The sequence below is a fragment of the Pinus tabuliformis genome, chromosome 7 (assembly GCF_031772625.1).
Source record: "Pinus tabuliformis cultivar Carrire ecotype Pingquan chromosome 7, CPIR1, whole genome shotgun sequence".
In the NCBI taxonomy this organism is placed as follows: domain Eukaryota; kingdom Viridiplantae; phylum Streptophyta; class Pinopsida; order Pinales; family Pinaceae; genus Pinus; species Pinus tabuliformis.
The window spans coordinates 923,102,006-923,174,094 of NC_142293.1; the positions used below are offsets into that span (position 1 = coordinate 923,102,006).

The 72,089-nt window shown below is 37.2% G+C and overlaps 1 protein-coding gene across 1 annotated transcript; it reads right to left on the bottom strand.

Moving 5' to 3' along the window:
- Positions 1-36,242: 36,242 nt before the first annotated feature.
- LOC149250667 (4-coumarate--CoA ligase-like) lies at positions 36,243-39,666 on the bottom strand. The gene is given in 7 exon segments (XM_089459171.1): positions 36,243-36,663; positions 36,906-37,008; positions 37,101-37,168; positions 37,399-37,544; positions 38,010-38,180; positions 38,183-38,207; positions 38,440-39,666. Coding segments are annotated over 7 exon segments (1,707 nt in total). The 5' UTR covers positions 39,499-39,666; the 3' UTR covers positions 36,243-36,528.
- Positions 39,667-72,089: the final 32,423 nt, after the last annotated feature.

A 72,089-nucleotide genomic window follows, 5' to 3' on the forward strand; every position in this document is an offset into this window, starting at 1 on the left:
ATATGCCTCTATAATGTGCTTGATGTCATGGAAAGTGTAAGACATGGCTCGATGTTATCACCAAAAAATTGATCATCTAGCCTATTTTACTAGATGGATCGACGTACACCACGTAAAGCCAACTTTACCATAGTAAAATTTCTTTCACTGTGAGAAATTACTTAATAAACCACCTTTGTTAAGTAATTTATAACTAAACCCATGAAGAATAATTAAATAAATCACTATTATTTTATTTTCTTCTAGGAATAATTAATTAAACCATTGTTTTATTATTATTCCTTGTCAAATTTGACACAATCATGAAAAATAAACAAATAAATCATTATTTTTCTTATTTTTCTCTAAGAATAATTAATTAATCACTAATTAATTATTATTCTTTGTTAAATTTTACTAAATCCCTTAGGAATAATAAAATAAATCCTTATTTGTTTATTATTCCTTAACTAATTCCTTGAGATGATAAATAGATAATTTATTTAAAATCAGTATGTCTTCCGGATTAATCACATGTTATAGAATGGGTCAACATTTCGAACCAACTAATGCGGTTCATCCTCAGGATAAATGGTGAGAAAAATAGTCTTAACAAAGGTTTAAATAGGAGAGAAGCATCCAGGTCTTGAAATAGCCATTAGGAACTAGCCACTAAAAACTAGTTGTTGGGAAAAAAGGGGGTTAAGAAATAGTCAAGGGGGCGATGATATTTAAAAAGGTAGTTAAAAATTTTTTATTAAGGGAAAATAATATTAAATTATATCTTAATAATTTAAATATAAAATCAAGTTAGCATTTATAATAATAAATTCCAAAACTAAAGTAAATTGACAGATAATTATAAATTAATAATATATTTTAATAACAAAGTTAAAATTAAAAAGAGCTTATAGGTATTAAAAAAAAATACTAATAATAATAATAATAATAAAATAACCAAATAAATCGTAATAAAAGAAAACAAATAATAATAATAACCTTTGAAAATATTAAAATTTTATAAATAAATAAATAATAAAAACAAATAATAATAACCTTAACAGTAAAAAAGAAAAGGGAAACTATCAAGAGGAGAGGCAGGAATCCAGCTCCTGTAGTTTCCAACCATCATCTTGATTGAGGTTGATAGATTGCTTATCAATCTAAATGGCTTCTCTAAGTTTCTGATGATGGAAATGACCAACCCTAGCGATGACCTGCAAATTCTCAATGCACACATGGTGCTTCGATTTTGCAACATGTTCAGGTAAGGCAGAGGAATGAGAGCGATTGTGTCTAATGTCTATCGCATGCTCTTGGATTCTCTAGTTTATGGAACGACCCGTCTCGCCTATGTAGGGAATCCCACATGACCATGGAATAGAGTAAACCCCTTTCATATCTTTAGGGTCAATCGAGTCTTTGACCGACCTAAGAGAATTTCTAATGGTATTAAGGGGTTTAAAAGACGCAGATGTTTTATTATTTTTAAGAATATGAGAAATTTTATCAGTGGTCCCTTGGATGAAGGGAAGCGCCACATTTGAAATGGGATCATCATGAGATGGCTTAACACGAGTTTCTTTACAGACCCTTTGGAATGCTCTAAGGCCTAGATTTCTATTGTAGCCATTATTTTCAAAAACTTTCAGAAGATGAGATTTTTCTTCTTCTAAGTGATTCTCATCAGAAATACTAAGTGCACGAGTGGAAAGAGTGTTAAGCACTCCTACCTTCTGGGTAGGAAAATGATGAGAAGAGGCATGGAGATTTTTGTTCTGTGTGGGTTTCCTTGTGAAAAACATGGTGAGAAACAGTACCATCATCATTACGAGAGAGAAGAATGTCAAGAAAATGGAGGTGCCCATTAATTTCAACTTCCATCGTGAATTTGATGAATTCATATTGGGAATTGAGGTGGTTGAGAAAAAGATCCAATTTCTCATGACCATGGGGCCATCTAACGTAGGTGTCATCGACAAATCTCTTCCATTTTTTTGGGGTGGAACAGAGCAGAGGCCAAAGCTTTGGTCTCAAAATCTTCCATGAATAAGTTGGCCACTATGGGAGAGAGGGGGCAACCCAGCACCACCCCACAAGTTTGCTCAAAAAACTCACCTTGGAAGCTAAAAAACGTGGAGGTAAGGAAAAGACCTACTAAAGAGGTTGTGCCATCATCAGTAATCTAATTAATGACTTCGATAGCCTCATGAATAGGGATTTTCGTGAAAAGGGATACAACATTGAAGCTAACTAATAAATCATCGGGGTGAAGCCTCATTTCTTTTACTTCATTGATAAAATAGGTAGAGTCTTTGATGAAAGACTCAATGCGACCAACAAGATGTTTGAGCTTACGAGCCAAGAGTTTGGCAAGATGATAAGAGGGACCACCTATCATGTTAACAATAGGTCTTAGGGGGACACCAGTTTTATGGACCTTCGGGAGGCCATAAATCCTGGGGTAAGAGGATTGCTTTCAATCAACTTTTCTCTAAAAGGATTAAGAGTGTTATTATATTTTATGGCAAGCGCGATTTCTTTGGAAACTCTTTTAAGGGGATTCTTTTTAAGCTTAATGTAATTACCACTATTATGAAGATGATCGATCATTTTACTAACATAGTCAACCTTATCAAGAATAAAAACTTCCCCTCCCTTATCATCTTTTAGGACAACAATCTCGGGGTTATCCCTTAAAGATTTAAGGGAAAGAAACTCACTCATGCTAATGTTGCTTCTAGGAGGTTTTGCTTTCCTAAGCACAATAGCACAATCTTGTTGAATAACCTCCTTGACATTATCAAGAAGGTCATGAATTCCAAATTTGATGTTACAAATAATGTCATCGACCGGAATTTTCCTAGGGGCTAGGGAAACATTGAGCCCTTTATATAAGAGCCGAAAAACAAAAGGGTTTAAAACACAGAAAGAAAGATTAATGAATTTTTTAAAATGACTATTATTGCTATTATTATTATTATTCAAAGAATGAAATATGTTCATACTATTATTACTAATAGGAGAATTAATCATATTATTATTTGAGGAGATATATTTGTTCCTACTATTACTCCTAATAGGAGAAATAATAGTATCATTAAGATTAATAGGATTAGCGATAGAGTGTTTAGGGATAAATTTATTACTAGAATTAAATGAATTAGGATTAATATTCAAATTTGAATTAGTGATAGGGGAATTAGTAATATTATTCAAGAATTTTGGATCGGAAGAAGAATTAAAAACTGAGCTGTAATTCAATGAATAGGAAGGAGAGTCAGTTTTTTGGTTATTAATAAAAGGGGACGCAGGAGTAGCAGATGGGGAATTCAAACTAAGGACGTTGAGCTTGACAGAGGGGCGATAGGAATCAGAGATTTTCAGGGAAGGGAAACTTAAGGATGGATCAGCCGAAAGGAAGGGAGCATTGATGGGAGTAGGGGAGGAATCAAGGTTTCAACATAAACCTAATTCACCACCGGGGCTGATAGGATGGCTGAGGGATGCGAAAGAGGTCTCGATGACTGAGACTAATAGGGAATCACAAGTTGGAGAGTATGATTGTGATGGTTGGGAAAGGGTAACGGGGCAGGACACAGAGAAGACGGCAGATGAGGGAGCAGAAGATGACGAAGAGTTAAGAGGAGAATTAATATGAGAGCCACTAGGAAATCGGGGGAAATAAGACTGATCATGGAGATCGGTTGGTCAGCTAGAGAGAGGTCACAGTCCACAACAGCGAGACATGGTTCAGCGTTTAGATATGAACACGAAGATATTTGATGAAGAGAAGAACTAGAAGAAACAACCCCATCTTCTTGGCATATGGATCACAAAAGTCTGAGATCTAAGATCATTTATTTATTTATTATTTCTAAATAAAATTTTAAATACTTTTTCCCTCCTAACCAAATATAATAAAATATTCCAAGTGGTTATTCCAAGAATGGGATCAATAATACTTTATTATTTCTCATTTTTTGAGGATAACTCAATATTTTGTTATATATAAAAGGGTTTACATTCACTATTCATTTTTGACTATTTTCATTGTTGCACTCACTATTGTAACTCTGATTATTTTCATTGTCGCACACCATATTTTTGTTGGGTTTATGCATTATAGAGGAGAGAGACTCTACACAAGCTGAAGACTTTTGAGGATAGCCAAGAACCCATCCCATAGAGGGGGACTAGTAACATGTATTTTCTCCCTTCACAAGTGTTATAATAAAATTATTCTTTATATATATGGTTTCCATTGGATGATTGGAGTTATTACTCTTTCTTTTTGTTGTTTAACTATGATTGTGGCATAGATCCGGACTTTGGCAGGTTTGGTTTCTATCAGTTGTTGCAGATCTACAATGTTTAGCAGTCATTTATATTGTTGAGATTGTTTTTCATACACAATCTTAAGTGGGTTCTTTTCATACATTGTTGAGAAGAAAACACTACAACACCAGTTGAAAGTATCTCTAGCATTTTTAAGGCCAAAGGGCATCTTTTTATATGAAAATGTACCCCAAGGGAAAATAAATGTTGTCTTGTGTTGATATTCAGGATGGATAGTTATTTGATTATATCCAGAAAAACCATCCATGAATGAAAACACCTCATTTCGAGGTGCACTCATCAATGATCTGATCGATAAACAAAGTGGGAAAATTATCGTTAAGGAAAGCCTTATTTAGTCCCTAAATTCAATGCAGACATGGATCATTCCTTGATTTTTATCAACAAGGACTTGGTTCAAGACCCATTCGGTTAATGGAATGGGGTATATGAAACATGCCTTTAGCATTTTTTCAACCTTAGCTTTAATAGACACTACTTTCCTAGGGTTTATTGGTCAAAGCTTCTGCCTTATAGGCTTAGCATTTTTGTAAGTCTTGATCTCATGTTGAACTATCGACGGATCAATCCCAGGAATTTCCTCATAAGTCAAAGAAAACACATCTCGAACTTATTTGAAACGGTTAGTATAATTTTTGATCTCTTCAAGGGAACATGCAGCTCTGATGAAGACATTTTTGATAATATCTCGACTCCTAGAGATTTTCATTGGAATAGTTTCTGAAATATTGGACATATTACCTTCACAAAAAATCTATGTTGGAGCCAAAGGATTTAAGATTTTGTGAACATTCCCAGCTGAAGAAATATTGGACAAGCTTAACTCAATTTGATCCAAGTCAGGAAGAAAATATGACCGATGATGCAAGTCATTCCACGGTCTTTCTACACCAGTAATTACTTCTAGGATTTCATCTTCGGATGGTAAAACTATATCAAGGCAGTCCATAACTGAGGTAGAGACAATAGTCCAGATTGGAGCCACATCTCCATCCACATCTTCCGATGAGAGAGGAATGAGATCAGAATGTGGATAAGTAACTATAGATTGATACTCAATTTTTGCTGCAGATATAGGGTATGCCATTCCACCTACTTTCCCTTTCTCTACTATGGTAGTAGAGGGGGGTAAGGTACAAGGATCAGAAAAATAATGGGTTTTGAAAGAATTTCTTCTATGAATGACATTGGAAGATGAAATAGCATTAATACGAGCAATAGGAGAAGGAAGATCAAAAGTACCCATCAGTGAGGAATACATTCCAACTCCCAAATTCTCCACAAGCTACTTGGTATTCTTCACCAAGGGGATTGTAGAACCAGAAGATGAATTAGGATCATTAGGAGAATAAGCCATTTAATCAATCATAACAATTATCCCTTCATGGGGGAAGCATAGGACGTGGAACAATGATGAAACAATAACATCCATTGAATAAACCCAATTTCGACCCAACAATAGATTATAATCCAAATTGGCATCAACTATTTCTACCACAACATTGATAACTTTTCCCACAACATAGACGAGGAAGGCTGGAAGAATTCCATGAGGCCTATGAGAATTCCCATCGAGTGAGGTAAGGAGAGTAGGGGAAGGAACAACTTCCGGAGATCCCATAGCCTTCCAATATGGCATTGACATGACACATGTGGAAGCCCCTTCATCAACTATAGTTTGAAAGATATTCATTTTCTGATACTTAGATTTAATCTAGAAAGCCATATGATGAGGAAGTCTCTTCTTAGAATTTGACATATCAAATGTTATAAAAAGATAATTTTTTGGATTCACTACTCTGATCGTAGTGAGAAACTTCCTCCTTTGCATAGGACATGATTGGAGTACCTCTAACACTGACATCGAACAAGGGCTTTGAGCCAAATATTCAACAATAGAGTAGTTTTGGGCATCCCTAGGATTGGTATCAATAGTCAAACATTTTGTAGAGCCTTTCGACATCCAAGGTATAGGCTCAACTATGGGCTTCTCAACATGGAGTGGCTCTGGAATATCAGAAGTATTCTTAGCCTTAGAATGTTTTCGTTCACCATAATCATGGGATCTTATAGAAACATCAATATGGGACCTTACCATATAGACATTTTATGTAGATTCCCCTTCCTTGTTTCCCCCTGTGGGGGTTCGAGTACCAACATTAGTGCCAAAAAACATTTGTTTCCCTTGGAGAAAAGGGTTTTTCAACACATCTTTGGAAATCGAAGAGCCCTACTGAGATAACTGGCGCTGAGCATCCTGAATCTTAGGGAAAAGCTGGGTAAGATGATCCCCACTGCATAAATTTCATGGGAACTTCACTTTATTTTTTGAATCCTTCATGCCCTCTCCAGTATCATTATTGGATCTAGTTGCATTCCATTTCCCAGCCTTATCTTTCTTTTTACCACATCCCTTCTTATTTCCATTGAATTGTTGATCTCCTTTGCGGTTTGAAGATTGGACAACATTAATTGTTGAAGTTTGGGAAGGCATAGGCATTGATGTCAATGCCTGCACTCGAGAAGCAGATTGTAAAGACAACTATTGCAATTGATTTAGTAGGTTAGTTGTACTACTATCAATCGATCCTACAATTATGTCAGCATGGGGTCCCGGCTTGGGTTTGGATAAATTGATTTGTGATCAAGGAGCATCAGGCAAAATCTTATAGAAGACTCCAAATTGAGAATATATAAGTTCTAACTATTAGGCTCTAAAGATGGCATGTTCTTCAATGAAAACTCCCGAGAGTGAGACATCCTTAGAAATTTCCGGTTGTAGATATTTTAAAAACCATTCAAGAAGGAACACATTAGGAATATAGGACTTAATGAGCTTCTTCCTTCTATGCCACTCTTGGATGTGGTTAGAAATGTGAGTTGATTTGTCTTGCTGGAAACTAGATAAAAGCTCAGTTTTGGCATCATATTAGACAAACAACTAAAAATGGTTTAAAAAAATAATAGTCATCTCGCTAAACATAGCAAAGGTACCACCCCTTAACTCAATATACAATTTTGTTGCGTTTCCAGTTAGGGTGCGTTGGAATAATATCCACTTGATTGAATCGTCGACCAAGGAGTTTGATGAACACCATAAGTGGAATGTGGTTATATGGTCAGCCAGATCTTCCCTGGACTTCCCTCAAATTTAGGAATATTGGATTGAATTTTGGTCGGAACTAGAGGCTAAGATGGATTGTAATAGAATGGATCGTTTGTGAACTTCGACAAATCTGGCAAGTTTAAGGTTTCTAGGAATGGTAAGCGCGGAGGAGCCAGAGAATTAAACTCACCAAGAGTAGAATTTTCAATATTTTGAAAATAGTATCCTGGATTTGAAGAGGCACCAAGTTGCTATGGATTACTCATCGAAGGAGAAGAACCACAAGGATATCCTTATGGCTCAAAAGTATTTAGAGGGTATCCGCCCCCTGTCACAGGGTTGCCATACATAGGATAGTTTCCACCTAGCAGGACATTGAAAGAAGGGGATAACCCCTGATAAAGATTCCATGCACCAGATAACGGAGGAGATACTTGTGAGGTCCCGATGGAAGGGAAGGGAATACTCCCATGTTGACCAAATAAATGGGATAAAGTACCAACCCCTAACCCACTAAAAGAAGGATTTATCCATCCTTGAGCTCCTTGGGAAGGATTAACATTATGAACCTTCCCTAAGTTCAATGATGGATTGGAAGGAGGTATATGACTGCTTCCAAAATAAAAACCCTGAAAGGATGTTGAACCACTTGGCATATAAGTCATAGATGTGGAAAAATAGATGGATAAGTTGAGGGAACTAAGGGAATCCCACTATGTGGCATCCCATAAGGATAGGTACCGTGAAAGAAGTGAAAGGTTGGGTGCCCCCACTTGGAATCAGAATGGAGGTAGAGCCATCAACTACTATACTAGGTGTAATAGTAGAGATAACAATAGTACCACCTCTTGCAACTAAAGAAGGGGTCTTCACACCAGAAGTATATGGAGCCATGGCTACACCACTAACATTGGCCATCGGGAAAAAATAAGGAGAGTAAATAGGGCTTGTCGTCCCATGAGTCGAGGTACCCATGTATGATACAAAGTACATAATATGAGAAGGAAGGGGTTTCAAAGGAGTCATCGGGGACTCAGGAACGTCTTCAATATCAATCTCATATTCCCATTGGAAGAGAACCCTAGCAAGGACCGGAGCGTTTCCGTCCAAATTACGAACCACACTAAGTTCACCCTGTGAAATAAGAGCCCCTAAAGCTAGATTATTCTCTGATGTGTAAACTACTACTGGTTGAAAATCACTAGCAAAACTACTCCTACACCTTCTAGATGAAGGCTTGGCACTCGCAAGTGAAAGCCCACGAAGCCTCCTAGATTGATGAAGCTATCGATCAACCACTTTTAAATGTTAAGAGAACTTTTTTAAAGAATCCAAAAAATAAAAAATTACGGAAATCTAGGAGCAGAGAGCCCTCACTAAAAAAAATCCCTAAAGATACAACCAAGAAAGCAGCTTCCAGGTATTTCAGCTCCGGGTAATTAGGACCAGACACCAAAATACAAGAAAGCAAAGATAAGGACCTTCCAAAGATAGTTTGGGATAATAGCGACCCAATCTGACCAATGAAGATATCAAAAGTAGTTACAGTGACCTCTAGGCAATAGCCTTTATCAATGCAAGTACCCAAGCTTCGCAAGGGCACCCTCCGAAAGTACTATTAAAGTGATACAACGATTGTCTCAGGTACCACAGGTATTCCCCCCTGCAGTCACTTGTGTCGTCCCTAGGATAGGCAACTAAGGTCACTAGTTCATATCGGAAGTCGGGTAGAATAGTCGTGGGCTCGGAATCCAATAAGTAGGAGAGGGGGTATCTCTCTTTCCCTGTCTTCACTTGTCCTCGTGCTTAACTCAAGAGTTAGAAGAGCTTTCTCGAATAGCTTAACAAGACTGAATTTTACACTCTTTAATTAAATTCTATGTTTTAGTTTAGAGTGCCCTTGAGATTTAACTCTCCACACACCTATACCAAGGCCCTAAATGCCCTAGACTAGTTGATGTGTCTATGACAAAACAAAAATCTAGCTCATTTTAGTTTAAGCACTTGATTTTGTTGGTTGTTACTTAAGTCAAGGGTGGAGGAAGTGAAACTTATGATATTCGGACACATAACAAATCAATAGAAAACTAGGCTACATGCGATATGAAACTTCTTTTTCTGCGAGGAAAAGTGATCTCTACAAGGTTCTACAAGAAACTTACGAAAGAAAAAACTCTTTTTCTCTTTTAAACATGCTCACACATTCATCATCTATCTAAAGAGACTAAAAAGAAATGCCTAGCATGAAAAACTACTTAATGCACACTAGAATGCCTAAGTGCAAGATTCTAAGGAATGTTTTTTAAAAAACAACAAATGTATTATCCTAAAGTCAAAAAAATTCCCAAACAAAGAGCTCCAAATATCCAATAAAAAGGATTCTCAAGCAAACAAAATTTCAACTTCAAAGCATGATTCACACACTTGCTGGAAAGCTAAAGACCAAAAGAAAGAAAAGGAAGACAAAAACAAATAATTTTTGCTTTTCCTCTTTTAAATTCTTTTGAATAAAAGATTCAAGAAGAGAAACAACCAATGACTTTAAAACCAAAATCAAGTGAAAAGAGCACCAAAGCTCATTGGCCACAAACAATCATTGAAATAATAAGGCCAAAAAAAAGGGAAAAACACTTGAAAGTTCTAATAAAAAAGACAGACAAAATATTCAACCAAAAAATATCTAAGGAAACCCAAAATCTTTCACTGAACCAAATTTGCAAGTCTTTCTCAAACCAACAAAAAGAAGCAAAAAGAGGCAACTTCAAGAATGCAAGTAAAGCGATGAAAAGATTGGATCTTAAAGCGAGTTGGCAAACAACTCTCTATTCCAAATGTATAGAACAGTCAGACACTTTGTAAAAAGGTCTGCAAACGAAACTCAAAAGCACAAAATTCACCAAATAGCAAACCCTAGGTTGACAGGTTCATTTTGCAAAAAAGAGACCAATAAATTGACACCAACAAGAAATTAGATCATTCCAAACAGTAAATGATTCTTATAAAGCAGTAAAATTAGGTTATTTCCCAGAACTGGAAGAAAATATTTGAAAAAATAAAACTTTTCCAGATATACGTGACTATGTATCAGGAAAGTCATGTGAATACACGACTATGACTGAGGAAACACACACGTATGCTAGTTCCTTTGGAATTAACTGCATGTGTACGTGACTATGTACAAATAAAAACATGTATAGATAGAAAAATAAGGAAAAATAAAAAGTACAGACCTGATCTGAAAGACTAGACTGACTGCCCAGACTGCAACAAAATCAATAGGACTGGAAAAATCAAGAAACAAGAGAAAAGAGCCTAGATCAAGAATAAAACAACCCTTCTAGGAAATACAAGACTATATTCCTCAACGGAGTCGCCAATTCTATTAGCGGGAGAAACCTCCCTTAAGTAAGGGTGGACAAACTTAACAGAGAGGAAGAAAACTATCAACAAGAATCACTCATTCAAGCAAGCATACTACGAAAACTAGTAAAATGGGTTTAGGAAGAATACCTAGAGGTCGTACGTCTGATGTAGATCTCATAGGGTCCAAACTCTCTGCTCCCTCCAATACATTTAGACCTGCAACACAAACCATAGGAGCGTATACATAGAAAATATTTCAAATAATGTGCATATTAAACATGTTAGATCACCAAGTAGAGATATATAAATCATAATATGTTAGACATGAATTATAGCAACATGAGATCAAAACATTTCACGAACAAGACAAAGTTTCTTTTATGTACAACAACTAATACAAGTGGAAGAATACAACTTGATTCGTTCGTGGCACAAATGTTCCTTCCTCTAGATCCATCTAGACAAAGCCTCAAATATCACCTTAATATGTGCAAAAGGATGTCATATAATGGAAGATTAACACCTCTGCAAGGAAACAAGGGTTTCCAATGACTGGACGTGCAGGAGGCATAGGGGAAATCAAACTTGATTTGGGGAGAAAAGCGCTATAATGTTGATATCCTCTCTCCTTATATGAATTAGGCCTTCCCATGAGGTGTATAAATACCAGCAGAAATTAGTTGATTCAGTTAGGCCACAAGCTCGTTTAGGTGGGCTTTCACTGAAACGCATAAACATTGCCTGAGAAATAGGATTTTTTTTCACATTTTAAATTATGTACGCGGGTTTGGTATTATGGTACCTACGTGTACACATACTTTTATAAGTGAAGAGTTGTGTATGGAATTTAAAAAATTATTTTTTAATAGATGATCAAGTCTGAATGGGAAAGGGCTTGCCAAGGCCATATAAAAGCATCACGACTACAGGAGTGTTGAATAATGCCATAACATGCATGCACCTAGGCTTTCTCAAGGCAAGCTAACAATTCCCAAGTGATGAAATCACCTACTTCGAAACAAGTGTGATTATTCCCAACCAAGCTCTACGATGTCCCTCTGAAATATGCATTGTTGGCTGTAAGAAATGGCTACTACGGTGTCCTCCAGTGCTCATAAATTTCCAAAAAATTAACCCCAGGTTTTCCACCAATAACCCACAAAAACCCAGGAAGGAATTGGCCAAATGTTGACCTCAGAATTTCAGCCCAATTTCCTTTAGCTCCTCTAGTTACTAGTTCAGTTGCAATCCCTATTTGACCCCTCAAATTTGCCCAGACAATTCTACCTAGTTATTTATGAGATCCTTGTAAAAAACCCAGATAAACCCAGAAAGGGTTTCTTCTAGTTTTGACACTCCAAAATTGACCCCAAATGCTTGGTCCTCCTCCACAAGAAAAAAATGTAACCTTCCCTAGATGTTTTGTTTCCTTCTCCATGAAAAATGCTAGAAAATCCCCCACAATCCCCTCCAATCCAACTCCAAATATCCCCTGCTCCTCAAACAACTTCGCAAGACACCCCACAAGTTGCCTCAACGAAGGACTACCCAGTCCATAGACATAATGACATAGGCCCTCCTCCAGGAATTCAAATGGTTGTTGGGTGATTCTTTATGCCCCTGCAAATCTCCCTCCCATGCCAAAAAATTGATCAAATAGTGCCCCAACAACAATACAACCCCTCACAATGGCTCTTCTCTCCTCTAATCACTGTGTGGCTCCCTAAACTACGTCCCATTTAACTAATAATTCATGTTTCCTGTGTGGTCTTCCTTCCAACTCTGAAAATGAGTAGAATTTCCCTCCTTAGGGTGGAACTCATGGTCCACCGAAGAAGAGGGTGATATTTCCCCTTGGAAACCTATGGTGCTAAACAACACCTCTGATTTAGTTGAACAACTTGAGAAACAAAGGGTAAAATGTCAAATGATCAAAAAGTGTTGAATTATGTTGCCTTCCTATTATTTATAATTGTTTCTCTCTTCCTTCACATGGGCCCCTTCCCCAAGAAATTCGATCTCCCTCCTTATCCATTGTAATTTCTCTATCAAGGGGTGTGTATTTCATCATGGGGTGGTCCCCACATTCCACTATGTGATTAATCTTCCCTTTGTCTAATGTTTGTGGAATCCATTACCACACAACATTAAATTAATTGATGTCCACCCACTCTTCCTAGGTTTGTATCCAAAATAAACCCCTTCCATAATTTATAAAAGTTGAAAAAGGCACTTAGTGGATTTTTATTGGAAGGGATATTTCAATCCTCCCCGCCAAAAATTACTTGTCCTCAGGCAGTGCCTGAACAAGCATCCTCTCTAGTTGTTTCTCCCCACTACTAGTGAAAAATGTGGTAGGGTCCTTGGTGCGCCACTGAATCATCATTGACCTCTGCATTGTCTTGACATGAAAGAGTCCCTCAATATCAGGATCTCAAGCCATATTATCCAACATGAAGCTCCCCTTTCTTCAATCACTATCATGCCCGGTATAAGTACCAGAAGTCCCTTGCATAGCATCAATGAGTAGGGGATCATAATATTGTGGCACTATTCCTAACTCCTTGTGAATTTTTCCTACCACGTAGGCCATTCCATGCACTCCAAGAGTATACTCTCGATGACACCACCCAATCCCTATAGAGATAGCCTCTCGTTCATGTGAGCTTCCCCTCATATCATCTTTTTGGCCCACCATGCATGTTAATGAAGTCCCCCACTCCATCAGTGACTCACTAATTCTGAATGGAAGATCTGCATGTTCTCCCCCTATAGTAGCCAACTCATCCCTAAATTTTATTGAGTTGTGAAGAGCTTTGATGCTCAAGTCCCCCGCTAATATTAGAGTGGTTCCACCATGATGACGCTGAACTACTCTGACTATGACGTACTCCCCATCATGCATGGATTGTATCCTCCTCTCTTTAGGCCTAGTGGAGTGGTGAAAAATCTGTGAGATCCAAGCTAATCCTGCCCGGGCATCTCCTTGATGCCAATATCTACCCCTCCACTGCCAATCTTGACCTTGATCAACAACATGATAAGTCTCCCTCACCATGCAGTGGAGGTCTCAATGATCCCCCATGTATCAAACCCAAGGTGAAGTAGATCACCCTCTGCCATGACCCCGCTCATCACAAAGTGGAGTGATCCACTTGCCAACTGGATCCCTGGATCCCCCATCCATACTAGGAACTCATAAATCCCACTCCTCATAGGATGTTGTTGTGTACTGCTACTTGCTAGAACCTAGATGGCCCTCATCTCTAAACCCTATATGTATCCCATGGATGAACCCCAAGTATCAAGAGCCTGTCCCACACAAGAAAACCTTCCTTTCTCCAGCTAGACCATGCAATGAAATTCGCTATCCCAACTCCTGACGACACACCTGGATACTGCTCGGAGTCTAGGTGCCCTCCTATAGACGAAGTCTACCATCCACTATCATTAGGGGAGTTTTGAGGTCTAAAATGGACCTCCTAAGGAAATTATAAAATAATAGTGGAAATAATAAAATAAGATTAAATTACATCATCAATTTTTAAAGGGAAAAAAAAAACTATTTTTTCAACCCGTATTTTCAACTTATCTCCCAATCGTTTTACTCAAATTTCGAGTGACAACACTCATTGGATGCAGAATTTGATTTCTCATCCAAGGAGTACCCATGTTGCAAACTTTTGATGGACCCTTCTACACAAAAAAAGAGAAATACATGAAAATGTGATTTCAATCACGTTTTTTCATGCATTTCTCATTTTTCGTGTACGGGGTCCATCAAAAGCATGCAACATGGGTACTCATTGGACGAGGAATTAAATTTTGCATCCAATGATTACTCCCGCTCAAAATTTGAGTAAAACCTTAGGGAGATAAGTTGAAAATATGAGTTGAAAAGTAGTTTTTTATTATTATTTTTTATTATTTTTACTTTTTTACTCCAAAAATCATGAATCATCCCCCATGGTTGACATCATCATCTTGAATCCTATTGGTTCTTATAACTTTTATTTTGGTTGTACATTTTTCTTAGGAGTCCCATTTTAGACCTTAAAATTCCCTTAATTCCCTCAAGTTCCTGTGACACCTCACATTGTCTCGCCATAATTGCATCATGCAGTTCCCTTGCAATCAACTCCCCATGTGTGAGGCCATGAGTGGAACCTATGATACCTTGGCAATAAACCATGTCATCCCTAAGCCTATATCTATCAACCTGTGCCTCCACCAGACGTCTCAACTAGAGATTCATGGGTGGGTAAGTCCCCAAGGGTAGGATCAAGAATCTGCAGGGGTATTGAAGGTTAACCCTATGGATGCCCCTTTCTCTACCTCAGATCTGCTGATAAACCAGTGGAAGATCTGTCTCTTCTGAACATGGCATTTTTAGGAGCTTAATTGTGTCCTCGTCGATCCCAGGTGAGATGCACCAAATGGTATACCTAATGTCACTATCCAAAATTCTAATTGGAGACAACACTCCAAGGGCCTGTCATGCCACACCATATGCCACTGCATAGCACCAAGTACCACCAAACTCCTCGAAATGCCACTGTATGCCACAACCTATTTCTGTAGACCACAGGATATCCCTGACTAGCGCTATACCACCCTGTACCGTCCCATGCCCTATTTGTGTCAAGGCACCAGTCACTCCCTGCATGTACTTAATGTGATGTAAAATGCTCCTACTCCAAAATGAAATCCAACACACTATGGTACACCACCATGCATCTCCATGTCCACTTGTAGACCATTTCTCAATGCTAGATGCTCCCACACATCCCTAGATGTGATGGACTAGATCTACGTCTCTACATGTTGGCCCACACCTGATCGATACCATCACCTCCACTGCCACATCACTATACCCACCGATGAATGGATCTTCATTCCAAATCCTCCCTTAAGGATCCAAGAAGTGAATCTCGCTATGTGTTAGTAGTGATGCCATCACTGCTCTTCTCCTCTACATCCTCCATGCCACACACAAATGTGAATAATCCCTAGCTCCATACAAGGCACTGACGGGTGGCTTGCCAATGCCGCCTCCTCCGACAAACTCTTGCCAAAGTATGTTGATCACCTCATGATCTTGTGTACAATCGTCGTACCAAGATAACCCAAGGAGTCTGTCCATAAACTGGTTGGCAATTGGTGCTAACCAAAAATCCCCTAGCGAATGTGCATCTTCAACTACTAGGTCAACTATATCATCCAGGTCGTAGTCAAAGAGCATCCTTGGGAAATGATAGGTAGTCTCATCGAGATCCCAATTCTAGTTTGGGCTTCTAGTATCCCCAATGTCTAGAAGGTCCTGCTAAGCTACACCCGGGTCCACCACCATCTCCATAGCCCACTCTACTAGGTACCAACTCAGAATCTCTCACCATCCAACCTCAAGAGAGGGATCAAATGCATGAACTCCCACACATAGAACGACCCCAACATATAGATGTTGCACCATGTGCAACTTCAATCATCTCATCCCGCTATCCAGGTCAACACATGAGATCTGACTAGATAGCTCCATATCTCTCTCTCCATTGGGAAAAGGTGACCCAACAATGATGTTAGGCCCATTTATGTATGCTTGAAGAGGGTTGCTCCTACTCTCCAATGTTCTCTCTAACTATACCATTAGGGAATCCAACCGTTCCCCAATGTGAGCCAACTGGGCTGCTGACTCAGAATAACCCACTCTCATGCCCTTCAGCTCCTTGTTCTGCAATAGAATAGCCTCTCATATTGATGTGGCCTTCCTTTTTAATGCTAGAAGGTCGGTCTGAAATTGATGACACTGATCTGTGTGACCATTGTCCAACACCTATGTATCTCTCGATGCCTCATCAAGGGTGGATACGTCTCCTAGCATGTCACCCATCTTCTATGTGATACTATCACCCAAAAACTTGGACACAAACCTAATCACCACCTCAACAGATGGCACTACTTAGGTACACTTTACTCTCTCCACTAATATTTCAACTGACACGGTCAAGGAGGTTTCCGACACCGGTGATCTCTGCGCCATACTGGGTGTATCTACTTGAACCCCATAATCCTGTGTAGATGATTGCACCCCCACGACCTATGCAACTCTAGTGTCTCTTTTGTAAGGAAGAGGATAGATCTAGTATGACACCTTCATCAACTAGGCCATGAATTCATGCATATTAAATCCCCCTTTAGTCATGGGTCATGTATGGTTAAACCCATCACTATGTATACATGCACAAATCTTCACTGATCTAGTTGGTTGCCCCACAGTTGTCCAAGACCATGGCTCTGATACGACTCTAATATTCCTAATGGAAATTTACAATGATAAACAAAGAAAACATAGAAAAAACATGCACATAAAATTGCACCACATTAAACATCGATGAAATGCCAAAATTAGCTGAACCATTTTATTAAGATAAATTTTGAGTACAAGATAAGATCAGCATGCCATGGGGACTTCACTGGGGGAGAAATATCATACCACATAGGTTCATATGGGGGATATATATTGAGGAAAATATGACATAATATATTGGGGGATATAAGAGGGGAAAAGGGTTTTCATATTGGTAGGTATAAAAAATGGAGCTCAAAGTTAATGAAAAAAATATAAAGGCATATAAATAATGAGAAAATGGATACCTACAATATCTAGTTAAAGTAGGGGTTTTTTAGATTGGGAAGGTGTGTTTGGTTCGTATTGGTAGGGGGTTAAATAATATGATTTTTAGAGGTATTTTCCAATATGTAATCAAATTAAGGGTATTTTTTAGTATGCCATGAACGCACGTGTTATGTTAGAGGTTCATTGAGTGAATCCCCCATGTAGAATGCATGCACCTGGGCTTGCTCAAGGCAAGCTAAAATTTTCCAAGTGATGAAATCAACTGCCCGGACACATGTGTGGTTGTACCCAACCAAGCTTTACAGTGTCCCTATGAAATCTGCATTGTTTCTTGCAAGAAATGTCTATTAGGGCCTCCTCTAGTGCTCAAAATTTTGATAAATTAACCTCAGGATCTCCACCAATAACCCACAAAAACCCAACAAGGAATTGGCCAAATGTTAACCTCGGAATTTCAACCCAATTTCCCCTAGCTCCTATAATTGTTGGCTGAATTGGGATCCCTGTTTAACCACTAAAATATGCCCATAAAATTCTGCGAAATTATTTCTGAGATCCTTTTCAAAAACCCAGAAAGGGGTTGTTCTAGTTTTGACACTCCAAAATTGACCCCAAATGCTTGGCCCTCCTCCAAAGGTAGAAAATGTAACCTACAATAGATGATGTGTTTGTTGCTCCACCAAAACGCTGGAAAATTCCCCACAATCCCCTCCAATCCAACTCTAGATAGCCCCAACTTCTCAAACCCCTTCGCAAGCTACCCCACAAGTTCCCTCAACAAAGGACTGCACAGTCAATGGACAAAATGATGTAGCCCTCCTCCAGGAACTTGAATGGTTGTTGGGTGATGCTTTATGTCCCTCCAAGTCTCCCTCCTCTGCCAGAAAATTGATCAAAGAGTGCCACAACAATAATATAACCGCTCACTCTGTCTCTTCTCTACTCCAATAACTGTGTGGCTCCCTGAACTACATCCCAGATAACTTAGAATTCGTCTTGCCTTCATGGTATTCCTTCCAACTCCAAAAATGAGTAGAATTTTCCTCCCTAGGGTGGCACTTGTGGTCCACCGAAGAAGAGGGTGAGATTTCCCCTCGGAAAACTCTGGTGCTAAATAACACTTGTGACTCAACTAAGCAACTTGAGTAACAAAGTGTAAAATGCCAAATGATAAAAAAAATGTTGAATGATGTTTCCTTCCTCTTATTTATAGTTGTTTCTCTCTTCTTTCACGTGGGCCTCTTCACCAAGCAATTCAAGCTCCCTCCTTAGCGATTCAAATTTCTCCATCAACGGGTGTGTATTTCATCATGAGGTTATCCCCACATCCCACTATGTCATTAATATTCCCTTTCTCTATTGTTTGGGGCGTTCATTACCACACAATATTAAATAAATTAATGTCCACCCGCTCTTCCTAGTTTTGTATCCAAAATTTTCCCCATCCATAATTTACAAAAATTGAGAAAGGAACTTAACAGATTTTTGTTGGAAGGGATATTACAAAGTTTCTTTCACAAATTTGAGATATTGTAGATTATGATGTAATTTTTTAAATGGTATGGAATTTGTTGTAGCAGCTACAACCGCCCTCCAAAATTTTTACTTAGCTTCGTTTTGGAGCCTCCCTACCAACCTTTCACAGCAGCATGTCTTGCTTCGTCAAGTACATAGGATTCAATGATTTTCTCGCTGAAAGATAGCCTATCCATCAAAGCTTGTTGCATTCCCCTCATAGGTTGCTTCTCCGAACTTGGTCTAGCTGCAAGCTGAGTAGATCCCTCAATAAATTGCACAATTTTGGAGGGCAACTAGCCTTCCCTCTAGAAATTTCACAATTCTGTTTGGCAGCCTGTTGGGCTCTAGAATTGCGCAAATTTTCTAGTCAAGCTTCATCTAGAAAATTGTGCAATTCCTCCCAACAGGGCTGCTCAACACAGGAATTGTGCAATCCTGGGCAACAATCAGCTGCTCTGCCCAGAAATTGTGCAAATCTCTTGGGCATCCAGCCTAACTCCCTCCCAGAAATGTGCATTTTCTCCTAGCAGTTTAGCAGGCTCTTGCATGTGCAGTTGGTTTGACCAGTTCCACCCAAGACCAAGGAAAATTGACTCGCACACATGGGTTTCTTTTTCCCATAATAGAAAAAGCAACATGCAAAAATCATCCCTATATTTTAGCGAGCTATTTTGAGCAGCTAGAGGTTACATGCAAAGATCGTTTTAGAATCTTTCCTCCAAATGTCTCTTTTTCCTAGATTTGTGGCATGCGCATCATGAGCTTCAAACTTATTTATTTGATGCATCAAAGCTCATTTCTTCACATAGATCTTGGAGCTCTGACATCCCACAGCAAATCTAGGACTCTTTGACACATCCACCTCATCTATTCACAGGTAAGTGATCTCAACTTGTCTTTTGCAACATTTCTGTCACTTTTTCTGTTTTTTCTTGTGTGAGTGTTGCTTGCCTAATTTATTTGAATGCTTGATGTCGTTTACATGAATACTAGCTTGTACTAGCGCCATTTCAGTTTTCATTAGCATCTCACTGTTATTGCATGCATGAAACTGTTTTTCACGAGCGGTCGTCGATTCAGCAACTTGTTTCACCCACATGCATGTTGTTCCGTTTCTGAATATTTCATTCATTGTTTACATTCACGATCATTTTCTTCTGCTTACACTAAGTATCGCCATGCATTCACCTTCACATTTTCTTTCAGTTTCCCATCAGCAGGTCTGGGAAGCCTTGGTTCGGACTCTACCTCCCCAAGACAACATTGCACAATCCTGAGAGGGAAGGCTCTCTCTTCCTCTCAAGAAATGTGCATTTCTACCCAGGAGCTATCCTCTAGGATTGCTTTCCGTAATTTTGAGGGAAAGTGACTTTTGGCCCAGAAAATTACGCAATGCAGCCACTGAGCTTGTAGCCATTTCCAGCTGAAATTGTGCATTGTGCAATTCCAGCAACCAACAGGCCAGCCTGGATTATGCATTGCATAAATATAGCAGCCATTCAGCCTCCCCAAACAACCCAGACTGCCTTCTGTGCAGTTTTGGCAGCCAGTCAGCCAACCTCCCAGAATAAATTGCGGAATCCTTGCTAATCAATCCCCAAGTATGTTCCATGTCTTTGGTCAATTTTGCTTTGGTTTTTGCTAATAGATTTCTTTCCATGCATGTCGCTTTGTCTCCAGATCTAGCAGGTGTTCTTCCTCCTCTTTTAATTTTAGGATCAATGGCCTCTAAGAGAGCAGGATTAAACGACACTGATGGAAGTGCAACTGGAGCAGCAGTTGAGTGAGTGTCAGCAAGTCTACCGATGTATGAAGATACTAAGTTGTTTCTAGACAAGGACATCAAGCTTAAATGACAATAGGTCACCGACAAATTCGCAAGCACATTTGGGGAAGATGTCAAATACTTCCAAGTCTATGTGAACATCCACAAGTCCGTCTTGTACCGGATTGCAGATACCTCGCATTCCCATGCGCGGACATGATACATTGGATCGTCTCGCACACTAATCCAGAGATGATGACATTGAGTAGTGTCAGCTGGACGAAGATTGCTATTTGCAGGGCACAGGATTATGATAAGATGTATCAGATGACAAAGCCTTTAACCATCATAGAGACACCCTTCAACTTACCCAGCAGCAATGCCAACTTTAGAGACATTTTGAAGAACTCGGTGAAGGAGCCAGCTAAAAGCAGGATGACATGCAACTAGATCTACAAGACAAAGATATTGCAGAAGGCGTATCTATACTTGGTCATTTTTTCATGTTGATTGTATGGCCAAGAAATCACGGAGTCCTTCCCACAGAGTTGGGTGATCGCACTGGACCGATTGGCCAAGGAGTGAAATGCATGTAATTGGTCCAGCATGTTGGCTCATCAGCTGAAGGAAGAGCTAACAAGGGCTCGACAGCCACCCAAAGGTATGCAAGAAGAGATTTACATGTCCGCCTACATCTTGGATGCAATCTGTGCCCAACAGGAATTCCCGCGTTTGAAGTGGGCATGGACACCAGCGGAAACTGTTGTGAATGCTTATTATAAGATGTTTCCCGAATACAACTTCAAAGGAGTTATCACATGAATTTGTGGTCATTTTTTCACCCTGGTTTACAAGATGATATTTGAACAAGATCAACCCTGCATGTCGAAGGCAGCCAATGGAGGCATTGATAGACATTTCTGATTGGTATGCCTCACCGTCTGACACCTTCATACGGATGCACAATGTGGAGAAGCCTTCACATGTTCTATCAAAGTTTTCCTTAGACATACTTGTCATGCAGGAAGTAGCATATCACATCTCGGCAGGATTGATAGCTAAGCTACACCGGAAGAAGAAGGCACCTTGGCCTGCTCTTCCACTGCGAATTGGGTTATACGAGATCCGTATTTTCACGCATGCAGATGTCGAAGCAGAGCAGATGAAGAAGTATCCATTCGCCCTTCAAAGTTACAATCCCTATGACCCGCATTGTCTTGTGAAATATCACTACGCGAGAGTACAGTTCAACTGAATCCACGGGGCATGTCATTGGGCAGAGGAGGACCCATGGAGATATTGTTACAACTCCTCCATACTCAGTGAACTGGTTGGTTTCGTTGTGGAATGGTTAGCAAAGCAACGTGAAGAAGCATCTTGGAGAGCACCAGAAGCAACCGCAACAGACTTGAACATACCAGTGCATGAAAAGGGCAAGAGGAAGATTGTTGATCGCATGGAGGAAGAGCAAATCTACAAGTTTTGAGCAAATCCACTTGTGAAGAGAGCAGTTGTGGCTATAAAGGGGAAAAGGCAACAATGCGACTAGAGAAATGTGCAAAGGCAGAGAAAGAAACAGAGAAGGAGTTGCATGAGTTGAAGGAGAAACTCTGGAAGGAACAGGAGCTGTGAAAATAGGAGAGGGAAGTGCAGAAAGAATAGTTATAGCAGGGGGCACAACTTGTGTAGATAGATGATAAAATTCTTGTATAGGTAATGGATTCATTAGAATATCTGGCATCAAGAAAACAGAGTGAGCCATTGTAGGAGCAGGACTTCACTCAAGAGATAGAGCGAGCACTTGAAAAAATGGATACAAATATGGAGCGACAGGAATTAGTGCAATACACCGACCTCATGCCTCACCACCAAGAGGTTAACCCACCAGCTTCACTACTTCCAGAAGATGAGCAAGTCACAAGCGACCAAGGAGACACTGAGATCCTTGGAGATCAATCGGAAGGAGAGATGCACAACATCTCATTCGACGAGCCTCAACATAGAGTTGTGCAATCTCGCAGAGTGTCAACTTCAAAAGATCATACATCTGATGCGCAGTATGAGGAATGAGTGATTGTGTCTGATGTGTGAAAACATCCAGCAACAAGAGCATATGCCGAAGCCACTAGCTCAATTGTTCACTTTCTGATAGCTAAGAATGAGCGAATGGCGAAGGAGCTACAGTCGGCCAAGCAGGGAAGTGAGTTGGTTACAGCATCCACTCGAGCAGAATTGGAGAAGGAAATACTAGATGAAGTGTTTTCCCTTGACACAGTCATGCGAGCATTGTATTCCAAGTTTGGTACCATGCATAAGGCAGTCGTCCATCTCAACGGATGGAAGAAGTGATGTGCTAGAAGAGCACGTATCTTGTCGAACATGCATGCTGTTGTGGATTACATGAAAACATGGACGATGAGATACAAGGGAACCCCTCTTCACTTGCTTAAGATGATGAAGCTGTTAGAAAATTATATATTATAGAGCAATGGAACACATAAAATATTGTAGAAATATAAACACAGAAAACGCATAAAACAAGAGAGACACAGATATACGTGGTTCACCTAGTTTGGGCTACTGAAGAGATACAACCTACAGTAGATCCGTTGTAATTCCCTCTTCGCTCTCAATGTCCTCTCTCTTCCTCACTCAGAATACAAATATACATAGACGCAATACAATTCCCTCATATATAGTGAGGGGTTGCCTTATAGGGCAAAAACCCTAAATTAAACATAACTTCTACCGTCAAATCTCCACCTAATGAATGACCCAAATTGACTACGAAATTACAACATTTTACAAGGCAAATTTACATCTATTTTGAGCTTCGGGGGTACTGCCCCGATCCCCCTGCCGGGGGGGGCTCCCAAAGGTCGCAGTTGCCCCCCCTTGGAGCCCCCTACAACGAATATTTTAAGGGCGGCGTTGCTGCCCCATTACGAATTGGGGTCTAATATGGCGATACCTTTGAATATAGAAGATAATCAGGCTCCACACCCCAACAAAAGCCCAGAGTGATCGAGTTGGAGGCACACATCAAGAGTCAAATCCGGAACTATGAAGGGCTCCTATAGCCCATAACTAATCTACATGCTTCCCATGCACATGTATTCAAGAGTAAGGATGTTGTTGTGTGCGCACTTGTGCTCCCATCTATTGGAACTCTCACCCAAGTGAAGACAAAGGCACAAGTCCGACTAGAGCTTGACTCATACTTTGACGAGTTTATGTGCATAACCACCAGCCCAGACTTGCCCATCAACGTAGACATCATGCACAAGTATGTTGCTAGATTGGCTATGCTGAAGACAATGATGCACATGCTCTCAGACAAGTTTGACAGAGGAGCCCGAGCAATGTATCCAGATGTTATGGAGGCAAGAGTCAACTTCCAAAAAGATTTCACCTTGGAGTACACAGACACCATCATGGACTATTGATCGTGGCATCAGTACACTACTGTCGATCATCACAAGGATGTCGAAGAGTTGGACTTCCCACAATTTTCTGAGTCATAGTGATGTCTTGCATGGCTTACTCAAGCCATTTTGTCTCACATGGGTACATGTGCATTGTAATGTAATGTCTTGTCAAGTGTAAGTTCAAGTGTTAATAGTTGGATGTAACAATCATAGAGTAGATGAAGAGTCATGAGGGTAGATGAATTGTCACAAAGGGGAATGTTAAGGGCCACCCCACCCTTTGCTATAAATAGTCCATCATAACTCATTGTATATGCTTTTGGTTAGCCAAGATTCGATAGGACTATCTTAGAGAAAGCTTGGACAATATTATAATGCGCCTTGGCTTCTACACTGCACAGAGCTAGTATATCTCTTTGGAGGAGTAGGCGATTGTGGTTGTAACATTCCATTATTGGAACTAGAAGATGTACATGGATGTATTATATGACTGTAACTTACACTTCTTAATATAACAGAGACAACACGTTTTTATGCATATGTTGTTATTGTAGTTGGACTATTCTGGTTGTTGTAGCAATGTATGTTATTTAACTTTTGCATTTTTGTATGAACTATTTTGTATGCAATTGTATGAATCTTGTTGCAGATGTGTTGTTGGTTTGAACACCACTTTGGATTTCTCGCTATCTTGCTTTCCATCTGGTGATGCATCTTTTCTCGTGTGTTCCCTTCTAAGATGAGTACTGTTAGAGGTTTCCAAGGGGCGCACTCACCTCACTCCCCATGTGTTAGAACCTCTCATGCACCTTCCTTGGCTCACCGCAGTTGTCACACCCTTGCTACCAACAGGGACATCTTACTTGCCTCTGTGTAAAACCGCGGTCAATGCATTAACATACAACCCACTGCTAGGACTCCTACACCAAACAGTCTGAGGTCTAATTGAGACTTCTTACCAGGGAGATCCCCTTACATGATGGTGGGTCTTGCATCCCTGTTGTACTCCCCCTTTTTTAACCTCAGGAATAGACATGAGGTTAAAAAAGGGGGAGTACAACAGGGATGAAGAGCTCCAGAGGATGAGAGAGAGGGTTGGCCTCTAAAGATGGAGAAAACCCCATAAGGATACTAGTGGGACTACGCCTAAAGACTGCGACTAGGAGTGACGTTGAAAATTTTGAAATTGAAAAGGCTCGAGCACAAGGATGCATAGAAAAATAATGCTACAAGGAAAAAGCCTTATAGCTGAAGTTTTTACGAAAGTCCCTATAAAAATAGCCAAAAAATCTATTTGTAGTAGAGGTCACTAGTGGAGTTGAGCGGGTAGATGTTTTAGCATTGGTTTTTTAATGGTGTGTCTATAATCCACTAACACATCAATGTGTTACTATAATTATTTGCACCAATGCTTACTAGCATATGGTGCACCGTGGCAGAGTTATTTTTTATAAAAATAAAAAAAAATAATGGTGCATTAAGTACATAATGCACATTGGTGCGTATACTACTCAATATCACTGAAAAAGCGTTATATTTATAAAAATGTTGGTCATAAAATTCATTTTTCCTAGTTGGGTGCTATACTCACGATAACCCGGTGCTAAACCTGTATATGAATACCTCGATGCATAAACAATATGGTGCATCATTGTGGGGTTTTTAATTTAAAAATAGCGGTGCACAACTTATGTTATATGCACCAACGTCATTAATTGAAGTGAAGGCACCAGTGCTTAATAGAAATGGTGCACCATTGCAGGGTTATTTTTTATCGAAATAAAAACAACAGTTCACTACGTGTATGAGGCACACCGGTGCATATACTATTTGATAGCACTAGATATGAATACCTCGATGCATAAACAATATGGTGCATCATTGTGGGGTTTTTAATTTAAAAATAGTGGTGCACAACTTATATTATACACACCAACGTCGTTAATTGAAGTGAAGGCCCCAATGCTTAATAGAAAATGGTGCACCATTGCAGGGTTATTTTTTATCCAAATAAAAACAATGGTACACTACGTGTATGAGCACTAGCGTGTATACTATTTGATAGCACTAGATAAGGTTTAAATTTCAAAAAAATATGGTCGATCATAAAATTTATTGTCACCATTTGGGTTATATACTCACATAAAGCACCAGGGCTTTCCATTTTTATCAAAGCAGCAATGCATAAAAGCATGGTGTGCCATGGCAAGGTCTTTGATTTAAAAAATATCAGTGCACTACTCATATAATAAGTATCGGTGCCATTAATAGAAATGTATGTCTTGGTGCTTAATAGACAATGGTGCATTGTTTGAGGGTTATATTTTAAAAACTAAAAAATAACGGTGCGCTAAGTAACTTTGGAGCATTGGTGCAAATACTACTCGATAGTATCAGACTGCCACATTTTTTTAAATTAAAAACCCTACCACAGTGCAACATGGTATTTATGGTACCTACATGTACACACGCTTTTATAAGGGAAAATTTGCATATGGAATTTAAAAATTTGTTTTTTAAATATATGATCAAGTCTAAATGGAAAAGGGTTGCCCGAGGCCATATAAAAGCATCATGACTACAGGAGTGCTAAATAATGCTATAACATGCATGCACTTGGGCTTTCTCAAGGCAAGCTAACAATGCCAAGTGATGAAATCAACTGCTCAAACATAAGTGTGGTTGTCCCCAACCAAGCTCTACGTTGTCCCTCTGAAATATGCAATGTTGGTTGTAAGAAATGGCTACTAGGGCCTCCTCTAGCGCTCAGAAAATTCCAAGAAATTAGCCCAGGTTTTCCACCAATAACGCACAAAAACCCATAAAGGAATTGGCCAAATGTTGACCTCGAAATTTCAGCCCAATTTCCTCTAGCTCCTGTAGCTATTTGCTGAGTTGGGATCCCTATTTGACCCCTCACATTTTCCCAAAAAATTCTACCTAATTATTTCTGAGATCCTTTTCATAAACATAGAAAAACCCATAAAGGGATTGTTCTAGTTTTGACGCTCCAAAATTGACCCCAAATGCTTGGTCCTCCTCCACAAGCAAAAAATGTAACCTCCAATAGATGTTGTGTTTTCTGCTCCACCAAAATGCTGGAAAATCCCCCACAATCCCCTCCAATCTAACTCTAAATAGCCCCAACTCCTCAAACACCTTTGCAAGCCACCCCACAAGTTGCCTCAACAAAGGACTGCGTAGTCCATGGACAAAATAACATAGGCCCTCCTCCAGGAATTCAAATGGTTGTTGGGTGATGATTTATGTCCATGTAAATCTCCCTCCTATGCCAGAAATTTGATCAAAGAGTGCCCCAACAACAATACAACCCATCACTATGGCTCTTCTCTCCTCCAATAATTGTGTGGCTTCTTGAACTGCATCGCATTTAACTAATAATTCGTGTTGTCTGCGTTATCTTCCTTCCAACTCCAAAAATGAGTAGAATTTCCCTTTGTAGGGTGGAACTCATGGTACGTCGAAGAAGAGGGTGAGATTTCCCATTGGAAACCTTCGGTGCTAAACAACATCTATGACTGAGCTAAACAACTTGAGCAACAAAGTGTGAAATTTCAAATGATCAAAAAAGTGTTGAATGATGTTGCCTTCCTCTTATTTATAATTGTTTCTCTCTTCCTGCACGTGGGCCCCTTCACCAAGAAATTCGATCTCCCTCCTTAGCCATTCGAATTTCTCCATCAAGGGGTGTGTATTTCATCATGGGGTGGTCCCCGTATCCCATTATGTGATTAATATTCCCTTTGTCTAATGTTTGGGGCCTCCATTACAACACAACATTAAATTAATTAATGTCCACTCGCTCTTCCTAGGTTTGTATCCAAAATTTTCCCCATCCATAATTTAAAAAAATTGAGAAAGACACTTAACGAATTTTTATTGGAAAGGATATTACAGTCCTCCCTACCAAAAATTGGTTGTCCTCGAGCAATGCATGAACAAGCATCCTCTCTAGTTGTTGCTCCCCACCGTCACTATAAAATGTGATAGGGTCCCTGATGTGCCACTGAATCCTCCCTGACCTCTGCATTGTCCTGACATGAAAGAGTCCCTCGATACCGGGATATGAAGCCATCTTATCCAACATGAAGCTCCCCTTTCTCCACTCACTATCCTGCTTGGTATAAGTACCAGAAGTCCCTGCATACCATTAATGAGTATGGGATCATGATAATGTGGCACTATGCCCTAATCCTTTTGAAGTTTTCCTAATAGGTAGGCCATTCCATGATTTCCAAGAGCATACTCTCGATGATACAACCCAATCCCTACAGAGATATCACTCTCGTGAGATCATGTATTGAAAATCACTATCCTAATTCCTAACAATACACCTGGATATTGCTCGGAGTCTAGGTTCCCTCTTGTAGACAAAGTCTACCATCCACTGTCCCTCAGGCTCCTGTGACACCTCAGACTATCTTGCCATAATTGAATCATGTAGTTCCCTCACAATCAACTCTCCATGTGTGAGCACAGGAGTGGAACCTATGCTACTTAGGCAATAAACCATGTCATCCCTAAGCATGTATCTGTCAGCCCGTTCCTCCACCAAACGTCTCAACTAGATATTCATGGGTGGGTAGGTCCCCGAGGGCAGGATCAAGAGTCAGCAATGGTACTGAATAATAACCCTATGGATGCCCCTCTCTCTCCCTCGGATCTACTGATAAACCAGTCAAAGAATTCTCTCTCCTGAAAGTTTTGAAAGTTTTTTATATTAATATTAACATAATATATTGAAAGATACCTATAAACATATTTTATAATTATTTAAAAATGATATGATCAACACTCTTAAGGTTACCAATTTGGTATGTCACTAATGTAGGTCAATGAAATTTTCTCCCTATTGAATTTTTTTACATCTTTTTTAATGATTTTTAATCTATACAAAATTCAAGTTTTATGTTAATTTCAGGAGATTATCATTATTATGTTTTATATTAAAATATGTATGTTATATTTTATATTAAAATATGTAGGTTAAGTTTGCCATTACCATGTTTTACATTAATATCATATTTCAAATTAATATTTGGAAATCACAAATTAATTAATAAAGTTTTGGAAGGCTGAGATGGCATCATAACCCAAAGGTCCCAGGACTTAGATGGAATTGGGATCCAGGTGAATTTATTGAGGGCATGATTGACCGAAGGATTGTTTGGGGTCCTAGTATCAGTATACAAATGATTTTGTTGTGGGTAGAAGTGGATTGCTTGAGGATAAATATTTCGGCAGGAGGATTTGTAATATTCCCTTTTCTTGATATGGTCAAATTGGACAAAATCTACCCATGGTATTTTCCCATGGGACCTGCACATGGTATTTTCCTTCATTTTTCGAGGGAAAATAATAAAATAAGATTTCTAGAGAGTCCATCAAGCCTATTAAAGGGGATATGAGCTAGTCATTTTGATCATCCGAGAGTTATCTATCTATTTTGTCTTTGTTGAGAACTTGACAATTCTAGTTCTACTTTGATCCTGAAGACGAAAACCCCATGGGAGTAATTTTCCTGATGGATCAATCCAGGGTCTGCAATTGTGCTTCAGTTTCTTTATTTCTCATTTGACAAGCAACCTTGCATGCAATGGGTAGTGGTTTTCCTATATTAATTATTTTGGCATGTATTATTTTTAGTAATTAATTAAATAAAGTGGCAAAATTTCCAGATCCCTTATGTGTTCTTGTTTTTGTTGAAATATTATGTTAATTAGAACAATAAATGTGTTAGATCTGTTAAAAAAAATTTTGAGAGGGATGTTACAATTCTGGCTTAGTGAATTTTTAATAATAGCATGTCAATCTAAGAAGAAGTTAAGTATGTGGGAACCTAGAAAGATGCGATGTTAGTGGTACAATGTTTGCAACCTTGTAGTTTTCATTAGTTTTATTGACAATTAAAAATAATTGAACATTCATACCACAAGAAAATCTTTAACATAGCGAAAAATAGATGGCTTAGACTCTGGACTATGTACAAACTCAATAAGAAAAACAATTGTCCATGATAGATCTAGATAAGGACAACGGTAAAAAATTGCTACATGAGTGATGTTAATCTGATGAAATAGACAAATATCAATTCTAGCTAATTAATAACAAACATTACCAAAGAATTGTGGCCGTGATAGAGTTGATGGCAGGTACAAATTACACAGAATTGCGACCATGATAAAGTTGATAACAGGTAAAAAGTTCTATGTAATATGCACAAATGTAAATCATTAGAGAATGTAGTTTCTCTTAGAAAATATATTCAAATATTTTGACACTTACTCCTTTTGACTATCCAAAATGTGGTCATGAGAGACCCGTGTAATGCATGAATATGAAATTGAATATCTGGCAGGGAGCATGGCCGGATAATTGTCACAATTAAAAGGTAAGGAAATATATTAATTTAATTAAAATATAATTACTACATTAAAGATGACCCATATTATGACCATGTATCTCTTATTTAGGACATCTGACATGCATATATACCACAATTTGACATGCTGATAACTATTCACTATTCATATGAGAAATATGGAATAGATATGGCAAGAGCATATAGAATAGATTCGACAAGAGAATATGCAGGGGACATTGGGGTTGTTTAAACAGTTGATGGAATGATTTATGAGAGGAGAAATAAGCAACTTTCTTGGTTCTCTTCCCAGTGCCTAATTTTTGATTTCCTCCTGCTCGGCTGGGTGCCAACCATGGCTAAAAACTTTGAGATCCCTCAAGCATGTTTGCACAATCTTTGTGGAATATTATGTGGGGTGTACAAACTAGGATGAAAACCTCCAATTAATCCAACGAAATATATTCATGTCACATCTAATTATTTTGTAGACTGACAGAAAGAATCGGTTCCAGAGAAATAGTGGAAAACTTGTGAGATTTTGGGAAACATTTAGAATTTGTGACTATAAGAACCCATAGTATATTCGTCGAAAAATCTAGTTGGACCAACATCAAATCAAGCAAGACCAACACTTAAACTAGCAGCATTAACAAAGCAATCAATACCAACACCCAAGCTAGTAGCATTAACAAAGAAAGCAACTTAACAAGGAGCACCAGTAGTATACGCACAAGACTTGTAGCTATCAGTGGTAGAGGCAAAGGTGGAAACTTAATAAATTGTTTATGTGGTAGTTGGTTCTCATAACTATGGTCTTGTCTTACCAATTATTCAATGAATCTTACGAATATCTGTCAAAAGAACATTCCATGAAACCCTTAAAAGTCAGGTTTTGTGGGTATGAACGCATAAGCTACACCCTATCATTCAATGCATCTTCCAAATCACTGTCAAAAGAACATTCCATGAGACCCTTAGAAGTTAGGTTCCATGAGTATGGACAGGTAAACTACAAGCGGTCATTCGATGCATCTTCTGAATCATTGTAAAAAGAACATTCCATGAAGCCATAGAAGTTAGGTTTCATGAGTATGGACGAGTAAAATACATGCGGTCATTTAGATTACATGAGTATGGACTATTTAATGCCTTTCAAGCAAGGAGTAGGCTTACGAAGACCTTTAGCAAGCTAGGAGTAGTATTACAAATAGCTTCATGAGAAATATTACAGATATCTTTAGGTGTGTGCAATTACTAAGCATTAAGGTGAGCAATATTACATATATCTTCACGTGTGTGCAAGAAACATTGAGGCTAGAGTCTTTCAAGAAGAAGGGGAGGCTCTTGTGGTGAAATTCTGAGAAATAGTAGCTAAAGTGAACTTTCACGTATAGACCTCACCAATAGGCCTGGAAGGTGTTCATCCATAAGAAGAAACATTCAAACAAAACACAAGAAGAAACATTTAAGCAACAAAACATCGGGCCATGCAATAGTCTTGACAAATATAGTAGAAATGTTAGACACGTGTCCGAGCATCGACACATCATCTTGACATATATGGTAGACATGTTAGACATGTGGTCCGTGTTTACCAAAGGATCATACTTTCACTTTCTAAGCCATAGTTCCCAAACATACAATATTTTGGAATTAATGCTAAGTAAAATCTAACATTAGTCAAACTATCTTCATTAAATATATTTAACCTAACTTTTGCCAAATAAGAACATGATTTCATTGTTTGGTTAAAATGAAGAAAATGATTTCGATGATTTTTAAAAAAATAAAAGGGGGTTCACTAATATAAAGCAAAGTTTGGTTAAAATGAAAAAGGACTTAATCTGTTTTTATGGTGAACTAATTCATTTGTTTTGAAAAGTCAATTACTATAGTCCCCAGCCCCTAAGGGGAAAGGACTAATAACATATGAAAAAAGAGAAATAAATAAAGGGGAATCGAATAGATTTTGACCTTGATTGAAAGGAAATTGAAAAAGACTTTGTTAGATCAAAATTATTTCAAATAATTTGATAAACATAATCCCATAATTTTGAGACATCTCTCAAGTAAAAAAAATCTCCTAGTGAAATCAAAATGAAGCCAAGTGACTTCAAAATGACTTTATATTAGAAATGCTCGAGAACCCTCTATAATTTCTTGCCTTTAAAGGTGGTATTTTTAATTATTGTTTTTATCCTTATTTTAAAGTAACATTTTCAATAAGGATTTTCCTTTTTCAAAGGGGAAATATATTTCTTTAGCATTTATAATGTTTTTATTACGGTGTTGTCTAATTATTATACATTTTAGAGTTTTTGGTCAAAATTTAGTGAAACATGTTTTTGTGAGATCTCGTATTTTTGTTGTTTAAAATTTATTTTTAAAGGCATAAATGCATTAAGGGTCTTCAAAAACCTTTAGAGTACTAAGATTATGTAGAGATCATAGAACAAGTTGGTGATTCCAACAAATTTCTATCAGATTCTTGGCAAATTTCATCAAACAATATCTCCAAAAAAACCTCCAAAACATGTAACAGTTAAGCTACGATTATAATATAAATGTGTGTGTGTGTGTGTGTTATGGAAATTGTTTCAATTTTTTAAATTTTATTATTTAAAAATTGATTTTATTTATTTTATAAAAAAATAATTAACATTAAAATATATATAGTGAGGTAAATGCCCATGGGGGATTCGAATCGGTGACTTTTTCGCATGGAGTGCCACAGCAAAACACCCATTCACCATCAATTCAACGCCCCATGGAAAACATATTATATATTTAAGTATAGTTAAAATGTTACTTTTAAATGCTTTTATAGGTCAATTGAAGAAAGTTGTTTCATAAAAAATAGTTGTGAGGTAAAAATTTTTTCCTTAAAAAATGGAGATTAAAAGATAAAATTGTAAAGTCTAAGTCAGTTTCTCATTGGGGATACCAGAGAAAATCCAAAATTGACTCCATAGAGAGGTAAGAGGTAACTGAGTGCTAGGAGAAACAAAGTTTACCATACAAAAACTAAGAGGTTAGCCTAATCGGCTGTGTAAATAAACAGCAGGAACAAATGACCAATATATCAATGTCATGATATAAACTAGACATAAGGATTAGAGTCCATGATAGCAACTTGGATGGGTTATTTTTTGTCTCAGGTGGTGCCTTTTGCCAAGGGATGGATGTTGATATGTTTTTCAATGTGTTCCATCTATCGATCTAAGTCCTTCATGTAACGATGTAGATGCTTAAGGAAATGGAGGATATATGCATGATGTTCTAGGAGGAACTTCATGTGCCAATAGAGACCAAATATGTGCATATATTCATTAAATTGGCTGCGAGTGTGCCTAGTGTTCGGTATCCAGCTTTTGATCTCAACAAGAACCTCTATATCTGAAAGGTGAAGCCAATGGGAGGAGGCTTTTCCCTCATCATAGGTTAACTCTTCTTGAATGGGGCTCGGTGTGAGGTCATGGAAGTGAGAGGTGGCTTCCTTTATATGATAATGCATACGTGTACTACCAATGTGGGCTCACTCTTGGTAGTAGGTGACACCCTTGTGAACCAGAGTGAGTTGATGAGGCATGGCCCAGAGGTGTCAAAGGATATTAAAAAATTGAACAACAAGTGAGAAAAAAAAGGAATTCCAAGCTAAGGGGAACACCACATCGTGAGTGCATAGGGATGAGGCTCAACATGGCAAGAGTGACAAACGATGATTGCCATTGTCTATGTCACTGAGAAGGGAAACGAAAGATTTTAAGGGAGTGCTAACAAAGGAATAATGATTTGAATCCAAGGCAAATGCCAACATTGAAGGACCTAGAGTGAAGGAGAAAGTGGCGAGAAGAAATGGACATCAGTTCGAAAAAGGGGAAGCACAACATGGATGGAAAGGTTCTAAAAGATGAGAGAGAGGGTGGGTCTCTAAAGATGAGAAAAACCTAGAAGGAGACTAACAGGACTATGCCTGGAGACTGCGACTAGGAGAGAGGTTGAAAGTTCTGAAATTGAAAAGGCACAAGCACAAGGATGTATATAAAGCGATCACTACAAGGAAAAGACACTCTAGTAGAGGTTTTTGTGGAAACCCCTATAAAAATAGCCCAAAAATCTATTTTTAGTGGAGGTCACTGCCAAAGTTGAGCGGGCAAATGTTTTAGAAGATGTTTTTTAACGGTGCGTCTATAATACACTTACGCACCAGTGTGTTACTATAACTATATGCATCGACGCTTAATAGCATATGGTGCACTGTGGCAGAGTTATTTTTTATAAAAACAAAAAATAACGATGCATTAAGTACATAATGCACATTGGTGCATATACTAGTCGATATCACAGTAAAAGGGTTAAATTTATAAAAATGCAGGTCGTAAATTTCATTTTTCGCAGTTTGGTGCTATACTCTCACGATGACCCGGTGCTAAACTCGTACATGAATGCCCCGATGCATAAAAAATATGGTACGTCGTTGTGGGGTTTTTAATTTAAAAATAGTGGTGCACAACTTATATTATACGCACCGATGACATTAATTGAAGTGAAGGCCCCATGCTTAACAGAAAATGGTGCACCATTGTAGGGTTATTTTTTATCCAAATAAAAACAACGGTTCACTATGTATATGAGGCGCATCGGCGCGTATACTATTTGATAGCACTAGGCAAGGGTTAAATTTAAAGAAACTATGGCCGGTCATAAAAATTATTGTCACCATTTGGGTTATATACTCACATAAAGCACCAGTGCTTTCCCTTTCTACGAAAGCCACAGTGCGTAAAAGCATGGTGCACCGTATTAAGGTTTTTAATTTAAAAAATATCAGTGCGCTTCTCATATAATAAGCATCGGTGCCATTAATAGAAATGTACGTCCTATTGCTTAGTAGACAATGGTGCACCGTTCGAGGGTTAAATTTAAAAAATACAACATAACGGTGCGCTAAGTAACTCTGGAGCATTGGTGCGTATACTACTCGATAGCATCTCACTGTCACGATTTTTTAAATTAAAAACGCTACCGCAGTGCAACACATTATTTACGCATTGGGGCATTTCAAAATAGGAATAGCATCAGTGCTTTGTAGGAGAATAGCACTGAAATGGTGAAAATGAATTTTATGACCAACATTTTTTAAAATTTAACCTTTGTTCGGTGCGATCGAGTAGTATATGCACCAGTGTTGAATTTTCACCTAGTGCACCACTATTTTTAAATAAAAAACCATGCAATGGTGTGCCATGTTGTATACACACCGGGGCATTCAGAAAATGTCATAGGTTCCTGGCTTCGTGGGAGTATAACATTGGAATGGTGAAAATAAATTTTATGACTGAGATATTTTTAAGCTTAACACACTTGTGTTGTGTTTTTATTAATTATGGGCCCCCTTGGAAGACCATCTGAGCTAGGATCATAATGAAATTGTCTCTTAAAAGTTAGAATATTAATGGGTGGTAAGTGGCTCCTTGTTTCATGGTTGGGAGTTCATGGAAGGTGACACCACATTTATAGTAGTAAAAATTCTACAATGTGAAAATGAAACATTTATTATTTTAACAATGAGGTATAAGATGCGTTTATGTATTGGTGAATGGGAGCTATAATTTCTAGAAATATCCTCAATATAGCTAATATGATGTAAACATAGCTTTGCTTGAAATTCCACTTTGGTAACCTTTACCACTACCTTGCAGGTGTGAGCATCCAATACCAATTAAATTTACAACCAAACCCGATAGAGGTGGAGAAGGTTACAAGTAACTGGAAGAAGCGATGTGAATCAAAAATATGGCAGGCTATTCAATGGCTTCCTAATTACTCTTAATAATGATGGCTCCCTCACATAGAAGCAGGAATCCATAAATATATCTCCAGAAAGAAGCCCAGAAAGCGGTGACATTATTGTTATTGGCCGCCCTCATGCGTCTATGGCATGCCCACAAATTCTTGTTGAAGTGATAAAATCGATTAGAGAAAAGAATATCATGCTTTGATTTCAACGGTGGACGTGGGGGCAGAGAGCTTCGCCCTCAAATCCTTTCGCAGTATTTTTCCAGCAGGAGACTTGGGAATTGCGTGGATGAAATAGACCTTGTGCAGCTTCTTGTAGAACACCACCTGTTCAAAATTTGACCATATATTTAGATATTTACACACAGTATAATATTATTTGATTCTAGATTTTAGAATATCTAGAAAATTTGATGGTTCACTTCACTTCTATAACTATAAAAATATATTTCTGGAATAGTTGAGAACATGCAATTTAGATATTCCGGAATAGTCTAAATTCTACAAAATAAAGATGAGCAATTTTCACTTCCAATAAATTAATTTATTTTAATAAAAAAACAATTTACCTGTTTAGCCACAAATTGCTTGATTTCATCTTCTGTGAGATCAAATCCATTTGTTCTCACCACAAAGGCTACTGGAACCTCTCCTGCTACTTCATCCTTTTGACTGCTCACAAAGTAAAAAAAAAGAGTTACATTGTTTGCAAAAGGTTTAGTTGGAATTAAAATGTATGAGATTCATTCAGATCAGAGACTCACGGTATAACTGCTGCATCTGCGACAGATGGATGGGTTATGAGAATGTCTTCTAATTCAGCAGGAGGTACCTGTAGATCAACAATGAATGGCGGATTAAAAATAGAATTCATATGGTTAGTATATAAATATATAAAATATTTTGGATTTTGGATGGCAGATTTCAGAATACTCTTATATAAAATATTTTAGATTTTGAATTGCAGATTTCAGAATATTAGAGATAAAGTCAAACTGTTTGACTTTGTTAATATCTATTTTTTTCAATCTACAATCAAAGGTCAACCCAAAGAATCCAAACCTGAAAGCCCTTATATTTGATAATCTCTTTCACTCTGTCAACGATGAAAACTTCGTCATCGTCATCAATATAACCAATATCCCCGGTATGCAGCCACCCATCTTCATCGACAGTTCTGGCTGTAGACTCAGCATCGTTCAGATACCCTGAGAAAAAAACTCAAAGCTCAATACAGTGGCACAATTCGATTGAATCCGGGAGATAACAAAAACCAATAACATTTAAACCTTAAATATCCCAGATAAGTGACCTCTCACTCTTTCCTGCCAAGTTTTCTCTCACAAATTTGAGATACTATAGATTAGGATGTAATTTTTTAAATGGTATTGGAATCCAAAGTTAAATTTGTTCCAAAAATATTAGATTTTTTGTTAAAATTTTGATTATAACCGTCAAACTTTAAAATTTTTGAATGCTCTAAAGATTTTTTGGATTATTTCGGCACTCCTACTATCAGATTGACCAGATATTCCAGCTATTTTTAGCCCTCTTGACGAATTTGACACCTCTGGGAAGAAATTAGCCATGCTACCTACGATTTTAAAGCGTGCCAGGTCACAAACTACTGTAAAACCAACCAAAAATAGAGGAAGGTATATATTGACTGTTACCTTTCATAATTTGGGGCCCTCTAATGCAAATTTCTCCCGGTTCGTTGTACGGAAGAGACGCGCCCGTCTCCGGGTGAACGGTCTTCATTTGGGCATTCCTAACAACTGTTCCACACGATCCGGACTTCATCGGAAAGGGCTCCTTAGCGAAGGCCAGACACATTGATAGCCAGGTCCTGCCTCTGTCATACCGTATCCCTGCCCAAAATCAATACCACAGTGTAGAATTAGAACAAAAATCCCAAAATCAATACCACAGAAGAGAATTAGAACAAAAATATATGTCTATATTGACAATTAATTTATTATTTCCATGTTACTAACTTTACTTCAATTTTAAAATATGATGTGTAATTGGAGAAAATGATTTTTTTTAAATACGATGGGGGCAGAACATATACACAAAATATACAGAGGCATGGAAGCCCACCTGACCAAGAGTGGCTTTGGGAAGTCGTAGCCTCAATGCATCCTCCATCTCCTTCCCGAGAGGCGCAGCGCCGGACATCACAATCCGAATGGACGACAGATCGTAGCCTTCCACCAGCGTGTTCTTGGAAAAGGCAAGAACTATGGGAGGCACCACAGGCGCCACCGTGACCTTGAACCTCTGCACCAGATGCAGCAGGGTCCCGATCTCGAACTTGTGCATGAGCAGAATAGCAGACCCGGCCCTGAGCGAGCAGAGCAGCACAGAATTCAGCGAGAAGATATGAAACAGAGGGAGCACGCACAGCACCACGTCCTCACAATGCAAATACACGTTGGGATTTTCACCATCCACCTGTTGGGCGAGGCTGGAGACGAACCCCTTGTGTGTCAACATCACACCTTTGGGGAGCCCCGTCGTGCCCGACGAATAGAGCAGCGCAACCGTGTCGTCTTGCTGGACGTCGGGGCAGTACTCGCTTTCGTCGCCCTCCAACAAGAGCGAGATGCTCTCGCAGCCCTCGGGAGGGGTATCGATGGTGATCACTTGGATCCCATGGTTTTCCATGAGGTCCGTCAACTTTTCAACGCAGGCAGCGTATGTGACGATCAGCCGAGTGCCCGACGCACCCGACTGTTTGGCAATGTCGGATGCCGTGTAAAAGGGGTTCGCCGTGGTGGCAATGGCACCCGCCATGGACGCCCCTAGGAAAACAAACACGAATTCGGGGCAATTGGGCAGCAGCAGCATGACCACGTCCCCTTTTTTGAATCCCAGTTTGGCCAAACCCGAGGCCACCTTGCGAGATATCAATTCCACTTCGCCATAGCTGTAAATCTTCCCGTTCGACCCCTGTATCAGACATGGCTTCTCTCTCAACTCATCCAACTTTTCGAAACAATAAGAGTGCAATGGAAGATGGTCAGGAATATCTATATCCGGAAGCTTTGACCGATACAGAAAGTCTTTGCCCCCCTCATTCAATACTACCGGATCATGTTGGCGATTCTCGTTCTCAGTGGGCCGTGCCATGGCGGGAGCTGACTGTACCTCAATCATGGCTGCTCTCAGCAAGACAGAAAAGGGGAAAATGTTAAGAGGCAAAGCACTAGATTGAATTAAGCTCCCCCACCTACCTGTCCTCCTGAAATCAATAAGAGCAGAAAACGCTGAGAGAGTAATTTACAGACAACACTGGATAGATCATATATATATATACTCTGGTGCTCTGTTCTTCGCTATTCTTATTCATCATGGGTACCCCTCGTAGAGGGGCTCGTGCGCGTGTGTGTCTGGTGGATTTTCAGTCAATTTTTGTAACTTCTCTCCTCACGCTGCCCTCACACCACCACACCCTCATTTGGATTCTCTCTTTGACGTTGACGGATAGATGTAGGTATTCAAAGTGCTAGGGAGGTGGTATATATATATATAACATATATATATAAACATGTAAGAAAATCAGCAGCCGCCACCGTCCAACCTCAATCATCTGTCTGCCGCAGTTGACCCTCTCCACCGTCTGTCACCAATTCTATTGCCGCTGGATTCCATCGCAAAAAAGCACACGGACCAAAGAAAAAATCTAATTTAAAATGATCCATCCAGTCCCAGACCTTCAAAACAAAAGGGTCAAAGTCAAGCTAGGTGCGCATATTTGATTTGATGTCGTTTTGGTTGAACATTCCAAACTACCAATGGAGTCCAATTTTGAATTGCATGCTCGGGGTAGTACATTGAGTTCATGATATACTTGCTGACATGGACCAAATGATTTCCACGGGTGAAGCTAATCCATCAAACCTTGCACCTCAAGTGACTTCAATAGATGGAGGGGATTTGATACCTCAAGTGATTTCAGTAGAGGGAGGAGAGTAATAGATGGAGGGGATTTGATACCTCAAGTGATTTCAGTAGAGGGAGGAGACTCATACCTCAATAGATGGAGGAGATTTGATACCTCAAGTGACTTCAGTAGATGGAGGACACTGATACTTTAAGTAAATCGAGGAATTATCACAAACAACTAATCCATCAAAGCTCACACCTCAAGTGACTTTAGTAGATGGAGGAGATTTGATACTCAAGTAAATCAAGAAATTATCACAAATAAGATCCAAAGAAATCAAAACACAGAAGTTTTTATGGCTAATCAAATCATATAAATAAATATTAATTTGCATATCTTTATCACTCTAACAAGAAATACACGACTTATGTTCTAAAGAGTAAAAATGATAACAATTTAACCCAAGTTTTTAGTAACCTCAAGATTCCACAAAAGATTAATTTTGAATAGTTAGATTATCTTATAGTACGACAATTTTATACAACACTTTCATATGGTCTTGTCTGTTTGAAGATGTCAAATTCTAGAATTCAGAAAAACAATAAGACATTATGAAACTGAAAAATATATCAAGCATTGTATCAATGAGCTTTGAAGACAGTTTTTGTAAAAGAGAAGACAATGTTATAAACATAATATACTATTTATAATTAATAAATAATTAAGCATATTGAATAGATAATATATGACTATTCAATGTTGTGAACATAATATACTATTAATAATTAATAAATAATTAAGCATATTGAAGAGACAATACATGACTAATGGTGAAGAATACCTTTACCTTTCCTAATATACAACCAAGGCCATCACTAGTAACATATCATATATCATAAAGACCATCATTTATAACATATCATATATCATATCTCTAGTGCATTCTACATTATTATATACATATTAATCCTCTTATAAATAAATATTTACATATTTTAGATATTTTAGATATTTTAAATATTCCGTTCGGTACCAATTCTATCGGTTACCTTATAATAGTTTTACTTTAGGTAATTTTGTGTTAACAAATATCTAATTCAAAAGATAATGGCACTAATGTAAATTAATAAATCTCCTAACAATATCACATAGAGGAAACTTAGAAAACACATCTTTAAACTTTTCATAAAATTTATATAGAAATCACAATATTACATTATTATATATATATATATATATATATATATATATATATATATATAACATGATATTACATTATAAGTACACATATTTTAAACACTTCTTTCTTATTACATGTTCAACATATATACTATGAAAATGCATTGTGATTAATAATTTTTTCTTTCATTAATTAATTTATGTATATATTGAATTTTTTTTAATTAATATATATATATATATATATTGTGAAGACAAAGATGTCCCGATAAAAGGAATACATATATATGAAGAAAAAATAAAATAAATAGAAATGTAAATATCAAATATAATGATGATTAATTATTTAAAATACTTTAATAAATAATTATAAGTTTTTTAAAAACATTTAAATATTTATTCAAAGTTATGTTTAAAAATATTTTTGTTGTACATTTATATTTTAATGTACATGTATATTTTATATTCCTTTTAAAATATTAACAACATTCTTGTCAATTTATATTTTATATTCTCTTTAAAATATTAACAATATTTTCGTCAAATTTTTTGCAAAGAAAAACAATATCTATAGTCATGTATATTTCAATATAATTTAAATAATAAAAATAGTTGTGGTGTAGAATAGCCTTTTCCTTTACCATTAATTAATTAATCAAAGTAGCCTTTGGTGTGCATTTCATCGTTAGTGTGGGGTCCACATTCATCCTTATTTGAGAATTTTTTTTCATTTGCAATATGTTTTTATTGCCCCCTCCACACACGCACAACAAAATTCACCTTCACAGGTCTTTTTTGTTTCGACATAGCTTTCTTTGCACAACTAATCACTTTGTCATTTATTCATTGTCGTTAATGTCACTTTTCCACACGCACAATGGAAACCACCTTCACACATCTTCTTCCATGCACAACTTCTTCCACACAATCAGTAACTATTTTGCCTCTTGTTTATAATTATTATTTATTTTAATTAAAATGTAATTATTTATTGTTAAAAATAAACACCTTCTTAATATGGAGCATTTGCACTTGTCCGCACAATGAGCCATCATTTGTATTTACTTTACAAAACAAGTTCTAACTAACTCTAATCATAATAATCAGCTAAAAAAACAGCCAAATGTGAAGACAAAGGTGAATTGTTAATGTGGGATTCGCATTTCATTCTTATTATTGCACATTGACAATATGTCGTTATTACCGTATTTACAGATGCACAATTAAAACAACCTTATAACATCTTATTTTGGTTCCACCAACCTTATAACATCCTATTTGGGTTCCACAAAGCTTCGTTCGCACAGCTAGTTTTTTTTGTTGTTTATTCGTTATTAAGTCTACCTTTCATCCTTGTTCAAGATTTTGTCATTTATTTGCTATTACCTGCTAATCGTTTTGCCTTTAGTTAATAATTGTTATTTGTTTTAATTAAAATAAAATAAAATGAATTTATTTATTATATTACCTACTAATCGTTTTGCCTTTAATTAATAATTGTTATTTGTTTTAATTAAAATAAAATAAAATGAATTTATTTATTATTAAAAGATAACATCTTGTTAAGAACATACAAAATTAAAGTCAAGGTTGAATCGTTTGATAATACAAATAACATATTGCGGAAGAAACTCATTACGCGAAGTACGGAGCATCTGCACTTCTCCACAACCATCATCTGTATTTATGTTACAAAATTGGAACTAATTGTAACTGTCATCTTAAATCCATTTGTGCACAAAAATATCTCACCCACAACCACTTCCACACAACTTTGAAGACAAAGAGGTCGTGATAAAAGGAATACATGTGTGAAGAAGAAGGAAAAAGAAAATAAAGAGAAATGTAAATATCAAATATAATAATAATTAACTATTTAATATTTTTTAATAAATAATTAAAAGAAATTCTAAAAACAATTAAATATTTATCAATTTATTAAAAAAATAATGTTTAAAAACACTTTTGTTGTACACATATATTTTAATGTATATGTATATTTTATATTCCCTTTGAAATGTTAACAACATCTTTGTCAATTTTTTTTTCCAAAAAAACAATATCTAAAATGAACCAAAATTAAAAGCTATGTACACCTCAATATGACTTAAATAATAAAAATAGCTCCAATGCAACATAGTCCTTCTCTCTACCGCTAATTAATTAATCAATGTAGCATTGGTTATGCATTTCATCGTTAGTGTGGGGCCCACAGTTCATAGCTATTCGAGAATGCTTTTTACATTTGCAATATGGCGCTATTGCCACCTCCACTCACAATGACACCTTCACATGTCTTTCTTTGTTTTGAAATAGATTTCTTCACACAACTAGTCACTTTGTTGTTTATTCATTATTAAATCCATTTGATAAAGGTAGTGTTTGTTGTGCATTTCATCGTCAGTGTGGGGCGCACATTTCATAGTTATTCGAGAATGCTTTTTACATTTGCAATATGGCATTATTTCCACCTCCACACACAATGAAATACACCTTCACATGTCTTCCTTTGTTTTCAAATAGATTTCTTTGCGCAACTAGTCACTTTGTTGTTTATTCATCATCTTCTTCTGCTTCCACAAAAGTTCTTCCACACAATCAGTAACTATTTTTCCTCTGGTTTATAATTATTATATGTTTTAATTAAAATAAATTAAAATGAAACTATTTATTGCTAAAAATTAACATCTCATTAAAAAATAAAGTTAAAGTATGGAGCATTTGCATTTGTCTGCATAATAACCCATCATTTGTATTTACCTTACAAAACAAGTTAAAACTAACTATAATCATGATATTGAGCTAAGAAACTACAAAATGTGAATGACAAAGGTGAATCGTTAGTGTGGGGTTTGCATTTCATTATTATTACTCCGCATTTGCTATATGTCATTATTACCATCTTTTCATACACACAATGAAAACAACCTTCTAACATCTTATTTCTGGTCCACAAATGTTCGTCCGCATAGCTAGTTGTTTTGTTGTTTATTCATTATTAAGTCCATGTTTCATCCTTATTCGATATTTTATCATTTATTCATTATTAACTCCTAATCGCTTTTCCTTTTGTTCATAATTATTATCTGTTTTAATTAAAATAAAATAAAATGAAGTATTTATTGCTAAAAGATAACATCTCATTAAAAACAGATAAAATTAAAGTCGTGGTTGATTTGTTTGATAATACAAATAATATATTGTGGAAAAAAGTCATGGTGTGGAAGTACTAAGCATATGCACTTCTCCACACAATAAGCCATCATCTGTATTTACCTTACAAAACAAGTTTGAACTAACTGTAACCGTCATCTTAAATCCATTTGTGCACAAAAATCTCTCACGCACAACCACTTCCACACAAGTTGGTCCACACCTTCATATGGATATGGTATTTAAATAAAGTAATGACCTCTCGTGCAAAATTTTGGGAAAGGAAGATTATTGTACGAAAGGAAGTTCAACGTGTGGAAGTTCAACTCATTGTGGGAACCTCCTCACATGAACTTCCTTCCATGCAATGATATTTTCAGAGTTGATACTTGCAAAAAAAGATAAGTTCACCATTGTTATAATATAAAAATAACTCTTACTTATTGCAGTTGTGCAGAAATCTCTTAAGTTTTCATTGTTTTCACTTCTGCACTCTGCATAATCTATTAATAATTAAATTAGCATGCACAATTTTGTCCACACAACTACTTCCACACTTAATAAAACCCTAACTCTTTGACATTCGAAGATGATATTAATTAATGATTATACATTATGAAATACATCACTAAATAACAATTAAAAAATGTAGTTGTATATTTATTATTTTAATAAATTTTCACAAAAAATTCACATAAGATCTGCACACACACAATCACTTCTATACAACTTCATTCATAAAACTACCTGCCCACTCAATAACACCCTTCGATTAGTCACATAGCTTCTTCTGCAAAACTACTTCAATGGTTGTGGAAAACATTCCAAGATAATAAGTAAAAAGTCCATTATGCTGAAGCAACTTTCAAGCTTTCATTGTGCGATTATCCACAACTTGTACTGAAGGCTTTTATTGCTAGTATTTTAGTATTAGAAGATAATCCATGTTTGCGTGAAGCTTTCTGCACAGTGGAAAGCATTAGCCACTTCCACATTAACAATGAAAGTTGTTGTTAAATGATAAATAGATTTTGCTAAAGTATCTTTACTTATGCTCTTGTGTGGAAGTGCTAAAGAAGTACATTGTACATAGAATTTTTTTTTGAGCTAAACTTCGCACTTTGTACTAAAATATTTTTTTTCTAATATTATCGGTAATATTTTAGATATAAATAATGCATATATCTGAATTCCCTTTTCACTTTATTTTAGTTATAAACGAAGTGTTCAATGTGCACCATAGTTGTTGTTGGCAAGTTCAATTTTCACCGGTTAGAACCAAACAATTTGTTTGCGAGGCTCAACATAGAAAAGTTCAAAATTAATATACCATACAACAAAAATTTCTTCATTATGAACTTTTGCTCATATTATATAGAATATTTAAGATCTCTAGGATGCCAAAATGTAAAGTACCATTTAATAATTAACAATGCATATTTGTCTAACCAATTTGGATAGAGTTGTGAATATAATTCATTACTAAATAAATTTGAATTTGCTATAAAGTTAGTGTAATTAATTTTATATCTATAATTTTTAGATTTATAGTTTTTTCAAGTAGGGCAGTGCTTGTGCAGAGGTTTTACTGTCCGAAAAAGGTTCTTCTACATAACTAAGCTTTTCATTGTAACCTTTTACAATAATAACTATGTACAAGAAACCAAGTAGTATCATACTATCAAATAACACAAAATTAGCAAACAAATATCATTAATTTATTAAATTTTGTAATGGAAGAATCAAAATCCTAGCTCAGATGAGTTGCAGTTGGCAATTATATTCTTAAGAGATCTATTTCTTAGATCCAAAACTATTGTTAAATGCTAATTTTTATTTTAATCAATAACACGGTATGAGATATAAAATAAAGTTTCAAAACAAGTGTTTGAATACAAATAAAATATATCATCATAAAATCGATACAATCAAGTAGTTTTGATTGTAAAATAGTTCTTATAGTTCAATTTGTAAAAAATGACTAGTTCAAAGCCTGATTAGGTTGAAGACATAGGCATTAAAAACAAATTTGCTCAACAAGATCATAACTAATTTAATTTAATTTATATCTAATAACCTTTTGAAATTGACAACTATGTACAAGGAACTAAGCCATATCAAATAACACAGAATTAACAAACAAATCTCATTAATTGATTAAAAATTGTAAAGGCGGAATCAAATCTTAAGTGAGATGAATTGCAGTTGGTAATTATATTCTTAAGAGGTATATGTCTTAGATACAAAACTATAGTTAAATGATATTTTTTGTTTATCAATAACGCAATATGAGATATAAAACAAAGTTTCAAAGAATGTGTTCAAATACAAATAAAAAATGTTATCATAAAATTGATACAATCATGTAGTTTTGAATGGAAATTAATCCCTATAGTTCAATTTGTAAATAGCTACTAGTTCAAATTATGTTTAGATTAATGACATAGGCATTAAAAATAAATTTTCTCAACAGAATTGTTGGAAATACTGAGGGGGGGGGGGGGGGGGGGGGTGTGAATCAGTATTCATTTTCAATTGTTATTTTTTGTTAGTTAAATCATTTATATTTAGAACAAAAAATGAACAACAGGAATAAATTCTTTTATTAATATAATCTTTACAATAAATCAAGTACAATGTATATAGGATTCAACCAGTTGTCAAGCACCAACTTGGACTTTTTGTGAGGCTCCAACCTCTAGGGCACCAACCCTGTCTTGTCAAGGCACTAACCTTGGATTTATGAGCACCAACTCCAAGGACACCAATCCTTCCAATTCTGAGGCACCAACCCTAACGGCTCCAACCCTCTGCTATATATTGTCTAGATATGTTTGGTAGTTCTTCTCTGCTCCAAACATCTTCTTCACTGAATTCTGTCTCTCTACACCTTCACTGCTACATCAATGACAGCTTGTCTTCATATGAAGGTTACCTCATGATGATTTCAAATAGGCATCATGATCTCCAATAATGTTTCCAAGATTTGTTGAAGCTTTCCAACAAGATATTTGCGTTAAGCCTCAATGTATGCACAAAAGAAATTCTATGTTTTGAGGCCTCTATTCTTTATTGTTGTGGTAATTGTTTCAAGCATGACTGCTTCTCACTGTTCTTGCTATCACGATCTCTTACTTCCCAGAAACAGACTCACAAACACTTCAATGCTGGTGCTTGCTACTACTCCCTTCAAACGATGTCAGATGACACTTTATTTTTCCCCTTCACAAAATAGTTCTTCAGGTTGTGTTATGTACTTGATTAGTTCATCACATGTCCGAGCCTTTCAAAGATTAGCCTAATCAACAGAATTGCTTCGTCCTTCGGTTTCCTCCTGTCCTGCTGGACCTACGACTTACTTCTATCCTGCTCCTCTCTTCTTTTTCTCACTCGATCTTCGGCTTCTTTTGTACCTTCATCGTCTACCAAACCTTTGGCTTCTTGACCTTTCGACTTCCTCTGTTCCTTCAAGTTCACGAGTTGTGAATTGTTACCTCCTCTTTGTGATAGATTCCCGAGATACGTTACCCATATGGAGGTCCCAGATGCCACGTCATTACCTTTAATCACAATCACAACTTCTGGAGGTCTTCTCATAACATAGTCGATCCCCTACAGCCAATTGAGTGGATGCGATATGATACTAAGCAGTTGTTAATAAATTCGTTCGGTCCACAACATTATCGCAATTAGCGGTTTGACATCCCTTAGAAACTAGCGATACTGTGGATGCGAAATTGTATAAAGTCATGTTATAGTAGTGCAGCGGGTCCGAAATATGATATCGCAATAGGAGGTTTTACCATCGTTACATCTCTTCAAGACTTGTGATATGCGACGGATGCTATATTTCTTTAGGACGTATTATAATGGTGCAGTGGGTCCACAATGTTACTGCAACCGACGGTTTGTGGGACTTCAACTCGCACATGGATTAAAACCGACCTTAACCCCCGAAGTTGACCATGATCTAAGGGTTGACTATGAGATCAATGACTAGGATTGAGTGTAGGACTTCAAACACGATCAAGGAAGTCCGTAATTTCCTATCCGCGCTCTTCCGATAGCTGTTGCTCCTGTGACTTCTCTTCACTCTTTTGCTCTTCTAATAGTTTTTTTCTTTACTCCTCTGTTATCGTTGTTCAATTGTTGATCTATTGACCTCCTGCATCATTTTTTGTTCAATTGACTTGGGTCCTCCATCTCATCATATCATCATATATCAAACTTTGATCACTATGAGCATTATGATCAATGGGCATCAATGGGAATTTTCCATCACAAACACTACTATATTGACATCAATGACAACCTAGATTAACCATCTCCCCATTTGTCATTGTTGGTAATATTCTTATTCTCTCCCCTTTTAACATCAATGGCAAAGGAGTGCACAAGGACTCCCACCTGTTGAACTGCTCCCCCTGTCATGCAACATCTTTATGAATCAACTTAATGTGATGCTAGAGAAATAATCCCCATCTTTTGGCGAAGATATTCAAATGCTTCTCGAGGAAGAGGTTTTGTGAAAATATCAACTATCTACTCCTTAGTATTGATATATTCCAAGATGATGTTTTGTTCAGCTACTTGTTCATGAAGGAAATGATACTCGATTGGTATATGTTTGTTCTTTGAGTGCATCACTAGATTTTCGATGAGACTGATAGCACTTGAGTTATCACAATAGATGGTGATTGGTTGATTTTTACTTATGTTGACGTCTTTCATAGCTTCCTTCATCCATAATATTTGAGTACAACAATCTACATCAGTTATATACCCGGCTTCAGTTGTAGATAGTGATATGGATGTTTGTTTTTTGCTGAGCCAAGATACTAGACAATCTCCCAGGAAGAATGCATTTCCACTAGTACTTTTTCAATCATCGACACTTCTAGCCCAATCAGCATCAGTGTATGCAGTCACAATAAGAGTTGAGCTCTTAGGGTACTAAAGACCGAAATCAGGAGTTCCTTTCAAGTATCTAAGAATTCTTTTTACAGAGAACAAATGGGATTGTTTAGGAGCTGATTGAAATCTTCTCACCATTCCTACTGCTTGCATAACGTCAGGTCTCGTAGCAGTTAAGTATAGGAGGGCTCCAATTATTGACCTGCAATGAGTTGCATCTACCAGAGGAGAGTCATCATCTTTTCTTAATTTGCAATATGTGGTCATAGATGTGCTCATGGGTGCACAGTCTCCTGTTCCATATGTTTTAAGCATGTCTTTAAGATATTTTGCTTGAGATATGAACATGTCTGCCGTGGTTTGAGATACTTGTAGTCCAAGGAAGTAAGATAACTCTCCTATCATCGACATCTCGAACTCTTTTGACATATTTTGAGCAAACTCATGGCTGATCTCATCATTATTACTAGCAAAAATCAGATCATCAACATAGACAAGAGTGACTAGTAACTTATCCTCATCCATCTTTATGTAGAGATTACTTCTTGCCACCCCCTTCTTGAAGCCTTGTTGTTGTAGATAGTGATCCAATCTTGCGTACCAAGCTCTAGGAGCTTGTTTCAACCCATATAATGCCTTTTTCAACTTACAAACAAAGTCTTTTCCTTTTGCTAGATTAAACCCTTGTGGTTACTCCACGTAGACTTCTTCCTTGAGTTCCCCATTCATAATTTTGATTTTACCTCTATTTGATAGATTTTAAATCCTTTTGAGCAAGAAAATGCCAATAACATCCTTATAGCTTCCACACGAGCTACTGGTGCAAAGGTTTTTTCAAAGTCAATTTCTTCAATTTGTTAATAAACTTCACAAACAAGCCTTGCCTTATTTCTGATGATTTGTCCATATTCATTCATTTTGTTTTTGAACACCCACTTGGTTCCAGTTATATTTTTATACTTTGGACGAGGTACCAGCTCCCATGTCTCATTCTTCTTGATTTGAGACATTTCTTCTTCCATGGCTTTTACCCAATGAGGATCCTTGCTTGAGTAAATGTTTCTGGTTCTATCTAGATAGGAGAGCAACATCATTTTTCTTTGGTGTACTTGTCATCCTTTTTTGGGTTTGCATCCCTTCATCTATATTGCCAATAATCTTCTCTTTTGGGTGATGTTTTTGGAGAAACTTCATCTTTGAAGGGGTTTGAGATGGTTCTTTTTCCTTGTGTTTTAATTGATCTTTTTCCTCTTTTTCAGGTTCTTCTTCAATGAGAGGGTCAACTTCATGATGTTCAATTTCTTTTTCCGGAAGGTCTTCATCAATCTTCACAACAATGCTTTCCACTATTTTCTGTAGTCGATTATTGTAGCACTTGTAGGCTTTGCTCCTTGTAGAATATCCAAGGAATATCCCTTCGTCAACCCAAGAATCAAATTTTCTTGGTGAGCCATCATTGATTTTTATGAAGCACTTGCTTCCAAAAATCTTGAAGTATTTTACTGAAGCAGGTTTTCCTTTCCATAATTCATAAGGATTCTTCTCATTATTTGGTCTTAGTTGAGTTCGATTCAAGGTATAAATAGCTGTCTTGACTGCTTCTCTCCAAAATTTTGGCTGCAAGTCAACTGCTATTAACATTGTTCTTACCATTTCTTGAACTATTTGATTTCTTCTTTCAACTACCCCATTTTGCTTGGGTGTTCTGGCAATAGAGAGTTCTCTTTCGATTCCATGTACTTTACATAATTCATCAAATTCTTTTGATGTGAATTATTATCCGAGATCGTCATGAATTCGATCATGATTGTAATGGCATATATAATGAATGAATGCATAATGAAATCTCTCAGAGATGCATTCTCTGCTAAAGCATAATTACGTATATAATATATCGAATTCCTCACATAACTCACACGATGACCAGGCAGTGTCAAACGCTCCCGCATCGAATAATCATGTCGTCCATGTCAACCGCAACCTCAGTCGGCGCATAAGGATCAGCTGAATGGCACCTTCCAAAAGGTTGGTACGGGAACCAAGCCCATGCACGAAAAGGGTTAGGATCTATTCCGTAAGACCCTGCTTGTTGGGGGGTCCAAGCCTTGAAATAGATATCCACCCCTCATGCGGATGGACTTTCGTGTATACTCTGACAGCCGTGGGAGTTCTCCCCTCTATCCGTTCTAAGACATTTCATCTTAGAATCCTTTTCATTTTCTACAAGAGCTTTAAGATTCTTAAAACACTAAAATGATTTGGATTTATATTTAATGAAATATACCCACATAATTCTAGTATAGTCATCAACAAATAAAGAAAAGTACCTTTCTCCTTGGAGTGTCGGAGTTCTAGTTGGTCCACATAAATCAACATGGATGATCACCAAAGGTTTTGAAGTAGACAATTCCTTGGTCTTGTGGCTAGTTCTAGTTTTCTTTCCATGTTGACATGGACCACATACTCCTTGATTTGCTTGAATAACTTTGAGATGTCTCATACTACATTAATCTTGCTGATATTGATCAAGTTATTGAAACTTGTATGTCGAAGTCACTTGTGCCACATCTAACTTTCACCTATTTGACTTAAGTAACATTTATCTTCTTGAATTTTGTTCAGAATGTAGACGTTATCTGAAGTTCTAACCCCTTTCGCCACAAGTTCCCCTGAGGAAGAGTTTCTTATTTCACAATCTTTAGTTCTAAAGACAACATTATGTCCTTGATCATGGATTTGGCTAACACTTAGGATATTGTGTTTGAGCCCGTTTACTAGCAAAGGATTTTGAGCCTTTCCTTTTCCCTTAATAAGCGTAACAATTCCTTTTCTAGAAATTTTGGCAGATCCACTTCCAAAGGATACATTTTCTTCCCTTTTGTTCAATGAGACAAACTTCCTTTTGTCCCCTGTCATATTTCTGGAGCACCCACTATCCACAAACCAATGATTTTCATCACTGTGAGCACATAGAGCTAAGCCAGATTTATCTGTGTTGGGATTCTCATTTTTTGCTTTTCTTCTTTTGAGGGGGCAATTTTGTTCATTATGTCCATTATCATTACATAATGAGCATATTGGATCAAATTTGGCCAAGGGATCAACAGAGTTGTAGGTATTGATTTTTCCTTGCCCTTTGAGACCATATGGTTTGTTTGTTTGATCCTTCAATTTTGGTGTTTCATTCTAACGAGCCATGCAATGTCTAGCTTGATGACCAAAAGTTTTACAATAATAATAATGCCAAAAACAGATAGTTTTGTACCTATTGTAATAGTCATGATTTGAATCAACATTCTTCCTTGGAGTTACTCTCTCTTCATTCTTTGGATTTGAGATGGGCCTTTGATGAAATAATATTTCTTCTTTTGGGTTGCTTGAAAGTATGTCGGCATAGCTTTTCGCATTATTCTTAGTACTTGATGATTATCTTTTAAAACCTATCCCATATTTGTCATGTTGAGGTTTTTTATTATTTAGGATAATGTCAAGTATTTGAGAGCTTTCCCAACCCTTTTTGACTTGTTCCAATTCCTTCCTCAGAGATACTATTTCGGCTTCACGTTCTTCACAAATTTCTTCTTTTTCTTTTAGCTTATTTTTCAAGAGGTCTTCCCTTCTTTTTGTTTCCTCGTTTTCTACCTTGAGAGAGATGATTTTATTTCGTATTTTCTCATTTTCTTCAATGGAACTCATTAACAATTCATCTACATTTCCTTCTAGACCTAAATCATCATCATTTGTGAATGTCATGAATAATACTTCTTGGCTTCCAACATGGTCATTTTCTTCATCTGATTCATCATTACCTCCTTTGCGGTGAGGGAGATGATTAGTTGATTTCTTTTTTATGACTACAAATTCACCTTCACCAGACTCATCTTTCTTAGAGAAGAAATTCTTCTTATTTAACCCTTTCTTTTTGTATATCATCCTTTTAGAATTTTCCTCACCATCACTATCATGCTTAATAGGACATTTCGCAGCATAATGACCTATTCTTGCACATTTGAAACAAATAAGATGGTACTTACCTTTTAGCTTAAATCCTTTCTTTAGCCTTCATACAAATTGCGCCAATTCAGATTCAACGTCAGAGTCATCACTACTGGTATTCCATTCTTTCCCCTTTTTTGATTTTGAGGCCTTGAATGCTACATCTTTGGAACTTGGGATTCCTTTTCTCATCTCATAGGCAATGAGGATTCCATGAAGTTCATCCATCTTGAGAGTATCTAGGTGCTTCATTTCTTCTATAGCACCTACTTTGGAGTCAAATCTGTCTGCGAGAGATCTTAAGACCTTTTGAACAATTGTTCCTTCTTTAATGTTTTCTCCCAATCCTTTAAGAGAGTTGACCACTTCAGCTAGTTGAAGAAAGTATGATGCAATATCTTCTTCATCATCCATTTTCAGACTTTCAAATTGCCTTCTATGAGTTTGAAGCTTTGCCTTCTTAACTTTGGAGTTCCCATCATATAAGCTAACTAGCTTGTCCCATACTTCTTTGGCTGAGTCACAATTCATGACTTTTGTAAATACAGAATCAGTGATTCCACTAGAGATGGAATTTAAGGCTTTTGCATTTGCAACGTAAGCTTTCGTTTCATCTTGATCTATTGGAAGAGTGGAAGGAGCTGTGTACTCATTTAAAACCGAATGCCAAACTTCAGGTCTAAGGGACATTATGTAGTAGGACATTGTTTTCTTCCAAAAACCAAAATTTATGCCACCGAATAGAGGTCTTCCTGACACTTCTTGATGTCTAATTGTGACTAAGAATCCTTCTTCTAGCTATTAGGCTAATATGAAGAAGTTGGCTCTGATACTAATTGTTGGAAATACTGGGGGGGGGGGGGGGGTGAATCGGTATTCCTTTTCAATTGTTTTTTTGTCAGTTAAATCATTTATATTCAGAACACAAAATGAAAAACATGAATAAATGCTTTTATTAATATAATCTTTACAATAAATCAAGTACAATGTATATAGGCTTCAACCAGTTGTCAAGCACCAACTTGGACTTTTTGTGAGGCTCCAACCTCCAGGGCACCAACCTTGGATTTAGGAGCACCAACTCCAAGGACACCAATCCTTCCAATTCTGAGGCACCAACCCCAAGGGCTCTAACCCTCTACTATATATTGTCTAGATATGTTTGGTAGTTCTTCTCTGCTCCTAACATCTTCTTCACTGAATTTTGTCTATCTACACCTTCACTGCTACATCAATGATAGTCTGTCTCCATATGAAGGTTACCTCATGATGATTTCAAATAGGCATCATGATCTCCAATAATGTTTCCAAGATTTGTTGAAGCTTTCCAACAACATATCTGCGCTAAGCCTCAATGTATGCACAAAAGCAATTCTCTGTTTTCAGGCCTCTGTTCTTTACTTTTGTAGTAGTTGTTTCAAGAGTGACTGCTTCTCACTGTTCTTGTTGTCGCGATCTCTTACCTTCCAGAAAAAGACTCACAAATGCTTCAATGTTGGTGCTGGCTATTTCTCCCTTCAAACGATGTCAGATGAAACTTTATTTTTCCCCTTCACAGAATTGTTCTTCAAGTTATGTTATGTACTTGATTAATTCATCACATGTCTGAGCCTTTCAAAGATTAACCCAATCAACATAATTTCTTCATCCTTCGTTTTCCTCCTTTCTTGCTGGACCTACAGCTTACTTATGTCCTGCTCCTCTTTTTTTTTCTCACTCGAACTTCGGCTTCTTCTATACCTTCATCGTCTACTAGACCTTTGGCTTCTCGACCTTTTAACTTCTTCTTTCATTCGCTTGACCTTCCGTCTTCCTCTTTTCCTTCAAGTTCATTAGTTGTGAACTGCTACCTCTTCTTTGTGATAGATGCCTGAGATGCGTTACCCATATGGAGGTCCCACATGCCACGTCATCACCTTTAATCACAATCGCAACTTCTGGAGGTCTTCTCATAACATAGTCGATCCCCTATGGTCGACGGAGCAGACGCAATATGATCTTAAGCAGTTGTTAATAAACCCGTTGGGTCCACAACCTTATTGCAATTGGGGGTTTGACATCCCTTAGAAACTAGCGATACTACGGATGCGAAATTGTATAAATTCATGTTATAGTGGTGCAGCAGGTCTGCAATATGATATCGCAATCAGAGGTTTTACCATCGTTACATCTCTTCAAGACTTGCGATATGCGACAAATGTGATATTTCTTTAGGACATATTATAATGGTGGAGTGGGTCCACAATGTTATCGCAATCGATGGTTTGCGGGACTTCGACTAGCACATGGATTAAAACAGGCCTTAACCCCTACAGTTGACTATGATCTAAGGGTTGACTATGATATCAACGGCTAGGATTGAGTGCGGGACTTCAGCCACAATCAAGGAAGTCCATACTTTCCTACCCCCGCTCTTACGATAGTTGTTGCTCCTGTGACTTCTCTTCACTCTTCCGCTCTTCCTATAGTTTTCTTCTTTACTCTTTTGTTATCGTTGTTCAATTGCTGTTCAATTGCTCTTGTTCAATTGCTGATCAATTGACCTCCTACGTCATTTGTTGGTCAATTGTTGTTTAATTGACTTGGGTCCTCCATCTCATCATATCAACATATATCAAACTTTCATCACTATGAGCATTATGATCAATGGGCATTAATGGGAATTTTCCATCACAAAAACTGCTATATTGACATCAATGACAACCTAGATTAACAAGAATCATAACTAATTTAATTTAGTTTATATCTAATAGCCTTTGGACAATGACAACTATGTACAGGAACCAAGCAGTATCAAATAACACAAAATTAGCAAATGAAGCTCATTAATTGATTAAAACTTGTAATGGCATAATAAAATCTTAACTCATATGAATTGTAGTTAGTAATTATATTCTTAATAGTTCTATGTATTATATCCAAAACTATTTTTAAATGTTAATTTTTATTTTAATCAATAATGCAATATGATGTATAAAACAAAATTTGAAAGCATGTGTTTGAATACAAATAAAAAATGCTATCATAAAATTGATATAGTCAAGTAGTTTTGAATGGAAAATAGTTCTTGTCGTTTAATTTGTAAACAGAGACAAGTTCAAAGTCTCTTTAGATTCAAGACATAGGCATTAAAAACAAAATTTCATCAACAAGATTAGAACCAATTTAATTTAATTTATATCTATGATTTTTGGGTTTATAGTTTTTAGGTACAATATTCCTTGTGTAGAGCTTTCACTGTGTGGAAGAAACTACTTGTGAATTTTTTTATTTTATTTTATAACCTCTACACAATGAGAGCTTTGTACAGGGAACTAAATAACACATAATTAGCAACGGAAGATCAATAGGATCAAAACTCTAATACAAAGAGTTATTTATATTTAGGAAAAAAGGGTTTGCCAGAAACATAATTAATTAATTATTTTGCAGAATGGAATCTATGCAAGTCTAAATAAATTATGCCATTATTCTATTATTAAGAGATATATGTCTAAGATAAAAAAAACCATTGTCAAATGTTCCATTTCATTTAAAGCAACAACAAAATATTGAATGCATTAGAAAAACATAAAAGCATCTTCTTAGAAATTTATAAAAAACACTATCATAACATTGATGCATAATCAGATTCAGTAATAATTGTATTCAGAATAAAATGTCTATGACCATGGTCGTACGATATTTCTTTGTGTAAATCTTCCATTGTGTGGAAGAAACTTTCTCTGCATAATGAAACTTTTTGTTGTAACCTCTACATAATGAGAACTATGTACAAGGAACTAAATAACATAGAATTAACAAACAAAGCTTAATAGGATAAGAACTATAATAACCCCAAGAGTTAGCTCAATCAGTCAAGTTGGGGCCTCGCCGTTTGGGAGGTCACAGGGTCAATTCCAAGCTCTTGGGGTCAGGTCTTGTTATAGGCCGAGGGGCATAAGCCCTAGATTTTCTCCATGGAAGTAGCACCACCCACTGACTGAAGGTGTCCGTGAACCACGCCCAAAAAAAAGGATAAGAACTGTAATACCGAGAGTTATTTCGTTATAGGTAGAAAGGGTGTGTCAAAAGCACAATCAATCAATTACTCCGAAAAATGAAATTTGTGCAGGTTTGAAGACATTGTGTTAGTATTATATTATTAAGAGATATATGTCTAAGACGCCAAAACATTGTCAAATGTTCAATTTCATTTAAATAAACAACACAACATTAAATGTAATAGAAAAACTGAAAGCATATTTTTGGAAATTTATAGAAAACGCTATCATAACATTGATACAGAATTAAATTCAATAAGAATTGTAGTTAGAATAAAATTTCAATGAGCGTGGCCATATCTCATATTTGTACAAGATCATAATAAAAACATAGTCTTAAAAGACAAAACGCTGAATAGAATTGGAATTATGCAAAGAAAATTGTAAATTAAATGGATTTGTTGTAGCAAAAATCGGTGTTCTACCTCCTTGAACGACATCTGCAGCCACAAAACAAAAATATATAAGATGTATTATGAGTCGATGAATCGTTGAAGAAACATGTTCAACGATTTTTTAATGTAGTACTTGTCAGGGGTAATTGTAGCTTCCATTTCCATGTTTTTGGTGTAAATCTCTTGTTCAATATCCCTAGTTTCTTTCTCCACCTCGACAACCGAATCAACATTTTTCTTATTAACCTTGGAAAAAGTAATTAGCCATGTGTCAATATATTCTGTAGTAAATTCAATGACACTATCAAACTCTGGAATCTTGCAGCATGCACAGACCATATAATCAGTTTATAATATCCATTTCCCTGAGATAGGAATTATATCTCCTTTTGGATAGGTCACTATAGGAAGAATCGTATTTTGAAGTGTAGTGACCCTTTCCACCCATCCAGCTTCCAATTTCTTCACTCGTTGAACATCTGATAGATGTTGGTTTTTATTTTTGAAATCAGAGAGTAATATTATCATATTCTTAAAATTAACCAATTCATTGCCAACGAATTTCTTGTCTTATGTAAGATTACTATTATCTAAGTTCATAAATATTGTCATTTTTTGTTGCAAACTTGTTAAATCAAGAAATTCTTACCAAACATCATCTATAATTTATAAGATTTGGTATATGTTATCAAGGATATATGCCTTCATTGCAGTAAGAAAATTCACAACATTATTAAATGTTTGCGGTGTTGTAGCAACAAAACTTGACAATGAAGGTGACTGTACTACCAAGGGAGTCATTAATAGAGTAACTGGATTTGCAATGTCTTGTATTTCTTTTAATTTACTTGTCAACATGTGATTTTCGGCAAGCATGTTGGTAACATTTTTAGTAATTGCATCATTGGTAGATTGATGCAATACCATTAACCCCATTATATCAATGGAAACCAAATCAATTTACGTGTTCTTAATTAATAATAATTTTATTTTCAACCTTTACCTTTTCAACTCTCAATTTTTTGTTATTCTTGTCATATTTTGCATTTTGTATGTGGCAGGACGTTCATCGAAAATAATGTCCTCCTATACAATTTTCTCCATTATCTTTTGATTCTCTACAAAACGAGTAGCAACCTAGTTAGGTTGTTCACTACTATCACTTTCCATGTCTATATCCTGTTGAATGGTTTCTCTATTCAAGACACTTTTGGACTTTTTTGTTTGAACTGTATGTGTTTGTTCTAGAAAGAATTTGCGAAAATTATCTTTCTCATCTTGATGACTGACTGAGTCACCATCAACCATTTTTCTACAACCAAGCTTTTTTCTTTTTCCTAGAGTCGCGGATGACACTGCACCAGTAATAAGTGTGAAAGGTGAAGTTTTTGTGCATGATTTAAAATTTTTTGTTTTTGTGTTGCTTCAACTACTTTTTTTGCATCCATTATCGATTTTTGATACTTGCTTTTCTCCAAATTTAATAAACTATGTGTTTTGTAAACATATTTTTGAATTAGATAAAGATTTAGAGACACTATTTTCTTGCACATTATGACATGCAAAAATTGCACTAGTTCTTTATTCGGATGCAATTTAGACTATTAGGGAAAAGAAAATTCAAATACCTAAGGACAAAGAGAAAGAAATAGTGAATTGATAGAGATACAATGACTATTGCATATGCTAAAACTTTTTCTAGAGTTCATGTGTTCATAAAGTACAAAATGATCAAATACAAATCCCTATACAATTTTGCAAAAAAAGAAATATGGTGTAGAGAGAATTGAGAAAGAACTTGAGCAATTGAGAAAATGAAATGTTGAATACTGCTGAATCCACTGAGAAGTGAGACGAAGAAAGTATTCACTAGTGCAAATGCCTATGTTTCTCTTCTTTCATGTTGGCAGATTCAAATATCGCTTGGTTTACTATATAAGTATAAATAGCTTGGTTCATTTATCTACTACTTATATTCATCTCCAATGTCACGTAAATTCACAATTTGTTGTTGCAGTCCCAAATACTAGTTGTTGCTATTCTTCACATGGAAACTATCACATACGATAATATTAATAAATAGCAATTGAAAATATAAAATCCAACATTTACAGGAAGTAATTGAAATATATATCAATATTGAAAAATCATCATGTCCACTTATTGTGTATTTTTCTCTTGATTTAATATAATTTTTTTGCTAAGGCATGAGTGGATCCTTCTATTCAATTAAAAAGGAGAAATAGTGTACAAACGGTGACCTCAGTGGTGGGGCCCACCAATATGACAGGCCCACCCCAATCCATGGTCGCAAGACGACAAAGTGAACCCAGGGACGCAGCCCACCAACACAAACCAGCAGTCCAAAACTGACCGTTGGATCCTAGGCTAAAGATCTAGCGGATGAAAAACATATCGGGTGGCCAACAAGCTCACCTTTTAACAAACATATCGGACCCGATGAACCCTGTAAACCATAATTTATAACCATATCGGGTCCATTTTTGGCATAACTGGCGATCAATTTTACCACCTGAAATCCACCATTTTTGCACGATGTTAGGACCTCATATTGTCCCTTTTTGACCATATATTTTGCTATGATACTACCCCTTTCAAACTTATATTTAAAAGCCTTTGTTAAGAGTTTGACCCAATTATCTCTAAGGTATGAAACGATTCTTCTCATCACTATGTTTAATTATTTAGCATATAAATCATGACTTCTTCATAGTTAATCTTTGAATTATTAAGTGCTAAACAATTAAAGGATGATGTGTAGTTTGTGATGCTGAAACAGCTGGAAGACTATTTTTGTAGTTGCTGAAACAACAGGAACAGCATGCGGATCACGATGCTGAAACAGTTGAGATCCGCATTCTAAATACAACAACAGCAAAGGAATCGGGACTGATCACCAAAGAAGCTGTTACACGGGATGTAACGCTTATATCTAAAGACAGCATTACTGTAACCGCATGTTATTGACAGGGAATTGACTTCCCTATTTTTGTGTAATAAGTTAGAACAATGAAAATCTTTTGTAATAGATGTCTCCTCTATAAAGAGGAGACATCTACATTAGGGGGGGGGACGGTAGAGAAAGGCTTAATTGAAAAGGAACAGGACTGGAACTCTTTTCTGTAATATGATATATTGATGGATGAATAAAGTTTTGTTCTGAGCATATTCTTCTAGTTCTTGTTTCCTGGGGAATCTTGTGAGAAGGATAGGGCCCACCTTCATGACAAGATTCACCCATTACATTTACACAGTGTGTTAAGTGTGCCTTTTTGTCTTGTTAAACAATACTGCTTGCTAAACATTATTTATAATACCTTTGCTGAAACTCTGTTTCTGATTATTGTTATATGAGTGTTTCACCAGTGATTTGTTACAGAGTGAATTGGCAAGGTTGAATTAATCAGAGGCAGGTGCTGGAGATTCCCGCTCCGGGGAATAGGGTCCTGACCCTCTGTTACAGCGTAGCCACTGTTTCCTTTTGCAGATTAATTTTCTTCATTTCTTTATTTGAATTAAGCACTTTTCTGATAGCCATCTGCAACAGAGTATAATTGCTGTAATACGGAGTGGAGCTTCAGTTTGTTGACTTAAGACGTGATTTGCTTATACTATAACTTCTGTTACTTTTAAAATTAAAGTACATATAGTACGCAGTTGCCTTTGAAATAACAAGACTTCCCTGGGTTGACAATTAATGTCGCACTTTGTTGTTTAATTCAATAAGAAATTAAAGTGACTAACATTTTGGCGCCATTGCCAGGGAAGGCAATTATAGATTTTAGAAGTACTGATGATTTTTCTGTAGGTATGCTGTTATAGCTCTGATACCACTTGTTATAGCTCTGATACCACTTGTTATAGATCTGATCCAAAATATATGATAATAGAAATAAACCCAAGAATAACAAGATTGAAATAGATAGAAATGCTTCTTTATTAATCAAACCCTTAAGGTAGGGCAACACCATACATTCACTCCTTAAGGAAGGAGAACACTCCACAAGCCATGTGCCTGTTCATACAATATTCCTTCACTATCCTCCTTGACATGGAGTTTCTAGCCTCTATATAGGCCTCATACATACAATACCATAGGTCATTACCATGGTTCCCTCATACCATCAACTAATACCATGGGCCCATTACATTATTATTAACTACTTGTGGTCCCTTACATGAAATGGGTCAACCACATTATTTATTACTATGGCCCATCCCATTATTACATTATTACCTTGGGTACCTCCCTTGGTACCCCATATTATCCCCCCTAGGTATATAACACTCCACCCCCCTTAGCATGTTTCGTCCTCGAAACATGGGAAGAACACAAATAATAAGATCTACTCAAAAGAGTAGTCCACCAGTACCATGCACGTGCATCTAGCCATCCAAGAGAAAGGTGAACCCTCGATCTCACTGGTTCCTCGCTTGCTTGAGATGGAAGTTGACCATGGCAGCTCTTCTGTGTTGATGTGTAGTAGGTGGATCTTCACTCCTCGCTAGCCGTCATACGGGGGTTGTTATCCTTGTGGCTAATTGGTTGCCATCTTGTTGGTTGTTTTCTTGCGGGGTGATGTGGGTGATGATATGTTGAAGTTTTAACCCACGGTGTTTTTTTCTTTAATTCACCCTGCTGTGGTGCCTGTTGTGGTGTCTTCTTTTCCAATATGACTTCAACCACTGAGCCCTCCTCTGATGTATCAGCACCTGTAACCTTTTCTGCTTCCTCCTCTATTTGTGTTTGATTGTCTATCATCACTGGCTCATCATCTAATATGTCAGACCCTGGAACATCTTCTGCTTCAGCCTCCTTGGACTCTACTTGTTTATTAATGGAAATATCATGTAATGTAATTTTCTTCTTTTTATACCAGAGCTTCAGGAATTTCTTTTTCACATTAATATTGACCGTACCCACAGATTCCATCCAAGGATATCCCAAAATAACATCCATTTTATCCATATATGAAGTATAAAAGTCACAATGCAACACATACTTATCCATAGAAAGCTTCAAATCTTTATAAACTTGAACATCCTCATTATCAACCTGTATATTTTCAATGTGTTTTGTTGGAACTTGCAATTTTTTTGCCAAATTAACATTGATAAAATTATGCTTACAACTAGGATTTATAGACACAACGATCTTCTCCTTCTGAATCAATCCATGAACCTGCAATAAGGAGACACCCGTAGAAATTAACCCCTTATGTGTCTCATTCTCCTTTTTTCTAGCCCGAGACCATTTGTCCAAAAAGACTTTTTCAAATTCTGCATCTAAAAGTTTGAGCAACTGTTTTAAGTCAAGTGATAAATTCTACTTTTGAGCCTCATCTCTCATATTAAGCATCATTGGAATCTTCCAATATGTCCCATGTGTGGACTTGTAACTTTGTATGAATTCTTCAATAGTATGACCATCATCTTTTCCTGTAAAATATAGAATCGCCATGAAGAGGGTTTGAGAAAAATTCACTTACTTAGCGAAAATTTGAAATTGTCACAGTTTCGTCAATATTGCTCAGAATCCCTATTATGACCTGTTTTCAGAAATGGAACAATCATTCTGCATCTACCCATGTGATAGAAATCTTGATCCCAGCACTTAAAATTTCATATCTGCGCTGCAACTCTCCCGTCGTCATCAAAATTTCTGCAAAAATAGCTGATTTTAAATCAGCGATATCTCTCTCATCCGGACTCCGATTCGACCGATTTTTTTTTCTGAAATCAGGTATTTTTTCACATAGAATCTAGATCTTCAATTATATTTTTCATATCTTGTACCAAGATGTCTAGATTTGCACCGCAAAATCGCTGCCCTAAAAATTGTCTGCAACCCCACTGATTTTTAGATCAGCGATATTTCCTTCATCCGGACTCCGATTCAACAATTTTTTTTTGAAATCGGCTATTTTTTCACCAATAATCTAGATCTGCAATTAGATTTAGCAGATCTTGCACCAAAACGTACAGATCTAATATGAAAACTCGCCGCCCCTGAAATCCTACAAAAAATAAAAAAAAATTCTCCACTTTTGTGCCCAAGAAAGTGCGCTGATACCACTTGTTATAGATCTGATCCAAAATATATGATAATAGAAATAAACCCAAGAATAACAAGATTGAAATAGATAGAAATACTTCTTTATTAATCAAACCCTTAAGGTAGGGCAACACCATATATTCACTCCTTAAGGAAGGAGAACACTCCACAAGCCATGTGCCTGTTCATACAATATTCTTTCACTATCCTCTTTGACATGGAGTCTCTAGCCTCTATATAGGCCTCATACATACAATACCATGGGCCCATTACATTATTATTAACTACTTGTGGTCCCTTACATGATATGGGTTAACCACCTTATTTATTACTATGGCCCATCCCATTATTACATTATTACCTTGGGTACCTCCCTTGGTACCCCATATTATCCCCCTAGGTATATAACATATGCAGAATGCATGAGAGGACGTAATAAAACTAATCCTACAAGCGGCAAGGGCAAAGGAGGAGGAAGAAAAACTTTCATTGACGATATTATTTCAAAAGCTGAGACATCCCAGAGGTTAAGCTCTCGAAGGCCACAGACCCAACACTCTTTCCAAACAGACTATCAAACAGAGGAAGTAGTGGGACTGGAGAGGGTTATAGAACCATCATAATATACTGAGGAACTGGTGGAAGAAGTCAAAGGACTAGTAGAAAATATTGAGGAGCCAATAGAGGAGACTAAAGTGGAGGAACCAGTGCAGGACATTGAAAGTCCAACAGAAAACACCGAAGACCAGGCAAGCGCATCAGGAAAACAACCAATGGAGGATAACAATGAAGGACTTTTCGGTGGAGGTCGCAGAGGAGAAGAAAGGGGAGAGAATTCTCTCTCCACCCTGGAATTCCCTATTGGGGAACTCCCCAGAGGAGCAACTCCTATGAAGAATATCCCACTTTCAGCATTACCCAATTTCCATGGTTTATCCTCAGAAGATCCTGATGAGTTTCTTTTTGAATTTGATATATTGTGTAGAAGCTATGATTATGTTAATGCTACTTAGAAATTGAAGTTGTTTCCAGCTACATTAAAGGGAAATGCACTAAGATGGTTTATGAGCTTGGGAGCTCATGTGATTACGACATGGGACCAGATGAAGGAGAAATTTCTGGCCAAATACCAAGACTATTGCCGGACAAGGGAAAAAAGGGAGGAATTATTCAAGATGGTTCAAAAGGAGGATGAAAATCTGGAAGACTTCGTGGAAAGACTCCAGTATAATCTGCAGAGATCCGAACACCCCGATGTAAGTAAGGATATTCTCAAAACAATATTGTTGAAAGGAGTAAGAGATGATTGTTTAGATATGCTAAATATGCTTGGTAAAGGAGATATATCCAAAGAATCATTTGATGAAATTGTTAACCTCTGCAAGAGGTGTTCAAGAGGAGTTGCAAATAAATCAAAGAGCAGGGATAGTACTTATTCAAGGGTCCAGAAATTAGCTAGTAGTGGAGCAACAAGGGCTGAAATAGGTAATTTACTTAAAGAATTTAAAACTGAAATGTTAAGTTCTTTTGCTTCGCAATTGATACCTTGCAGATTAAAAGGAAGCAGGGAGAGGCAGAAGCTGCCTTGGCCATCTTCTGCTCTAAATGCAGGGAAAAACATTCGTAAAGGGAATGCCCACTGGACAAGGTGCCGATCTGTACCATTTGTGAAAAAGACCATGAAACTCAACAATGCCCCTCTTTACCAGGGATAAAAGTAGTGTTACAACCAACGGAGGAAGAAGCTGAAGAAGTTTATCTGTTGACACAAAGGAGGCAATGGCAACCACGAGGACAAGGTACGAATTTTAGTATGCCATTTAATCGTTGGAATAATTATCCTTTGTTTAATCAAGCAAATTACCCTCCCTTTAACCAAATGCAATACCCACCCTTTAATTTCCCACCCATGCAACAAACAAACCCTCCCTTTGTAGACCCTACAATGTGGAATCCCTGGCTTCTACAGCAATCCTATTTTAACCAATGGAACCCAAACTAGAGAGCTCAACAGACTCCATTTCCAAATCAATTTCCTCAGCTCCAGCAACAACTTTCTCTCCCGACAGGTACCCCGTCGAATAATCAGACCATGAAGCCTCAGCTGCCTGTACAACCAAACCCTAACCCAAATAGCAATAAAGCTGTGCAAGTTATTAACGTGCAGAACCTGCCTACATCTCCTATGCAATGCAATGATATTCATTTACGATCTGGGAGAGTAGTCGAGCCAATTATAGATGATATTACCTCTTCCGACTCTGAGAAAGAGGAAGCAGAACAGAATAAATCATCTAATAAAACTGCTGAGACAGTCAATCCATCCTCTAATGGAACTACTGAAACAGCAGAACCACCATTCCCTGAGCGCTTGGCTATCACTAAGACGCCTGAGCCACCTGCTTTTAACCTTTTAGGGGAATTACAGAATCTGTATGTTAAAATCCCACTCTTACAAGCACTCAGAGATGTACCAATCTATGCCAGAACTGTTAGAGAAATTTGCATTAAGAAACCTGGAAGGAAGGCTAAAGATCCCCTTACAGTTCATGTGATGGGGGATCTAGCTGCTTTAATGACAGGAAAAGCCCCTCCTATCAAATATGGTGACCCTGGTCACCCTACGGTCACAGTGCAAGTTGGAAAAACTATGTTTCATGAGTTTTGGTAGACCTAGGTGCTACTATAAATATCATGACCCTTGAAACTGCACAGCTATTACAATTGAAAAATGTAATTAGAGAAACGCCAACTATCCTGGAATTAGCTGATCGTTCCACAATCAAACCAGAAGGGGTTATTGAAGATCTGATTATTTCAGTTGAATCCTAGAATTATCCAGCTGACTTTGTGGTGTTATAGACTAAAGCAAAGTTGGGGGGGCATCCTCTGATTTTGGGGAGACCTTGGCTGGCTACAGCAGATGCTTTTATCAGCTGTCGATCAGGCTCAATGACAATTTCTAATGGTTTTGAAACTAAGCAGCTTACGTTGTACCCTCATGCTACACCTATGGTTAATAATGATGACTCTGTATGGTTAGACTATGAGGATAATGATACCCAACCCATCTTGACCATTGGACAGGCGTTAACTCTTAAAGATACTACAGAAGATGAAGTAATTAGTAATTTGATTTCTGAACCTTTATCAGTTACTTCTGAAGCACATAATCAGTTAACTGCAATTCTGGATCCTGAAATACAGCAAAAGCTTAAATCTGAAGATTTACCTCAAACATCAACTGCTATCTCCTCTAAAATTATAACAATAGAAATTGAACCTGGCAAAACATTAAACATAAACCCCAATTTATCAAATGCTGAAACACAATAGCTAATGAGGTTGCTCCGTGAAAACAAAGAAGCATTCGCCTAGGATTACACGAACATGAAGGGGATCTCTCCTAAATTATGTACTCTTCGTATTTATATTAAGGAAGGAGCCCGACCAGTATATCAACCCCAACGACGAATGAATCCCAACCTAATGGAAATTGTTAAGGAAGAGCTTCAAAAATTTCTTGATGCCGAGTTTATATATCCTATATCTGGCATTGAATGGGTTTCACCATTAGTCATAGTACCTAAGAAAAATGGGAAATGGAGAGTGTGTGTGGATTATAGAGCATTAAACAAATCCACCCAAAAAGATCATTTCCCCTTGCCCTTTATTGATCAGGTGTTGGATAGTTTGTCAGGGAAGAAATTCTTTTCCTTTTTAGATGGTTTTAGCGGATATAACCAAATCAGAATTGCACCCCAAGACCAGGACAAGACCACCTTTACTAGTCCTTGGGGAACTTGTGCCTATAAAGTTCTCCCATTTGGATTATGTAATGCTCCAGCAACATTTCAAAGAGCAGTTATAGGAATTTTCTCTGATATGCTTAATGATTCTTTGGAAATATTTATGGATGATTTCACTCCCTATGGTGTGACTTTTGAAGTTGTGCTGCAAAACCTTGAGAAAGTACTCAAACGATGTATACAAGCTAACCTTTCCTTGAGTACTGAAAAATGTCATATGATGATGAACGAAGGGATTGTACTAGGACACTTCATTTAATTTCTTGGGATTCAGGTGGATCCATCCAAAATACAGGTAATTCAGACCCTTCGTATTCCTAAAACACAAACTGATGTAAGAAGCTTTTTAGGACATGCTGGATATTATAGAAGATTTATTAAAAATTTCTATAAAATAGCTTCCCCTTTGTTTGTGTTACTTATGAAAAATGCTGAATTTAAGTGGACTGATGCCGATCAGAAAGCATTTGATGAACTTAAGCATCAGTTGTCAACAACTCCTATTCTGAGGGGACCTAATTGGGTGCTTCCCTTTCACATACCCTCTAATGCTTCGGACACAGAAATTGGAGTTGTCTTGGGTCAAGAAGAAAACAATCTTCCTTATGCTATCTACTTCATCAGTAAGAATATGACCCCTGCTGAACTTAATTACACAGTTACTGAGAAAGAATTTTTAGCAGTCATTTATGCTATAAATAAATTTCGACATTATATTACTGGTTATCCTACTTTTGTTCACACTGACCACTAAGCTATTAAGTATTTAATGAATAAATCTGTTACAAATGCTCGAGTTACCAGGTGGTTATTATTACTACAAGAATTTGATATTACAATTGTGGATCGACCAGTATCTGCTCACTCACCATGGTATGCAGACATTGCTAATTACACTATTGCAGGGAAGTTACCATCACACCTATCACATAGGGAGAAAAGAAGGATCATTCAACAAAGTGCTAGGTACAGCTGGATAAATGGGTGTCTTTTTCATACAGGACTTGACCAGGAGATCCGGAGATGCATTAGAGAAGATGAAGTTTATGACATATTGAAGGCTTGTCATGATGGCCCTTGTGGTGGGCATTTCGCTGATAAGAGAACAACACATAAAATTCTCAAGATGGAATATTATTGGCCCTCACTTTTCAAGGATGCAAAGAAATATGTCAGGGCCTTTGACAGCTGTCAGAGAATGGGCCAACCCAACCATAGAGATGAAATTCCGATGAACCCTCAGGTAATACTTGAACCCTTTGAAAGATGGGCTCTAGATTTTGTATGGCCCATCAACCCCCCATCCAACCAAAGAGTTTATATATTGGTTTGTACAGACTACATGACTAAATGGGTGGAAGCTAAGGCACTAATCAAAGCTAATGAAGAATCTGTTTTAACTTTTTTATTTGAAGAAATCTTCGTTAGATTTTGGGTGCCTAGAGAATTAGTTACAGATGGAGGACCTCCTTTCAATTCACATAGTTTCAAAGATATGCTTCAAAAATATCATATCAACCATAAAATGACTACACCTTACCACCCCCAAGCTAATGGTTAGGTGGAAAGCACAAATAAAGTCATAGAAGCTATTTTAACAAAAACTGTGAAAGAGAATAGGAAAGATTGGTCTCAAAGACTGCCTAAGGCATTATGGGCTTATAGAACTACTTGGAGAAACACTACAGGTTTTTCACCCTATGAATTGGTTTACGGTAAAAATGTTGTTTTCCCTGTGGAATTTGAAATTAAAACTTTAAGAACTGCTTTAGCTGTTAACCTTGATTTAATTGATGCACAAACAGCTAGGTTGCAGCAGCTGCAGGAATTGGATGAAAAAAGGTTGGATGCCATCCATCAAACAACTATGACTCAGCAGAAAAGAACCAAGTGGCATGACAAAGCTATTAAACACAAGCGGTTCCTAAAAGGTAATTGGGCTTTACTTTATGATTCCAAGTTTGAAAATTTTCAAGGAAAGTTACAAATAAGGTGGCTGGGACCTTATGAAATAGACACTGTTTTTCCCAATGGAACAGTAAGGCTCTCAACAATTGATGGTTCTAGAACTCCATTACTAGTAAATGGCTATCGGCTTCATCCGTACCAGCAACCAATTTCTAAGGAGGATTTTAAAGCCACTTGCATGGTAGAATCACACTACATTTTCTTAGGGGAGTCTCTCGCCCCTCATTGCACCTAATTTCTGCATTTATTTTTGTATTAGTATTAGATTAGATTACTTAACTAATAATCCCTGTCAAAGGTTGCCATATTACGATTTATTTTTCAGGTCTTAATCCGGATACTGGTTGAAGGAGTAATGGCATTACAAGCAGGATCAGGTTTCAGTTTGGGAAGCATGGCCGTTTCATCTCAATTCATTATCCATCAGCAACATTTCCTTCTTTTCCCCGTTGCTGAAACACCAGTTTCAGCCGTTACTGAAACACCAGTTTTGTCCGTTGCTGAAACACCAACTTTCCCCCATCTTATTCCCATGGTTGAAACATCAATCTTCCCTCACTTTTCCCGTCGCTAAAACATCGATTTTTCCTCATTCTTCTCCATTATGGAAACACCGACTTTTTCTCATTTTTCAGAAAAAGCGTTAATTTTTCCCATCTTTCCCATAATTGATGCATCAATTTCTCTCCAAAATAATTAATATTATCCATTCTCAGATAATCAGCCATTTATCCTGATAATTAAAGTTCCTTCGCCGTCACCGGCAATCAAAGGTAAAACGTGAGGTATGCATGTTTATGTGTAAATATTAAACAATAGTTAATGAGAAGATCACGATATGATTGCCGAAATCGTCGTACACCTTTTAGCCGTAGTTGGGGGGGAATATCAAAGTTTCACAATAATTACCTGATATGTCAATCATCGTCGTTTTTTTTAACATGATTGAGTCTCATCATCTCATCCTGGTTTTATTCAGTCACGCCCCATTTTGCAATATCTTACTCTGTCTCTGCTGTGGTAATCGGATCTGTATTGTGCATCTTACTGAACCAACAACTATGGGAGGGAACGCTGTCTGGAATGAACCTGGTTCAACGGCCTTACTGGAACTTTACCCAGAAGTATATCAAATTTTTCTGCAAGCGGGCTGGGTGGATTACTTCCGAAGGCTCCAGGAATTTGACTCTCAGCAAGTCCTGGAATTCACACTTAATTTAAAAGAAGACCATTCTATTGTTCGGGGAATGCGAATTCCCGTAACAGAGGAGGATATAGCACAGGTTTCAGGATTACCTGCCAATGGTATCCGCTGGTTCAGCCGAAAACACTTAATTCTGAATGCTCAGCAAGATTTTCTTCTACCTGGGGAGCAGGTCGAACCTAAAGGCAGAGGAGTTGCACTACGTTCCTTACCACCTCCATGGCCAAAGGTTGCGGAGTTTGTCAAGCATTATTTTACCTGCGAAGGACGTTACCAGGTAGTGTACCAGCATGACTTTGTATTATTGAATCATTTAAGACATGGTCGTTTATTGAATATGCCGTATTATCTGCTTGGGTGTCTAAAGAATATGTCGCATTATTCTAAGGATGTAAGGTACCCACTCCTCTCCATCACTCACCATCGACTGGTTCAGCTCTTAATCCTCAGAGGCTTTGCCCTGCAGAACCCTATCCCCCTTAATAACCCACCCCAGGAAGCTGCTGCAATTCTGCAAGAAATCGCTGAAACTTCTCAGGCGGCAGCTGAGACTTCTCAAGTACAGGATGAAATTCCTCAACCATCCACAACAGCCAGACCAATTGACCCCGCGAGTGTATCAACCCCGTCCCATAATTCACCTGAATCATCCATTCCCACTATCCATATTCCCAGTGGTGATTCAGACGATGACATTCCTCTGGCTAGGCTGAGAAGGAAAAGAAAAGCTCAAGAAATGGCTGCTTCTTCAATAAAAAGACGAACAAGGGTCTCAGTGAAACAAGCTAGTATTTCGAGTGTTCCCCCTACCCCAGAAAAGGCAATCCATAAAAGAAAAACCTCTATCTTTTCTGCCTCCTTACCTCGAAGATGAAGGAGGACGTCTCCTGCAGCAGCAATAGAGACCCCTATCCTAGATACCCCACCCATCATTCTGAAACCCCATACCCCGCCCGAATCCCTACCTTCCTAACCCTCGGGTACCGAAATGAAAAATGCTCAGGATTTTGTGACATCATTCATCTTAGAAGATGCAGCTGCTCCACAAGAACCAGCTGCTAACTTATCAAAAGTAGATACCCAGGACGATGTACTGCATATAGCTGTTACACAAGAACCAGCTA